This window comes from Pseudophryne corroboree, unplaced genomic scaffold, assembly GCF_028390025.1.
Source record: "Pseudophryne corroboree isolate aPseCor3 unplaced genomic scaffold, aPseCor3.hap2 scaffold_509, whole genome shotgun sequence".
In the NCBI taxonomy this organism is placed as follows: Eukaryota; Metazoa; Chordata; class Amphibia; order Anura; family Myobatrachidae; genus Pseudophryne; species Pseudophryne corroboree.
This window is the reverse complement of record NW_026970114.1, coordinates 143252-215340: the sequence shown is the minus strand read 5'-3', so window position 1 is coordinate 215340 and position 72089 is coordinate 143252. Positions and strand designations below refer to the sequence as shown.

The window sequence follows — 72089 nt, the reverse complement described above, 5'->3', positions numbered from 1 at the left end:
ATATGCTGGCAGAAAAATCCAATTGAGTGATTAAACAGCTCTTTATTTTCTGGCTTTTTTTTATGCTAACAAATTTGTTCTCTGAAAAGTGTCCACAAAGCCAAATCTCTGATTAACACCTTTGTAAGGATGGTTTTTCACCTATTACTAAATTAAACTTGCTTCATTGGAAAGGCAGCAAGATGCATCCTCATTTCAATGTCTACTGAAATAATACAGGTTGACACCAGGAAACATTAACGCCACTGCATCCTTGCTGCTTTCTCATGTGGAAGTCTGTTTAATGTGAAAACAAGGTGATATCTAATTAGCACACAGGTAAGGAATTAAGAAAATCTTTATTTAAGGGTGAAGATGTTTCTCACAAAATCGTTGCCCCAATGCATCATTGAAATTCAAGCTGGAAATATGATTTTAATATATCACTTGTACATTTTGTATTGCTCTTCTGGTGACAATGTAGTTTGTTTTTGTCAATTACCATTTTAATAATAGGGTAAAGAAAATGAAGTGGATTTTTGAAAGAAAACAATACTGTCAATATACTATTAAAACAAATTAAAATGGTAAAAGTTATTGTACTTTAAGTAAAAATAAAAGAGACAAAATATCAATCCCAGTTTTGGATTACTTTAATTAACAAAAAAAAAATGCATATAGCAGAGGATAGTTTCAATCTGCCTACCTCTGGGTTATGGGCCCAGCATGCTTCCATTGCAGTACTCTGCTGCACATGTAAGTGCAAGAGATCCTGAAGCACTCACTCATCATGGGAAAGTACCAATGTGTTTCTTCGTTGGTTGATGGAAGAAACATCTTACAAAAACTCTCCAGATTATTGACTTGTTAAAGTTTTTCTAGGAAACGTTTTAGATGAATGCTTATTAGCCTTTGTCAGTATGGACTTTTGCAAAGTGTCTCTGTGGCGCAATCGGTTAGTATGTACGGCTATTAACCATAAGGTTGGTGGTTCAATCCCACCCAGGGACCTAATTGACCTTGTTATCAGATTTTGGTGATCTTTAAGTAGACAAGTCAAAATTTCAAACCCCCTGTTATGGTGTAGGGTACCTGGCCTTCTCTGATGTAATCAGAGTTAGATTTGATTCAGTGATTTTATAAAAACAGCTAGGAAGCACAATTTAGCAGTGGGTTGCAGAAAAAAAAAATATGCTGGCAGAAAAATCCAATTGAGTGATTAAACAGCTCTTCATTTTCTGGCTTTATTTTTATGCTAACAAATTTGTTCTCTGAAAAGTGTCCACAAAGCCAAGTCTCTGATTAACACCTTTGTAAGGATGGTTTTTCACCTATTACTAAATTAAACTTGCTTCATTGGAAAGGCAGCAAGATGCATCCTCATTTCAATGTCTACTAAAATAATACAAGTTGACACCAGGAAACATTAACGCCACTGCATCCTTGCTGCTTTCTCATGTGGAAGTCTATTTAATATGAAAACAAGGTGATATCTAATTAGCACACAGGTAAGGAATTAAGAAAATCTTTATTTAAGGGTGAAGATGTTTCTCACAAAATCGTTGCCCCAATGCATCATTGAAATTCAAGCTGGAAATATGATTTTAATATATCACTTGTACATTTTGTATTGCTCTTCTGGTGACAATGTAGTTTGTTTTTGTCAATTACCATTTTAATAATAGGGTAAAGAAAATGAAGTGGATTTTTGAAAGAAAACAATACTGTCAATATACTATTAAAACAAATTAAAATGGTAAAAGTTATTGTACTTTAAGTAAAAATAAAAGAGACAAAATATCAATCCCAGTTTTGGATTACTTTAATTAACAAAAAAAAAATGCATATAGCAGAGGATAGTTTCAATCTGCCTACCTCTGGGTTATGGGCCCAGCATGCTTCCATTGCAGTACTCTGCTGCACATGTAAGTTCAAGAGATCCTGAAGCACTCACTCATCATGGGAAAGTACCAATGTGTTTCTTCGTTGGTTGATGGAAGAAACATCTTACAAAAACTCTCCAGATTATTGACTTTTTAAAGTTTTTCTAGGAAACGTTTTAGTTAAATGCTTATTAGCCTTTGTCAGTATGGACTTTTGTAAAGTGTCTCTGTGGCGCAATCAGTTAGTATGTACGGCTATTAACCAAAGGGTTGGTGGTTCAATCCCACCCAGGGACCTAATTGACCTTGTTATCAGATTTTGGTGATCTTTAAGTAGACAAGTCAAAATTTCAAACCCCCTGTTATGGTGTAGGGTACCTGGCCTTCTCTGATGTAATCAGAGTTAGATTTGATTCAGTGATTTTATAAAAACAGCTAGGAAGCACAATTTAGCAGTGGGTTGCAGAGAAAAAAAATATGCTGGCAGAAAAATCCAATTGAGTGATTAAACAGCTCTTTATTTTCTGGCTTTATTTTTATGCTAACAAATTTGTTCTCTGAAAAGTGTCCACAAAGCCAAGTCTCTGATTAACACCTTTGTAAGGATGGTTTTTCACCTATTACTAAATTAAACTTGCTTCATTGGAAAGGCAGCAAGATGCATCCTCATTTCAATGTCTACTGAAATAATACAAGTTGACACCAGGAAACATTAATGCCACTGCATCCTTGCTGCTTTCTCATGTGGAAGTCTGTTTAATGTGAAAACAAGGTGATATCTAATTAGCACACAGGTAAGGAATTAAGAAAATCTTTATTTAAGGGAGAAGATGTTTCTCACAAAATTGTTGACCCAATGCATCATTGAAATTCAAGCTGGAAAGATGATTTTAATATATCACTTGTACATTTTGTATTGCTCTTCTGGTGACAATGTAGTTTGTTTTTGTCAATTACCATTTTAATAATAGGGTAAAGAAAATGAAGTGGATTTTTGAAAGAAAACAATACTGTCAATATACTATTAAAACAAATTAAAATGGTAAAAGTTATTGTACTTTAAGTAAAAATAAAAGAGACAAAATATCAATCCCAGTTTTGGATTACTTTAATTAACAAAAAAAATGCATATAGCAGAGGATAGTTTCAATCTGCCTACCTCTGGGTTATGGGCCCAGCATGCTTCCATTGCAGTACTCTGCTGCACATGTAAGTTCAAGAGATCCTGAAGCACTCACTCATCATGGGAAAGTACCAATGTGTTTCTTCGTTGGTTAATGGAAGAAACATCTTACAAAAACTCTCCAGATTATTGACTTTTTAAAGTTTTTCTAGGAAACGTTTTAGATGAATGCTTATTAGCCTTTGTCAGTATGGACTTTTGCAAAGTGTCTCTGTGGCGCAATCAGTTAGTATGTACGGCTATTTACCAAAAGGTTGGTGGTTCAATCGCACCCAGGGACCTAATTGACCTTGTTATCAGATTTTGGTGATCTTTAAGTAGACAAGTCAAAATTTCAAACCCCCTGTTATGGTGTAGGGTACCTGGCCTTCTCTGATGTAATCAGAGTTAGATTTGATTCAGTGATTTTATAAAAACAGCTAGGAAGCACAATTTAGCAGTGGGTTGCAGAGAAAAAAAATATGCTGGCAGAAAAATCCAATTGAGTGATTAAACAGCTCTTTATTTTCTGGCTTTATTTTTATGCTAACAAATTTGTTCTCTGAAAAGTGTCCACAAAGCCAAGTCTCTGATTAACACCTTTGTAAGGATGGTTTTTCACCTATTACTAAATTAAACTTGCTTCATTGGAAAGGCAGCAAGATGCATCCTCATTTCAATGTCTACTGAAATAATACAGGTTGACACCAGGAAACATTAACGCCACTGCATCCTTGCTGCTTTCTCATGTGGAAGTCTGTTTAATGTGAAAACAAGGTGATATCTAATTAGCACACAGGTAAGGAATTAAGAAAATCTTTATTTAAGGGTGAAGATGTTTCTCACAAAATCGTTGCCCCAATGCATCATTGAAATTCAAGCTGGAAAGATGATTTTAATATATCACTTGTACATTTTGTATTGCTCTTCTGGTGACAATGTAGTTTGTTTTTGTCAATTACCATTTTAATAATAGGGTAAAGAAAATGAAGTGGATTTTTGAAAGAAAACAATACTGTCAATATACTATTAAAACAAATTAAAATGGTAAAAGTTATTGTACTTTAAGTAAAAATAAAAGAGACAAAATATCAATCCCAGTTTTGGATTACTTTAATTAACAAAAAAAAAATGCATATAGCAGAGGATAGTTTCAATCTGCCTACCTCTGGGTTATGGGCCCAGCATGCTTCCATTGCAGTACTCTGCTGCACATGTAAGTTCAAGAGATCCTGAAGCACTCACTCATCATGGGAAAGTACCAATGTGTTTCTTCGTTGGTTGATGGAAGAAACATCTTACAAAAACTCTCCAGATTATTGACTTTTTAAAGTTTTTCTAGGAAACGTTTTAGTTAAATGCTTATTAGCCTTTGTCAGTATGGACTTTTGTAAAGTGTCTCTGTGGCGCAATCAGTTAGTATGTACGGCTATTAACCAAAGGGTTGGTGGTTCAATCCCACCCAGGGACCTAATTGACCTTGTTATCAGATTTTGGTGATCTTTAAGTAGACAAGTCAAAATTTCAAACCCCCTTTTATGGTGTAGGGTACCTGGCCTTCTCTGATGTAATCAGAGTTAGATTTGATTCAGTGATTTTATAAAAACAGCTAGGAAGCACAATTTAGCAGTGGGTTGCAGAGAAAAAAAATATGCTGGCAGAAAAATCCAATTGAGTGATTAAACAGCTCTTTATTTTCTGGCTTTATTTTTATGCTAACAAATTTGTTCTCTGAAAAGTGTCCACAAAGCCAAGTCTCTGATTAACACCTTTGTAAGGATGGTTTTTCACCTATTACTAAATTAAACTTGCTTCATTGGAAAGGCAGCAAGATGCATCCTCATTTCAATGTCTACTGAAATAATACAGGTTGACACCAGGAAACATTAACGCCACTGCATCCTTGCTGCTTTCTCATGTGGAAGTCTGTTTAATGTGAAAACAAGGTGATATCTAATTAGCACACAGGTAAGGAATTAAGAAAATCTTTATTTAAGGGTGAAGATGTTTCTCACAAAATCGTTGCCCCAATGCATCATTGAAATTCAAGCTGGAAAGATGATTTTAATATATCACTTGTACATTTTGTATTGCTCTTCTGGTGACAATGTAGTTTGTTTTTGTCAATTACCATTTTAATAATAGGGTAAAGAAAATGAAGTGGATTTTTGAAAGAAAACAATACTGTCAATATACTATTAAAACAAATTAAAATGGTAAAAGTTATTGTACTTTAAGTAAAAATAAAAGAGACAAAATATCAATCCAAGTTTTGGATTACTTTAATTAACAAAAAAAAATGCATATAGCAGAGGATAGTTTCAATCTGCCTACCTCTGGGTTATGGGCCCAGCATGCTTCCATTTCAGTACTCTGCTGCACATGTAAGTTCAAGAGATCCTGAAGCACTCACTCATCATGGGAAAGTACCAATGTGTTTCTTCGTTGGTTGATGGAAGAAACATCTTACAAAAACTCTCCAGATTATTGACTTTTTAAAGTTTTTCTAGGAAACGTTTTAGATGAATGCTTATTAGCCTTTGTCAGTATGGACTTTTGCAAAGTGTCTCTGTGGCGCAATCAGTTAGTATGTACGGCTATTAACCAAAAGGTTGGTGGTTCAATCCCACCCAGGACCTAATTTACCTTGTTATCAGATTTTGGTGATCTTTAAGTAGACAAGTCAAAATTTCAAACCCCCTGTTATGGTGTAGGGTACCTGGCCTTCTCTGATGTAATCAGAGTTAGATTTGATTCAGTGATTTTATAAAAACAGCTAGGAAGCACAATTTAGCAGTGGGTTGCAGAGAAAAAAAATATGCTGGCAGAAAAATCCAATTGAGTGATTAAACAGCTCTTTATTTTCTGGCTTTTTTTTATGCTAACAAATTTGTTCTCTGAAAAGTGTCCACAAAGCCAAATCTCTGATTAACACCTTTGTAAGGATGGTTTTTCACCTATTACTAAATTAAACTTGCTTCATTGGAAAGGCAGCAAGATGCATCCTCATTTCAATGTCTACTGAAATAATACAGGTTGACACCAGGAAACATTAACGCCACTGCATCCTTGCTGCTTTCTCATGTGGAAGTCTGTTTAATGTGAAAACAAGGTGATATCTAATTAGCACACAGGTAAGGAATTAAGAAAATCTTTATTTAAGGGTGAAGATGTTTCTCACAAAATCGTTGCCCCAATGCATCATTGAAATTCAAGCTGGAAATATGATTTTAATATATCACTTGTACATTTTGTATTGCTCTTCTGGTGACAATGTAGTTTGTTTTTGTCAATTACCATTTTAATAATAGGGTAAAGAAAATGAAGTGGATTTTTGAAAGAAAACAATACTGTCAATATACTATTAAAACAAATTAAAATGGTAAAAGTTATTGTACTTTAAGTAAAAATAAAAGAGACAAAATATCAATCCCAGTTTTGGATTACTTTAATTAACAAAAAAAAAATGCATATAGCAGAGGATAGTTTCAATCTGCCTACCTCTGGGTTATGGGCCCAGCATGCTTCCATTGCAGTACTCTGCTGCACATGTAAGTGCAAGAGATCCTGAAGCACTCACTCATCATGGGAAAGTACCAATGTGTTTCTTCGTTGGTTGATGGAAGAAACATCTTACAAAAACTCTCCAGATTATTGACTTGTTAAAGTTTTTCTAGGAAACGTTTTAGATGAATGCTTATTAGCCTTTGTCAGTATGGACTTTTGCAAAGTGTCTCTGTGGCGCAATCGGTTAGTATGTACGGCTATTAACCATAAGGTTGGTGGTTCAATCCCACCCAGGGACCTAATTGACCTTGTTATCAGATTTTGGTGATCTTTAAGTAGACAAGTCAAAATTTCAAACCCCCTGTTATGGTGTAGGGTACCTGGCCTTCTCTGATGTAATCAGAGTTAGATTTGATTCAGTGATTTTATAAAAACAGCTAGGAAGCACAATTTAGCAGTGGGTTGCAGAAAAAAAAAATATGCTGGCAGAAAAATCCAATTGAGTGATTAAACAGCTCTTCATTTTCTGGCTTTATTTTTATGCTAACAAATTTGTTCTCTGAAAAGTGTCCACAAAGCCAAGTCTCTGATTAACACCTTTGTAAGGATGGTTTTTCACCTATTACTAAATTAAACTTGCTTCATTGGAAAGGCAGCAAGATGCATCCTCATTTCAATGTCTACTAAAATAATACAAGTTGACACCAGGAAACATTAACGCCACTGCATCCTTGCTGCTTTCTCATGTGGAAGTCTATTTAATATGAAAACAAGGTGATATCTAATTAGCACACAGGTAAGGAATTAAGAAAATCTTTATTTAAGGGTGAAGATGTTTCTCACAAAATCGTTGCCCCAATGCATCATTGAAATTCAAGCTGGAAATATGATTTTAATATATCACTTGTACATTTTGTATTGCTCTTCTGGTGACAATGTAGTTTGTTTTTGTCAATTACCATTTTAATAATAGGGTAAAGAAAATGAAGTGGATTTTTGAAAGAAAACAATACTGTCAATATACTATTAAAACAAATTAAAATGGTAAAAGTTATTGTACTTTAAGTAAAAATAAAAGAGACAAAATATCAATCCCAGTTTTGGATTACTTTAATTAACAAAAAAAAAATGCATATAGCAGAGGATAGTTTCAATCTGCCTACCTCTGGGTTATGGGCCCAGCATGCTTCCATTGCAGTACTCTGCTGCACATGTAAGTTCAAGAGATCCTGAAGCACTCACTCATCATGGGAAAGTACCAATGTGTTTCTTCGTTGGTTGATGGAAGAAACATCTTACAAAAACTCTCCAGATTATTGACTTTTTAAAGTTTTTCTAGGAAACGTTTTAGTTAAATGCTTATTAGCCTTTGTCAGTATGGACTTTTGTAAAGTGTCTCTGTGGCGCAATCAGTTAGTATGTACGGCTATTAACCAAAGGGTTGGTGGTTCAATCCCACCCAGGGACCTAATTGACCTTGTTATCAGATTTTGGTGATCTTTAAGTAGACAAGTCAAAATTTCAAACCCCCTGTTATGGTGTAGGGTACCTGGCCTTCTCTGATGTAATCAGAGTTAGATTTGATTCAGTGATTTTATAAAAACAGCTAGGAAGCACAATTTAGCAGTGGGTTGCAGAGAAAAAAAATATGCTGGCAGAAAAATCCAATTGAGTGATTAAACAGCTCTTTATTTTCTGGCTTTATTTTTATGCTAACAAATTTGTTCTCTGAAAAGTGTCCACAAAGCCAAGTCTCTGATTAACACCTTTGTAAGGATGGTTTTTCACCTATTACTAAATTAAACTTGCTTCATTGGAAAGGCAGCAAGATGCATCCTCATTTCAATGTCTACTGAAATAATACAAGTTGACACCAGGAAACATTAATGCCACTGCATCCTTGCTGCTTTCTCATGTGGAAGTCTGTTTAATGTGAAAACAAGGTGATATCTAATTAGCACACAGGTAAGGAATTAAGAAAATCTTTATTTAAGGGAGAAGATGTTTCTCACAAAATTGTTGACCCAATGCATCATTGAAATTCAAGCTGGAAAGATGATTTTAATATATCACTTGTACATTTTGTATTGCTCTTCTGGTGACAATGTAGTTTGTTTTTGTCAATTACCATTTTAATAATAGGGTAAAGAAAATGAAGTGGATTTTTGAAAGAAAACAATACTGTCAATATACTATTAAAACAAATTAAAATGGTAAAAGTTATTGTACTTTAAGTAAAAATAAAAGAGACAAAATATCAATCCCAGTTTTGGATTACTTTAATTAACAAAAAAAATGCATATAGCAGAGGATAGTTTCAATCTGCCTACCTCTGGGTTATGGGCCCAGCATGCTTCCATTGCAGTACTCTGCTGCACATGTAAGTTCAAGAGATCCTGAAGCACTCACTCATCATGGGAAAGTACCAATGTGTTTCTTCGTTGGTTAATGGAAGAAACATCTTACAAAAACTCTCCAGATTATTGACTTTTTAAAGTTTTTCTAGGAAACGTTTTAGATGAATGCTTATTAGCCTTTGTCAGTATGGACTTTTGCAAAGTGTCTCTGTGGCGCAATCAGTTAGTATGTACGGCTATTTACCAAAAGGTTGGTGGTTCAATCGCACCCAGGGACCTAATTGACCTTGTTATCAGATTTTGGTGATCTTTAAGTAGACAAGTCAAAATTTCAAACCCCCTGTTATGGTGTAGGGTACCTGGCCTTCTCTGATGTAATCAGAGTTAGATTTGATTCAGTGATTTTATAAAAACAGCTAGGAAGCACAATTTAGCAGTGGGTTGCAGAGAAAAAAAATATGCTGGCAGAAAAATCCAATTGAGTGATTAAACAGCTCTTTATTTTCTGGCTTTATTTTTATGCTAACAAATTTGTTCTCTGAAAAGTGTCCACAAAGCCAAGTCTCTGATTAACACCTTTGTAAGGATGGTTTTTCACCTATTACTAAATTAAACTTGCTTCATTGGAAAGGCAGCAAGATGCATCCTCATTTCAATGTCTACTGAAATAATACAGGTTGACACCAGGAAACATTAACGCCACTGCATCCTTGCTGCTTTCTCATGTGGAAGTCTGTTTAATGTGAAAACAAGGTGATATCTAATTAGCACACAGGTAAGGAATTAAGAAAATCTTTATTTAAGGGTGAAGATGTTTCTCACAAAATCGTTGCCCCAATGCATCATTGAAATTCAAGCTGGAAAGATGATTTTAATATATCACTTGTACATTTTGTATTGCTCTTCTGGTGACAATGTAGTTTGTTTTTGTCAATTACCATTTTAATAATAGGGTAAAGAAAATGAAGTGGATTTTTGAAAGAAAACAATACTGTCAATATACTATTAAAACAAATTAAAATGGTAAAAGTTATTGTACTTTAAGTAAAAATAAAAGAGACAAAATATCAATCCCAGTTTTGGATTACTTTAATTAACAAAAAAAAAATGCATATAGCAGAGGATAGTTTCAATCTGCCTACCTCTGGGTTATGGGCCCAGCATGCTTCCATTGCAGTACTCTGCTGCACATGTAAGTTCAAGAGATCCTGAAGCACTCACTCATCATGGGAAAGTACCAATGTGTTTCTTCGTTGGTTGATGGAAGAAACATCTTACAAAAACTCTCCAGATTATTGACTTTTTAAAGTTTTTCTAGGAAACGTTTTAGTTAAATGCTTATTAGCCTTTGTCAGTATGGACTTTTGTAAAGTGTCTCTGTGGCGCAATCAGTTAGTATGTACGGCTATTAACCAAAGGGTTGGTGGTTCAATCCCACCCAGGGACCTAATTGACCTTGTTATCAGATTTTGGTGATCTTTAAGTAGACAAGTCAAAATTTCAAACCCCCTGTTATGGTGTAGGGTACCTGGCCTTCTCTGATGTAATCAGAGTTAGATTTGATTCAGTGATTTTATAAAAACAGCTAGGAAGCACAATTTAGCAGTGGGTTGCAGAGAAAAAAAATATGCTGGCAGAAAAATCCAATTGAGTGATTAAACAGCTCTTTATTTTCTGGCTTTATTTTTATGCTAACAAATTTGTTCTCTGAAAAGTGTCCACAAAGCCAAGTCTCTGATTAACACCTTTGTAAGGATGGTTTTTCACCTATTACTAAATTAAACTTGCTTCATTGGAAAGGCAGCAAGATGCATCCTCATTTCAATGTCTACTGAAATAATACAGGTTGACACCAGGAAACATTAACGCCACTGCATCCTTGCTGCTTTCTCATGTGGAAGTCTGTTTAATGTGAAAACAAGGTGATATCTAATTAGCACACAGGTAAGGAATTAAGAAAATCTTTATTTAAGGGTGAAGATGTTTCTCACAAAATCGTTGCCCCAATGCATCATTGAAATTCAAGCTGGAAAGATGATTTTAATATATCACTTGTACATTTTGTATTGCTCTTCTGGTGACAATGTAGTTTGTTTTTGTCAATTACCATTTTAATAATAGGGTAAAGAAAATGAAGTGGATTTTTGAAAGAAAACAATACTGTCAATATACTATTAAAACAAATTAAAATGGTAAAAGTTATTGTACTTTAAGTAAAAATAAAAGAGCCAAAATATCAATCCCAGTTTTGGATTACTTTAATTAACAAACAAAAAAATGCATATAGCAGAGGATAGTTTCAATCTGCCTACCTCTGGGTTATGGGCCCAGCATGCTTCCATTGCTGTACTCTGCTGCACATGTAAGTGCAAGAGATCCTGAAGCACTCACTCATCATGGGAAAGTATAAATGTGTTTCTTCGTTGGTTGATAGAAGAAACATCTTACAAAAACTCTCCAGATTATTGACTTTTTTAAGTTTTTCTAGGAAACGTTTTAGATGAATGCTTATTAGCATTTGTCAGTATGTACTTTTGCAAAGTGTCTCTGTGGCGCAATCAGTTAGTGTGTACGGCTATTAACCAAAAGGTTGGTGGTTCAATCCCACTCAGGGACGTAATTGACCTTGTTATCAGATTTTGGTGATCTTTAAGTAGACAAGTCAAATTTCATACCCCCTGTTATGGTGTAGGGTACCTGGCCTTCTCTGATGTAATCAGAGTTAGATTTGATTATGTGATTTTATAAAAACATCTAGGAAGCACAATTTAGCATTGGGTTGCAGAGAAAAAGAAATATGCTGGCAAAAAAATCAAATTGCGTGATTAAACAGCTCTTCATTTTCTGGCTTTATTTTTATGCTAACAAATTTGTTCTCTGAAAAGTGTCCACAAAGCCAAGTCTCTGATTAACACCTTTGTAGGGATGGTTTTTCACCTATTACTAAATTAAACTTGCTTCATTGGAAAGGCAGCAAGATGTATCCTCATTTCAATGTCTACTGAAATAATACAGGTTGACACCAGGAAACATTAATGCCACTGCATCCTTGCTGCTTTCTCATGTGGAAGTCTGTTTAATGTGAAAACAAGGTGATATCTAATTAGCACACAGGTAAGGAATTAAGAAAATCTTTATTTAAGGGTGAAGATGTTTCTCACAAAATTGTTGACCCAATGCATCATTGAAATTCAAGCTGGAAAGATGATTTTAATATATCACTTGTACATTTTGTATTGCTCTTCTGGTGACAATGTAGTTTGTTTTTGTCAATTACCATTTTAATAATAGGGTAAAGAAAATGAAGTGGATTTTTGAAAGAAAACAATACTGTCAATATACTATTAAAACAAATTAAAATGGTAAAAGTTATTGTACTTTAAGTAAAAATAAAAGAGACAAAATATCAATCCCAGTTTTGGATTACTTTAATTAACAAAAAAAATGCATATAGCAGAGGATAGTTTCAATCTGCCTACCTCTGGGTTATGGGCCCAGCATGCTTCCATTGCAGTACTCTGCTGCACATGTAAGTGCAAGAGATCCTGAAGCACTCACTCATCATGGGAAAGTACCAATGTGTTTCTTCGTTGGTTGATGGAAGAAACATCTTACAAAAACTCTCCAGATTATTGACTTTTTAAAGTTTTTCTAGGAAACGTTTTAGATGAATGCTTATTAGCCTTTGTCAGTATGGACTTTTGCAAAGTGTCTCTGTGGCGCAATCGGTTAGTGTGTTTGGCTATTGACCAAAAGGTTGGTGGTTCAATCCCACCCAGGGACGTAATTAACCTTGTGATCAGATTTTGGTGATATTTAAGTAGACAAGTCAAAATTTCAAACCTCCTCTTATGGTGTAGGGTACATGGCCTTCTTTGATGTAATCAGAGTTAGATTTGATTCAGTGATTTTATAAAAAACAGCTAGGAAGCACAATTTAGCAGTGGGTTGCAGAGAAAAAGAAATATGCTGGCAAAAAAATCCAATTGAGTGATTAAACAGCTCTTCATTTTCTGGCTTTATTTTTATGCTAACAAATTTGTTCTCTGAAAAGTGTCCACAAAGCCAAGTCTCTGATTAACACCTTTGTAAGGATGGTTTTTCACCTATTACTAAATTAAACTTGCTTCATTGGAAAGGCAGCAAGATGCATCCTCATTTCAATGTGTACTGAAATAATACAAGTTGACACCAGGAAACATTAACGCCACTGCATCCTTGCTGCTTTCTCATGTGGAAGTCTGTTTAATGTGAAAACAAGGTGATATCTAATTAGCACACAGGTAAGGAATTAAGAAAATCTTTATTTAAGGGTGAAGATGTTTCTCACAAAATCGTTGCCCCAATGCATCATTGAAATTCAAGCTGGAAAGATGATTTTAATATATCACTTGTACATTTTGTATTGCTCTTCTGGTGACAATGTAGTTTGTTTTTGTCAATTACCATTTTAATAATAGGGTAAAGAAAATGAAGTGGATTTTTGAAAGAAAACAATACTGTCAATATACTATTAAAACAAATTAAAATGGTAAAAGTTATTGTACTTTAAGTAAAAATAAAAGAGCCAAAATATCAATCCCAGTTTTGGATTACTTTAATTAACAAACAAAAAAATGCATATAGCAGAGGATAGTTTCAATCTGCCTACCTCTGGGTTATGGGCCCAGCATGCTTCCATTGCTGTACTCTGCTGCACATGTAAGTGCAAGAGATCCTGAAGCACTCACTCATCATGGGAAAGTATAAATGTGTTTCTTCGTTGGTTGATAGAAGAAACATCTTACAAAAACTCTCCAGATTATTGACTTTTTTAAGTTTTTCTAGGAAACGTTTTAGATGAATGCTTATTAGCATTTGTCAGTATGTACTTTTGCAAAGTGTCTCTGTGGCGCAATCAGTTAGTGTGTACGGCTATTAACCAAAAGGTTGGTGGTTCAATCCCACTCAGGGACGTAATTGACCTTGTTATCAGATTTTGGTGATCTTTAAGTAGACAAGTCAAATTTCATACCCCCTGTTATGGTGTAGGGTACCTGGCCTTCTCTGATGTAATCAGAGTTAGATTTGATTATGTGATTTTATAAAAACATCTAGGAAGCACAATTTAGCATTGGGTTGCAGAGAAAAAGAAATATGCTGGCAAAAAAATCAAATTGCGTGATTAAACAGCTCTTCATTTTCTGGCTTTATTTTTATGCTAACAAATTTGTTCTCTGAAAAGTGTCCACAAAGCCAAGTCTCTGATTAACACCTTTGTAGGGATGGTTTTTCACCTATTACTAAATTAAACTTGCTTCATTGGAAAGGCAGCAAGATGTATCCTCATTTCAATGTCTACTGAAATAATACAGGTTGACACCAGGAAACATTAATGCCACTGCATCCTTGCTGCTTTCTCATGTGGAAGTCTGTTTAATGTGAAAACAAGGTGATATCTAATTAGCACACAGGTAAGGAATTAAGAAAATCTTTATTTAAGGGTGAAGATGTTTCTCACAAAATTGTTGACCCAATGCATCATTGAAATTCAAGCTGGAAAGATGATTTTAATATATCACTTGTACATTTTGTATTGCTCTTCTGGTGACAATGTAGTTTGTTTTTGTCAATTACCATTTTAATAATAGGGTAAAGAAAATGAAGTGGATTTTTGAAAGAAAACAATACTGTCAATATACTATTAAAACAAATTAAAATGGTAAAAGTTATTGTACTTTAAGTAAAAATAAAAGAGACAAAATATCAATCCCAGTTTTGGATTACTTTAATTAACAAAAAAAATGCATATAGCAGAGGATAGTTTCAATCTGCCTACCTCTGGGTTATGGGCCCAGCATGCTTCCATTGCAGTACTCTGCTGCACATGTAAGTGCAAGAGATCCTGAAGCACTCACTCATCATGGGAAAGTACCAATGTGTTTCTTCGTTGGTTGATGGAAGAAACATCTTACAAAAACTCTCCAGATTATTGACTTTTTAAAGTTTTTCTAGGAAACGTTTTAGATGAATGCTTATTAGCCTTTGTCAGTATGGACTTTTGCAAAGTGTCTCTGTGGCGCAATCGGTTAGTGTGTTTGGCTATTGACCAAAAGGTTGGTGGTTCAATCCCACCCAGGGACGTAATTAACCTTGTGATCAGATTTTGGTGATATTTAAGTAGACAAGTCAAAATTTCAAACCTCCTCTTATGGTGTAGGGTACATGGCCTTCTTTGATGTAATCAGAGTTAGATTTGATTCAGTGATTTTATAAAAAACAGCTAGGAAGCACAATTTAGCAGTGGGTTGCAGAGAAAAAGAAATATGCTGGCAAAAAAATCCAATTGAGTGATTAAACAGCTCTTCATTTTCTGGCTTTATTTTTATGCTAACAAATTTGTTCTCTGAAAAGTGTCCACAAAGCCAAGTCTCTGATTAACACCTTTGTAAGGATGGTTTTTCACCTATTACTAAATTAAACTTGCTTCATTGGAAAGGCAGCAAGATGCATCCTCATTTCAATGTGTACTGAAATAATACAAGTTGACACCAGGAAACATTAACGCCACTGCATCCTTGCTGCTTTCTCATGTGGAAGTCTGTTTAATGTGAAAACAAGGTGATATCTAATTAGCACACAGGTAAGGAATTAAGAAAATCTTTATTTAAGGGAGAAGATGTTTCTCACAAAATTGTTGACCCAATGCATCATTGAAATTCAAGCTGGAAAGATGATTTTAATATATCACTTGTACATTTTGTATTGCTCTTCTGGTGACAATGTAGTTTGTTTTTGTCAATTACCATTTTAATAATAGGGTAAAGAAAATGAAGTGGATTTTTGAAAGACAACAATACTGTCAATATACTATTAAAACAAATTAAAATGGTAAAAGTTATTGTACTTTAAGTAAAAATAAAAGAGACAAAATATCAATCCCAGTTTTGGATTACTTTAATTAACAAAAAAAATGCATATAGCAGAGGATAGTTTCAATCTGCCTACCTCTGGGTTATGGGCCCAGCATGCTTCCATTGCAGTACTCTGCTGCACATGTAAGTTCAAGAGATCCTGAAGCACTCACTCATCATGGGAAAGTACCAATGTGTTTCTTCGTTGGTTAATGGAAGAAACATCTTACAAAAACTCTCCAGATTATTGACTTTTTAAAGTTTTTCTAGGAAACGTTTTAGATGAATGCTTATTAGCCTTTGTCAGTATGGACTTTTGCAAAGTGTCTCTGTGGCGCAATCAGTTAGTATGTACGGCTATTAACCAAAAGGTTGGTGGTTCAATCGCACCCAGGGACCTAATTGACCTTGTTATCAGATTTTGGTGATCTTTAAGTAGACAAGTCAAAATTTCAAACCCCCTGTTATGGTGTAGGGTACCTGGCCTTCTCTGATGTAATCAGAGTTAGATTTGATTCAGTGATTTTATAAAAACAGCTAGGAAGCACAATTTAGCAGTGGGTTGCAGAGAAAAAAAATATGCTGGCAGAAAAATCCAATTGAGTGATTAAACAGCTCTTTATTTTCTGGCTTTATTTTTATGCTAACAAATTTGTTCTCTGAAAAGTGTCCACAAAGCCAAGTCTCTGATTAACACCTTTGTAAGGATGGTTTTTCACCTATTACTAAATTAAACTTGCTTCATTGGAAAGGCAGCAAGATGCATCCTCATTTCAATGTCTACTGAAATAATACAGGTTGACACCAGGAAACATTAACGCCACTGCATCCTTGCTGCTTTCTCATGTGGAAGTCTGTTTAATGTGAAAACAAGGTGATATCTAATTAGCACACAGGTAAGGAATTAAGAAAATCTTTATTTAAGGGTGAAGATGTTTCTCACAAAATCGTTGCCCCAATGCATCATTGAAATTCAAGCTGGAAAGATGATTTTAATATATCACTTGTACATTTTGTATTGCTCTTCTGGTGACAATGTAGTTTGTTTTTGTCAATTACCATTTTAATAATAGGGTAAAGAAAATGAAGTGGATTTTTGAAAGAAAACAATACTGTCAATATACTATTAAAACAAATTAAAATGGTAAAAGTTATTGTACTTTAAGTAAAAATAAAAGAGCCAAAATATCAATCCCAGTTTTGGATTACTTTAATTAACAAACAAAAAAATGCATATAGCAGAGGATAGTTTCAATCTGCCTACCTCTGGGTTATGGGCCCAGCATGCTTCCATTGCTGTACTCTGCTGCACATGTAAGTGCAAGAGATCCTGAAGCACTCACTCATCATGGGAAAGTACCAATGTGTTTCTTCGTTGGTTGATAGAAGAAACATCTTACAAAAACTCTCCAGATTATTGACTTTTTTAAGTTTTTCTAGGAAACGTTTTAGATGAATGCTTATTAGCATTTGTCAGTATGTACTTTTGCAAAGTGTCTCTGTGGCGCAATCAGTTAGTGTGTACGGCTATTAACCAAAAGGTTGGTGGTTCAATCCCACCCAGGGACGTAATTGACCTTGTTATCAGATTTTGGTGATCTTTAAGTAGACAAGTCAAATTTCATACCCCCTGTTATGGTGTAGGGTACCTGGCCTTCTCTGATGTAATCAGAGTTAGATTTGATTCAGGGATTTTATAAAAACATCTAGGAAGCACAATTTAGCATTGGGTTGCAGAGAAAAAGAAATATGCTGGCAAAAAAATCAAATTGCGTGATTAAACAGCTCTTCATTTTCTGGCTTTATTTTTATGCTAACAAATTTGTTCTCTGAAAAGTGTCCACAAAGCCAAGTCTCTTATTAACACCTTTGTAGGAATGGTTTTTCACCTATTACTAAATTAAACTTGCTTCATTGGAAAGGCAGCAAGATGTATCCTCATTTCAATGTCTACTGAAATAATACAGGTTGACACCAGGAAACATTAACGCCACTGCATCCTTGCTGCTTTCTCATGTGGAAGTCTGTTTAATGTGAAAACAAGGTGATATCTAATTAGCACACAGGTAAGGAATTAAGAAAATCTTTATTTAAGGGTGAAGATGTTTCTCACAAAATTGTTGACCCAATGCATCATTGAAATTCAAGCTGGAAAGATGATTTTAATATATCACTTGTACATTTTGTATTGCTCTTCTGGTGACAATGTAGTTTGTTTTTGTCAATTACCATTTTAATAATAGGGTAAAGAAAATGAAGTGGATTTTTGAAAGAAAACAATACTGTCAATATACTATTAAAACAAATTAAAATGGTAAAAGTTATTGTACTTTAAGTAAAAATAAAAGAGACAAAATATCAATCCCAGTTTTGGATTACTTTAATTAACAAAAAAAATGCATATAGCAGAGGATAGTTTCAATCTGCCTACCTCTGGGTTATGGGCCCAGCATGCTTCCATTGCAGTACTCTGCTGCACATGTAAGTGCAAGAGATCCTGAAGCACTCACTCATCATGGGAAAGTACCAATGTGTTTCTTCGTTGGTTGATGGAAGAAACATCTTACAAAAACTCTCCAGATTATTGACTTTTTAAAGTTTTTCTAGGAAACGTTTTAGATGAATGCTTATTAGCCTTTGTCAGTATGGACTTTTGCAAAGTGTCTCTGTGGCGCAATCGGTTAGTGTGTTTGGCTATTGACCAAAAGGTTGGTGGTTCAATCCCACCCAGGGACGTAATTAACCTTGTGATCAGATTTTGGTGATATTTAAGTAGACAAGTCAAAATTTCAAACCTCCTCTTATGGTGTAGGGTACATGGCCTTCTTTGATGTAATCAGAGTTAGATTTGATTCAGTGATTTTATAAAAAACAGCTAGGAAGCACAATTTAGCAGTGGGTTGCAGAGAAAAAGAAATATGCTGGCAAAAAAATCCAATTGAGTGATTAAACAGCTCTTCATTTTCTGGCTTTATTTTTATGCTAACAAATTTGTTCTCTGAAAAGTGTCCACAAAGCCAAGTCTCTGATTAACACCTTTGTAAGGATGGTTTTTCACCTATTACTAAATTAAACTTGCTTCATTGGAAAGGCAGCAAGATGCATCCTCATTTCAATGTGTACTGAAATAATACAAGTTGACACCAGGAAACATTAACGCCACTGCATCCTTGCTGCTTTCTCATGTGGAAGTCTGTTTAATGTGAAAACAAGGTGATATCTAATTAGCACACAGGTAAGGAATTAAGAAAATCTTTATTTAAGGGAGAAGATGTTTCTCACAAAATTGTTGACCCAATGCATCATTGAAATTCAAGCTGGAAAGATGATTTTAATATATCACTTGTACATTTTGTATTGCTCTTCTGGTGACAATGTAGTTTGTTTTTGTCAATTACCATTTTAATAATAGGGTAAAGAAAATGAAGTGGATTTTTGAAAGAAAACAATACTGTCAATATACTATTAAAACAAATTAAAATGGTAAAAGTTATTGTACTTTAAGTAAAAATAAAAGAGACAAAATATCAATCCCAGTTTTGGATTACTTTAATTAACAAAAAAAATGCATATAGCAGAGGATAGTTTCAATCTGCCTACCTCTGGGTTATGGGCCCAGCATGCTTCCATTGCAGTACTCTGCTGCACATGTAAGTTCAAGAGATCCTGAAGCACTCACTCATCATGGGAAAGTACCAATGTGTTTCTTCGTTGGTTAATGGAAGAAACATCTTACAAAAACTCTCCAGATTATTGACTTTTTAAAGTTTTTCTAGGAAACGTTTTAGATGAATGCTTATTAGCCTTTGTCAGTATGGACTTTTGCAAAGTGTCTCTGTGGCGCAATCAGTTAGTATGTACGGCTATTAACCAAAAGGTTGGTGGTTCAATCGCACCCAGGGACCTAATTGACCTTGTTATCAGATTTTGGTGATCTTTAAGTAGACAAGTCAAAATTTCAAACCCCCTGTTATGGTGTAGGGTACCTGGCCTTCTCTGATGTAATCAGAGTTAGATTTGATTCAGTGATTTTATAAAAACAGCTAGGAAGCACAATTTAGCAGTGGGTTGCAGAGAAAAAAAATATGCTGGCAGAAAAATCCAATTGAGTGATTAAACAGCTCTTTATTTTCTGGCTTTATTTTTATGCTAACAAATTTGTTCTCTGAAAAGTGTCCACAAAGCCAAGTCTCTGATTAACACCTTTGTAAGGATGGTTTTTCACCTATTACTAAATTAAACTTGCTTCATTGGAAAGGCAGCAAGATGCATCCTCATTTCAATGTCTACTGAAATAATACAGGTTGACACCAGGAAACATTAACGCCACTGCATCCTTGCTGCTTTCTCACGTGGAAGTCTGTTTAATGTGAAAACAAGGTGATATCTAATTAGCACACAGGTAAGGAATTAAGAAAATCTTTATTTAAGGGTGAAGATGTTTCTCACAAAATCGTTGCCCCAATGCATCATTGAAATTCAAGCTGGAAAGATGATTTTAATATATCACTTGTACATTTTGTATTGCTCTTCTGGTGACAATGTAGTTTGTTTTTGTCAATTACCATTTTAATAATAGGGTAAAGAAAATGAAGTGGATTTTTGAAAGAAAACAATACTGTCAATATACTATTAAAACAAATTAAAATGGTAAAAGTTATTGTACTTTAAGTAAAAATAAAAGAGCCAAAATATCAATCCCAGTTTTGGATTACTTTAATTAACAAACAAAAAAATGCATATAGCAGAGGATAGTTTCAATCTGCCTACCTCTGGGTTATGGGCCCAGCATGCTTCCATTGCTGTACTCTGCTGCACATGTAAGTGCAAGAGATCCTGAAGCACTCACTCATCATGGGAAAGTACCAATGTGTTTCTTCGTTGGTTGATAGAAGAAACATCTTACAAAAACTCTCCAGATTATTGACTTTTTTAAGTTTTTCTAGGAAACGTTTTAGATGAATGCTTATTAGCATTTGTCAGTATGTACTTTTGCAAAGTGTCTCTGTGGCGCAATCAGTTAGTGTGTACGGCTATTAACCAAAAGGTTGGTGGTTCAATCCCACCCAGGGACGTAATTGACCTTGTTATCAGATTTTGGTGATCTTTAAGTAGACAAGTCAAATTTCATACCCCCTGTTATGGTGTAGGGTACCTGGCCTTCTCTGATGTAATCAGAGTTAGATTTGATTCAGGGATTTTATAAAAACATCTAGGAAGCACAATTTAGCATTGGGTTGCAGATAAAAAGAAATATGCTGGCAAAAAAATCAAATTGCGTGATTAAACAGCTCTTCATTTTCTGGCTTTATTTTTATGCTAACAAATTTGTTCTCTGAAAAGTGTCCACAAAGCCAAGTCTCTTATTAACACCTTTGTAGGGATGGTTTTTCACCTATTACTAAATTAAACTTGCTTCATTGGAAAGGCAGCAAGATGTATCCTCATTTCAATGTCTACTGAAATAATACAGGTTGACACCAGGAAACATTAACGCCACTGCATCCTTGCTGCTTTCTCATGTGGAAGTCTGTTTAATGTGAAAACAAGGTGATATCTAATTAGCACACAGGTAAGGAATTAAGAAAATCTTTATTTAAGGGTGAAGATGTTTCTCACAAAATTGTTGACCCAATGCATCATTGAAATTCAAGCTGGAAAGATGATTTTAATATATCACTTGTACATTTTGTATTGCTCTTCTGGTGACAATGTAGTTTGTTTTTGTCAATTACCATTTTAATAATAGGGTAAAGAAAATGAAGTGGATTTTTGAAAGAAAACAATACTGTCAATATACTATTAAAACAAATTAAAATGGTAAAAGTTATTGTACTTTAAGTAAAAATAAAAGAGACAAAATATCAATCCCAGTTTTGGATTACTTTAATTAACAAAAAAAATGCATATAGCAGAGGATAGTTTCAATCTGCCTACCTCTGGGTTATGGGCCCAGCATGCTTCCATTGCAGTACTCTGCTGCACATGTAAGTGCAAGAGATCCTGAAGCACTCACTCATCATGGGAAAGTACCAATGTGTTTCTTCGTTGGTTGATGGAAGAAACATCTTACAAAAACTCTCCAGATTATTGACTTTTTAAAGTTTTTCTAGGAAACGTTTTAGATGAATGCTTATTAGCCTTTGTCAGTATGGACTTTTGCAAAGTGTCTCTGTGGCGCAATCGGTTAGTGTGTTTGGCTATTAACCAAAAGGTTGGTGGTTCAATCCCACCCAGGGACGTAATTAACCTTGTGATCAGATTTTGGTGATATTTAAGTAGACAAGTCAAAATTTCAAACCTCCTCTTATGGTGTAGGGTACATGGCCTTCTTTGATGTAATCAGAGTTAGATTTGATTCAGTGATTTTATAAAAAACAGCTAGGAAGCACAATTTAGCAGTGGGTTGCAGAGAAAAAGAAATATGCTGGCAAAAAAATCCAATTGAGTGATTAAACAGCTCTTCATTTTCTGGCTTTATTTTTATGCTAACAAATTTGTTCTCTGAAAAGTGTCCACAAAGCCAAGTCTCTGATTAACACCTTTGTAAGGATGGTTTTTCACCTATTACTAAATTAAACTTGCTTCATTGGAAAGGCAGCAAGATGCATCCTCATTTCAATGTGTACTGAAATAATACAAGTTGACACCAGGAAACATTAACGCCACTGCATCCTTGCTGCTTTCTCATGTGGTCATGTGGAAGTCTGTTTAATGTGAAAACAAGGTGATATCTAATTAGCACACAGGTAAGGAATTAAGAAAATCTTTATTTAAGGGTGAAGATGTTTCTCACAAAATTGTTGACCCAATGCAACATTGAAATTCAAGCTGGAAAGATGATTTTAATATATCACTTGTACATTTTGTATTGCTCTTCTGGTGACAATGTAGTTTGTTTTTGTCAATTACCATTTTAATAATAGGGTAAAGAAAATGAAGTGGATTTTTGAAAGAAAACAATACTGTCAATATACTATTAAAACAAATTAAAATGGTAAAAGTTATTGTACTTTAAGTAAAAATAAAAGAGACAAAATATCAATCCCAGTTTTGGATTACTTTAATTAACAAAAAAAAATGCATATAGCAGAGGATAGTTTCAATCTGCCTACCTCTCGGTTATGAGCCCAGCATGCTTCCATTGCAGTACTCTGCTGCACATGTAAGTTCAAGAGATCCTGAAGCACTCACTCATCATGGGAAAGTACCAATGTGTTTCTTCGTTGGTTGATGGAAGAAACATCTTACAAAAACTCTCCAGATTATTGACTTTTTAAAGTTTTTCTAGGAAACGTTTTAGATGAATGCTTATTAGCCTTTGTCAGTATGGACTTTTGCAAAGTGTCTCTGTGGTGCAATCAGTTAGTATGTACGGCTATTAACCAAAAGGTTGGTGGTTCAATCCCACCCAGGGACCTAATTGACCTTGTTATCAGATTTTGGTGATCTTTAAGTAGACAAGTCAAATTTCATACCCCCTGTTATGGTGTAGGGTACCTGGCCTTCTCTGATGTAATCAGAGTTAGATTTGATTCAGTGATTTTATAAAAACATCTAGGAAGCACAATTTAGCATTGGGTTGCAGAGAAAAAGAAATATGCTGGCAAAAAAATCAAATTGCGTGATTAAACAGCTCTTCATTTTCTGGCTTTATTTTTATGCTAACAAATTTGTTCTCTGAAAAGTGTCCACAAAGCCAAGTCTCTGATTAACACCTTTGTAGGGATGGTTTTTCACCTATTACTAAATTAAACTTGCTTCATTGGAAAGGCAGCAAGATGTATCCTCATTTCAATGTCTACTGAAATAATACAGGTTGACACCAGGAAACATTAACGCCACTGCATCCTAGCTGCTTTCTCATGTGGAAGTCTGTTTAATGTGAAAACAAGGTGATATCTAATTAGCACACAGGTAAGGAATTAAGAAAATCTTTATTTAAGGGTGAAGATGTTTCTCACAAAATTGTTGACCCAATGCATCATTGAAATTCAAGCTGGAAAGATGATTTTAATATATCACTTGTACATTTTGTATTGCTCTTCTGGTGACAATGTAGTTTGTTTTTGTCAATTACCATTTTAATAATAGGGTAAAGAAAATGAAGTGGATTTTTGAAAGAAAACAATACTGTCAATATACTATTAAAACAAATTAAAATGGTAAAAGTTATTGTACTTTAAGTAAAAATAAAAGAGACAAAATATCAATCCCAGTTTTGGATTACTTTAACAAAAAAAATGCATATAGCAGAGGATAGTTTCAATCTGCCTACCTCTGGGTTATGGGCCCAGCATGCTTCCATTGCAGTACTCTGCTGCACATGTAAGTGCAAGAGATCCTGAAGCACTCACTCATCATGGGAAAGTACCAATGTGTTTCTTCGTTGGTTGATGGAAGAAACATCTTACAAAAACTCTCCAGATTATTGACTTTTTAAAGTTTTTCTAGGAAACGTTTTAGATGAATGCTTATTAGCCTTTGTCAGTATGGACTTTTGCAAAGTGTCTCTGTGGCGCAATCGGTTAGTGTGTTTGGCTATTAACCAAAAGGTTGGTGGTTCAATCCCACCCAGGGACGTAATTAACCTTGTGATCAGATTTTGGTGATATTTAAGTAGACAAGTCAAAATTTCAAACCTCCTCTTATGGTGTAGGGTACATGGCCTTCTTTGATGTAATCAGAGTTAGATTTGATTCAGTGATTTTATAAAAAACAGCTAGGAAGCACAATTTAGCAGTGGGTTGCAGAGAAAAAGAAATATGCTGGCAAAAAAATCCAATTGAGTGATTAAACAGCTCTTCATTTTCTGGCTTTATTTTTATGCTAACAAATTTGTTCTCTGAAAAGTGTCCACAAAGCCAAGTCTCTGATTAACACCTTTGTAAGGATGGTTTTTCACCTATTACTAAATTAAACTTGCTTCATTGGAAAGGCAGCAAGATGCATCCTCATTTCAATGTGTACTGAAATAATACAAGTTGACACCAGGAAACATTAACGCCACTGCATCCTTGCTGCTTTCTCATGTGGAAGTCTGTTTAATGTGAAAACAAGGTGATATCTAATTAGCACACAGGTAAGGAATTAAGAAAATCTTTATTTAAGGGTGAAGATGTTTCTCACAAAATTGTTGACCCAATGCAACATTGAAATTCAAGCTGGAAAGATGATTTTAATATATCACTTGTACATTTTGTATTGCTCTTCTGGTGACAATGTAGTTTGTTTTTGTCAATTACCATTTTAATAATAGGGTAAAGAAAATGAAGTGGATTTTTGAAAGAAAACAATACTGTCAATATACTATTAAAACAAATTAAAATGGTAAAAGTTATTGTACTTTAAGTAAAAATAAAAGAGACAAAATATCAATCCCAGTTTTGGATTACTTTAATTAACAAAAAAAAAATGCATATAGCAGAGGATAGTTTCAATCTGCCTACCTCTCGGTTATGAGCCCAGCATGCTTCCATTGCAGTACTCTGCTGCACATGTAAGTTCAAGAGATCCTGAAGCACTCACTCATCATGGGAAAGTACCAATGTGTTTCTTCGTTGGTTGATGGAAGAAACATCTTACAAAAACTCTCCAGATTATTGACTTTTTAAAGTTTTTCTAGGAAACGTTTTAGATGAATGCTTATTAGCCTTTGTCAGTATGGACTTTTGCAAAGTGTCTCTGTGGTGCAATCAGTTAGTATGTACGGCTATTAACCAAAAGGTTGGTGGTTCAATCCCACCCAGGGACCTAATTGACCTTGTTATCAGATTTTGGTGATCTTTAAGTTGACAAGTCAAAATTTCAAACCCCCTGTTATGGTGTAGGGTACCTGGCCTTCTCTGATGTAATCAGAGTTAGATTTGATTCAGTGATTTTATAAAAACAGCTAGGAAGCACAATTTAGCAGTGGGTTGCAGAGAAAAAAAATATGCTGGCAGAAAAATCCAATTGAGTGATTAAACAGCTCTTTATTTTCTGGCTTTATTTTTATGCTAACAAATTTGTTCTCTGAAAAGTGTCCACAAAGCCAAGTCTCTGATTAACACCTTTGTAAGGATGGTTTTTCACCTATTACTAAATTAAACTTGCTTCATTGGAAAGGCAGCAAGATGCATCCTCATTTCAATGTCTACTGAAATAATACAGGTTGACACCTGGAAACATTAACGCCACTGCATCCTTGCTGCTTTCTCATGTGGAAGTCTGTTTAATGTGAAAACAAGGTGATATCTAATTAGCACACAGGTAAGAAATTAAGAAAATCTTTATTTAAGGGTGAAGATGTTTCTCACAAAATCGTTGCCCCAATGCATCATTGAAATTCAAGCTGGAAAGATGATTTTAATATATCACTTGTACATTTTGTATTGCTCTTCTGGTGACAATGTAGTTTGTTTTTGTCAATTACCATTTTAATAATAGGGAAAAGAAAATGAAGTGGATTTTTGAAAGAAAACAATACTGTCAATATACTATTAAAACAAATTAAAATGGTAAAAGTTATTGTACTTTAAGTAAAAATAAAAGAGACAAAATATCAATCCCAGTTTTGGATTACTTTAATTAACAAAAAAAAATGCATATAGCAGAGGATAGTTTAAATCTGCCTACCTCTGGGTTATGGGCCCAGCATGCTTCCATTGCAGTACTCTGCTGCACATGTAAGTGCAAGAGATCCTGAAGCACTCACTCATCATGGGAAAGTACCAATGTGTTTCTTCGTTGGTTGATGGAAGAAACATTTTACAAAAACTCTCCAGATTATTGACTTTTTAAAGTTTTTCTAGGAAACGTTTTAGATGAATGCTTATTAGCCTTTGTCAGTATGGACTTTTGCAAAGTGTCTCTGTGGTGCAATCAGTTAGCGTGTACGGCTATTAACCAAAAGGTTGGTGGTTCAATCCCACCCAGGGACCTAATTGACCTTGTTATCAGATTTTGGTGATCTTTAAGTAGACAAGTCAAATTTCATACCCCCTGTTATGGTGTAGGGTACCTGGCCTTCTCTGATGTAATCAGAGTTAGATTTGATTCAGTGATTTTATAAAAACATCTAGGAAGCACAATTTAGCAGTGGGTTGCAGAGAAAAAGAAATATGCTGGCAAAAAAATCAAATTGCGTGATTAAACAGCTCTTCATTTTCTGGCTTTATTTTTATGCTAACAAATTTGTTCTCTGAAAAGTGTCCACAAAGCCAAGTCTCTGATTAACACCTTTGTAGGGATGGTTTTTCACCTATTACTAAATTAAACTTGCTTCATTGGAAAGGCAGCAAGATGTATCCTCATTTCAATATCTACTGAAATAATACAGGTTGACACCAGGAAACATTAACGCCACTGCATCCTTGCTGCTTTCTCATGTGGAAGTCTGTTTAATGTGAAAACAAGGTGATATCTAATTAGCACACAGGTAAGGAATTAAGAAAATCTTTATTTAAGGGTGAAGATGTTTCTCACAAAATTGTTGACCCAATGCATCATTGAAATTCAAGCTGGAAAGATGATTTTAATATATCACTTGTACATTTTGTATTGCTCTTCTGGTGACAATGTAGTTTGTTTTTGTCAATTACCATTTTAATAATAGGGTAAAGAAAATGAAGTGGATTTTTGAAAGAAAACAATACTGTCAATATACTATTAAAACAAATTAAAATGGTAAAAGTTATTGTACTTTAAGTAAAAATAAAAGAGACACAATATCAATCCCAGTTTTGGATTACTTTAATTAACAAAAAAAATGCATATAGCAGAGGATAGTTTCAATCTGCCTACCTCTGGGTTATGGGCCCAGCATGCTTCCATTGCAGTACTCTGCTGCACATGTAAGTGCAAGAGATCCTGAAGCACTCACTCATCATGGGAAAGTACCAATGTGTTTCTTCGTTGGTTGATGGAAGAAACATCTTACAAAAACTCTCCAGATTATTGACTTTTTAAAGTTTTTCTAGGAAACGTTTTAGATGAATGCTTATTAGCCTTTGTCAGTATGGACTTTTGCAAAGTGTCTCTGTGGCGCAATCGGTTAGTGTGTTTGGCTATTAACCAAAAGGTTGGCGGTTCAATCCCACCCAGGGATGTAATTAACCTTGTGATCAGATTTTGGTGATATTTAAGGAGACAAGTCAAAATTTCAAACCTCCTCTTATGGTGTAGGGTACATGGCCTTCTCTGATGTAATCAGAGTTAGATTTGATTCAGTGATTTTATAAAAAACAGCTAGGAAGCACAATTTAGCAGTGGGTTGCAGAGAAAAAAAATATGCTGGCAGAAAAATCCAATCGAGTGATTAAACAGCTCTTCATTTTCTGGCTTTATTTTTATGCTAACAAATTTGTTCTCTGAAAAGTGTCCACAAAGCCAAGTCTCTGATTAACACCTTTGTAAGGATGGTTTTTCACCTATTACTAAATTAAACTTGCTTCATTGGAAAGGCAGCAAGATGCATCCTCATTTCAATGTCTACTGAAATAATACAAGTTGACACCAGGAAACATTAACGCCACTGCATCCTTGCTGCTTTCTCATGTGGAAGTCTGTTTAATGTGAAAACAAGGTGATATCTAATTAGCACACAGGTAAGGAATTAAGAAAATCTTTATTTAAGGGTGAAGATGTTTCTCACAAAATTGTTGACCCAATGCAACATTGAAATTCAAGCTGGAAAGATGATTTTAATATATCACTTGTACATTTTGTATTGCTCTTCTGGTGACAATGTAGTTTGTTTTTGTCAATTACCATTTTAATAATAGGGTAAAGAAAATGAAGTGGATTTTTGAAAGAAAACAATACTGTCAATATACTATTAAAACAAATTAAAATGGTAAACGTTATTGTACTTTAAGTAAAAATAAAAGAGACAAAATATCAATCCCAGTTTTGGATTACTTTAACAAAAAAAAAATGCATATAGCAGAGGATAGTTTCAATCTGCCTACCTCTCGGTTATGAGCCCAGCATGCTTCCATTGCAGTACTCTGCTGCACATGTAAGTTCAAGAGATCCTGAAGCACTCACTCATCATGGGAAAGTACCAATGTGTTTCTTCGTTGGTTGATGAAAGAAACATCTTACAAAAACTCTCCAGATTATTGACTTTTTAAAGTTTTTCTAGGAAACGTTTTAGATGAATGCTTATTAGCCTTTGTCAGTATGGACTTTTGCAAAGTGTCTCTGTGGCGCAATCAGTTAGTATGTACGGCTATTAACCAAAAGGTTGGTGGTTCAATCCCACCCAGGGACCTAATTGACCTTGTTATCAGATTTTGGTGATCTTTAAGTAGACAAGTCAAAATTTCAAACCCCCTGTTATGGTGTAGGGTACCTGGCCTTCTCTGATGTAATCAGAGTTAGATTTGATTCAGTGATTTTATAAAAACAGCTAGGAAGCACAATTTAGCAGTGGGTTGCAGAGAAAAAAAATATGCTGGCAGAAAAATCCAATTGCGTGATTAAACAGCTCTTTATTTTCTGGCTTTATTTTTATGCTAACAAATTTGTTCTCTGAAAAGTGTCCACAAAGCCAAGTCTCTGATTAACACCTTTGTAAGGATGGTTTTTCACCTATTACTAAATTAAACTTGCTTCATTGGAAAGGCAGCAAGATGCATCCTCATTTCAATGTCTACTGAAATAATACAGGTTGACACCAGGAAACATTAACGCCACTGCATCCTTGCTGCTTTCTCATGTGGAAGTCTGTTAAATGTGAAAACAAGGTGATATCTAATTAGCACACAGGTAAGGAATTAAGAAAATCTTTATTTAAGGGTGAAGATGTTTCTCACAAAATCGTTGCCCCAATGCATCATTGAAATTCAAGCTGGAAAGATGATTTTAATATATCACTTGTACATTTTGTTTTGCTCTTCTGGTGACAATGTAGTTTGTTTTTGTCAATTACCATTTTAATAATAGGGTAAAGAAAATGAAGTGGATTTTTGAAAGAAAACAATACTGTCAATATACTATTAAAACAAATTAAAATGGTAAAAGTTATTGTACTTTAAGTAAAAATAAAAGAGCCAAAATATCAATCCCAGTTTTGGATTACTTTAATTAACAAACAAAAAAATGCATATAGCAGAGGATAGTTTCAATCTGCCTACCTCTGGGTTATGGGCCCAGCATGCTTCCATTGCTGTACTCTGCTGCACATGTAAGTGCAAGAGATCCTGAAGCACTCACTCATCATGGGAAAGTACCAATGTGTTTCTTCGTTGGTTGATAGAAGAAACATCTTACAAAAACTCTCCAGATTATTGACTTTTTTAAGTTTTTCTAGGAAACGTTTTAGATGAATGCTTATTAGCATTTGTCAGTATGTACTTTTTGCAAAGTGTCTCTGTGGCGCAATCAGTTAGTGTGTACGGCTATTAACCAAAAGGTTGGTGGTTCAATCCCACCCAGGGACGTAATTGACCTTGTTATCAGATTTTGGTGATCTTTAAGTAGACAAGTCAAATTTCATACCCCCTGTTATGGTGTAGGGTACCTGGCCTTCTCTGATGTAATCAGAGTTAGATTTGATTCAGTGATTTTATAAAAACATCTAGGAAGCACAATTTAGCAGTGGGTTGCAGAGAAAAAGAAATATGCTGGCAAAAAAACCAAATTGCGTGATTAAACAGCTCTTCATTTTCTGGCTTTATTTTAATGCTAACAAATTTGTTCTCTGAAAAGTGTCCACAAAGCCAAGTCTCTGATTAACACCTTTGTAGGGATGGTTTTTCACCTATTACTAAATTAAACTTGCTTCATTGGAAAGGCAGCAAGATGTATCCTCATTTCAATGTCTACTGAAATAATACAGGTTGACACCAGGAAACATTAACGCCACTGCATCCTTGCTGCTTTCTCATGTGGAAGTCTGTTTAATGTGAAAACAAGGTGATATCTAATTAGCACACAGGTAAGGAATTAAGAAAATCTTTATTTAAGGGTGAAGATGTTTCTCACAAAATTGATGACCCAATGCAACATTGAAATTCAAGCTGGAAAGATGATTTTAATATATCACTTGTACATTTTGTTTTGCTCTTCTGGTGACAATGTAGTTTGTTTTTGTCAATTACCATTTTAATAATAGGGTAAAGAAAATGAAGTGGATTTTTGAAAGAAAACAATACTGTCAATATACTATTAAAACAAATTAAAATGGTAAAAGTTATTGTACTTTAAGTAAAAATAAAAGAGCCAAAATATCAATCCCAGTTTTGGATTACTTTAATTAACAAACAAAAAAATGCATATAGCAGAGGATAGTTTCAATCTGCCTACCTCTGGGTTATGGGCCCAGCATGCTTCCATTGCTGTACTCTGCTGCACATGTAAGTGCAAGAGATCCTGAAGCACTCACTCATCATGGGAAAGTACCAATGTGTTTCTTCGTTGGTTGATAGAAGAAACATCTTACAAAAACTCTCCAGATTATTGATTTTTTTAAGTTTTTCTAGGAAACGTTTTAGATGAATGCTTATTAGCATTTGTCAGTATGTACTTTTGCAAAGTGTCTCTGTGGCGCAATCAGTTAGTGTGTACGGCTATTAACCAAAAGGTTGGTGGTTCAATCCCACCCAGGGACGTAATTGACCTTGTTATCAGATTTTGGTGATCTTTAAGTAGACAAGTCAAATTTCATACCCCCTGTTATGGTGTAGGGTACCTGGCCTTCTCTGATGTAATCAGAGTTAGATTTGATTCAGTGATTTTATAAAAACATCTAGGAAGCACAATTTAGCAGTGGGTTGCAGAGAAAAAGAAATATGCTGGCAAAAAAATCAAATTGCGTGATTAAACAGCTCTTCATTTTCTGGCTTTATTTTTATGCTAACAAATTTGTTCTCTGAAAAGTGTCCACAAAGCCAAGTCTCTGATTAACACCTTTGTAGGGATGGTTTTTCACCTATTACTAAATTAAACTTGCTTCATTGGAAAGGCAGCAAGATGTATCCTCATTTCAATGTCTACTGAAATAATACAGGTTGACACCAGGAAACATTAACGCCACTGCATCCTTGCTGCTTTCTCATGTGGAAGTCTGTTTAATGTGAAAACAAGGTGATATCTAATTAGCACACAGGTAAGGAATTAAGAAAATCTTTATTTAAGGGTGAAGATGTTTCTCACAAAATTGTTGACCCAATGCATCATTGAAATTCAAGCTGGAAAGATGATTTTAATATATCACTTGTACATTTTGTATTGCTCTTCTGGTGACAATGTAGTTTGTTTTTGTCAATTACCATTTTAATAATAGGGTAAAGAAAATGAAGTGGATTTTTGAAAGAAAACAATACTGTCAATATACTATTAAAACAAATTAAAATGGTAAAAGTTATTGTACTTTAAGTAAAAATAAAAGAGACAAAATATCAATCCCAGTTTTGGATTACTTTAATTAACAAAAAAAATGCATATAGCAGAGGATAGTTTCAATCTGCCTACCTCTGGGTTATGGGCCCAGCATGCTTCCATTGCAGTACTCTGCTGCACATGTAAGTGCAAGAGATCCTGAAGCACTCACTCATCATGGGAAAGTACCAATGTGTTTCTTCGTTGGTTGATGGAAGAAACATCTTACAAAAACTCTCCAGATTATTGACTTTTTAAAGTTTTTCTAGGAAACGTTTTAGATGAATGCTTATTAGCCTTTGTCAGTATGGACTTTTGCAAAGTGTCTCTGTGGCGCAATCGGTTAGTGTGTTTGGCTATTAACCAAAAGGTTGGTGGTTCAATCCCACCCAGGGACGTAATTAACCTTGTGATCAGATTTTGGTGATATTTAAGTAGACAAGTCAAAATTTCAAACCTCCTCTTATGGTGTAGGGTACATGGCCTTCTCTGATGTAATCAGAGTTAGATTTGATTCAGTGATTTTATAAAAAACAGCTAGGAAGCACAATTTAGCAGTGGGTTGCAGAGAAAAAAAATATGCTGGCAGAAAAATCCAATCGAGTGATTAAACAGCTCTTCATTTTCTGGCTTTATTTTTATGCTAACAAATTTGTTCTCTGAAAAGTGTCCACAAAGCCAAGTCTCTGATTAACACCTTTGTAAGGATGGTTTTTCACCTATTACTAAATTAAACTTGCTTCATTGGAAAGGCAGCAAGATGCATCCTCATTTCAATGTCTACTGAAATAATACAGGTTGACACCAGGAAACATTAACGCCACTGCATCCTTGCTGCTTTCTCATGTGGAAGTCTGTTTAATGTGAAAACAAGGTGATATCTAATTAGCACACAGGTAAGGAATTAAGAAAATCTTTATTTAAGGGTGAAGATGTTTCTCACAAAATCGTTGCCCCAATGCATCATTGAAATTCAAGCTGGAAAGATGATTTTAATATATCACTTGTACATTTTGTATTGCTCTTCTGGTGACAATGTAGTTTGTTTTTGTCAATTACCATTTTAATAATAGGGTAAAGAAAATTAAGTGGATTTTTGAAAGAAAACAATACTGTCAATATACTATTAAAACAAATTAAAATGGTAAAAGTTATTGTACTTTAAGTAAAAATAAAAGAGCCAAAATATCAATCCCAGTTTTGGATTACTTTAATTAACAAACAAAAAAATGCATATAGCAGAGGATAGTTTTAATCTGCCTACCTCTGGGTTATGGGCCCAGCATGCTTCCATTGCTGTACTCTGCTGCACATGTAAGTGCAAGAGATCCTGAAGCACTCACTCATCATGGGAAAGTACCAATGTGTTCCTTCGTTGGTTGATAGAAGAAACATCTTACAAAAACTCTCCAGATTATTGACTTTTTTAAGTTTTTCTAGGAAACGTTTTAGATGAATGCTTATTAGCATTTGTCAGTATGTACTTTTTGCAAAGTGTCTCTGTGGCGCAATCAGTTAGTATGTACGGCTATTAACCAAAAGGTTGGTGGTTCAATCCCACCCAGGGACCTAATTGACCTTGTTATCAGATTTTGGTGATCTTTAAGTAGACAAGTCAAAATTTCAAACCCCCTGTTATGGTGTAGGGTACCTGGCCTTCTCTGATGTAATCAGAGTTAGATTTGATTCAGTGATTTTATAAAAACAGCTAGGAAGCACAATTTAGCAGTGGGTTGTAGAGAAAAAATATATGCTGGCAGAAAAATCCAATTGAGTGATTAAACAGCTCTTTATTTTCTGGCTTTATTTTTATGCTAACAAATTTGTTCTCTGAAAAGTGTCCACAAAGCCAAGTCTCTGATTAACACCTTTGTAAGGATGGTTTTTCACCTATTACTAAATTAAACTTGCTTCATTGGAAAGGCAGCAAGATGCATCCTCATTTCAATGTCTACTGAAAAAATACAAGTTGACACCAGGAAACATTAACGCCACTGCATCCTTGCTGCTTTCTCATGTGGAAGTCTGTTTAATGTGAAAACAAGGTGATATATAATTAGCACACAGGTAAGGAATTAAGAAAATCTTTATTTAAGGGTGAAGATGTTTCTCACAAAATTGTTGACCCAATGCATCATTGAAATTCAAGCTGGAAAGATGATTTTAATATATCACTTGTACATTTTGTATTGCTCTTCTGGTGACAATGTAGTTTGTTTTTGTCAATTACCATTTTAATAATAGGGTAAAGAAAATGAAGTGGATTTTTGAAAGAAAACAATACTGTCAATATACTATTAAAACAAATTAAAATGGTAAAAGTTATTGTACTTTAAGTAAAAATAAAAGAGACAAAATATCAATCCCAGTTTTGGATTACTTTAATTAACAAAAAAAAAATGCATATAGCAGAGGATAGTTTCAATCTGCCTACCTCTGGGTTATGGGCCCAGCATGCTTCCATTGCAGTACTCTGCTGCACATGTAAGTTCAAGAGATCCTGAAGCACTCACTCATCATGGGAAAGTACCAATGTGTTTCTTCGTTGGTTGATGGAAGAAACATCTTACAAAAACTCTCCAGATTATTGACTTTTTAAAGTTTTTCTAGGAAACGTTTTAGATGAATGCTTATTAGCCTTTGTCAGTATGGACTTTTGCAAAGTGTCTCTGTGGCGCAATCAGTTAGTATGTACGGCTATTAACCAAAAGGTCGGTGGTTCAATCCCACCGAGGGACCTAATTGACCTTGTTATCAGATTTTGGTGATCTTTAAGTAGACAAGTCAAAATTTCAAACCCCCTGTTATGGTGTAGGGTACCTGGCCTTCTCTGATGTAATCAGAGTTAGATTTGATTCAGTGATTTTATAAAAACAGCTAGGAAGCACAATTTAGCAGTGGGTAGCAGAAAAAAAAAATATGCTGCCAGAAAAATCCAATAGAGTGATTAAACAGCTCTTTATTTTCTGGCTTTATTTTTATGCTAACAAATTTGTTCTCTGAAAAGTGTCCACAAAGCCAAGTCTCTGATTAACACCTTTGTAAGGATGGTTTTTCACCTATTACTAAATTAAACTTGCTTCATTGGAAAGGCAGCAAGATGCATCCTCATTTCAATGTCTACTGAAATAATACAGGTTGACACCAGGAAACATTAACGCCACTGCATCCTTGCTGCTTTCTCATGTGGAAGTCTGTTTAATGTGAAAACAAGGTGATATCTAATTAGCACACAGGTAAGGAATTAAGAAAATCTTTATTTAAGGGTGAAGATGTTTCTCACAAAATCGTTGCCCCAATGCATCATTGAAATTCAAGCTGGAAAGATGATTTTAATATATCACTTGTACATTTTGTATTGCTCTTCTGGTGACAATGTAGTTTGTTTTTGTCAATTACCATTTTAATAATAGGGTAAAGAAAATGAAGTGGATTTTTGAAAGAAAACAATACTGTCAATATACTATTAAAACAAATTAAAATGGTAAAAGTTATTGTACTTTAAGTAAAAATAAAAGAGCCAAAATATCAATCCCAGTTTTGGATTACTTTAATTAACAAACAAAAAAATGCATATAGCAGAGGATAGTTTCAATCTGCCTACCTCTGGGTTATGGGCCCAGCATGCTTCCATTGCTGTACTCTGCTGCACATGTAAGTGCAAGAGATCCTGAAGCACTCACTCATCATGGGAAAGTACCAATGTGTTTCTTCGTTGGTTGATAGAAGAAACATCTTACAAAAACTCTCCAGATTATTGACTTTTTTAAGTTTTTCTAGGAAACGTTTTAGATGAATGCTTATTAGCATTTGTCAGTATGTACTTTTTGCAAAGTGTCTCTGTGGCGCAATCAGTTAGTGTGTACGGCTATTAACCAAAAGGTTGGTGGTTCAATCCCACCCAGGGACGTAATTGACCTTGTTATCAGATTTTGGTGATCTTTAAGTAGACAAGTCAAATTTCATACCCCCTGTTATGGTGTAGGGTACCTGGCCTTCTCTGATGTAATCAGAGTTAGATTTGATTCAGTGATTTTATAAAAACATCTAGGAAGCACAATTTAGCAGTGGGTTGCAGAGAAAAAGAAATATGCTGGCAAAAAAACCAAATTGCGTGATTAAACAGCTCTTCATTTTCTGGCTTTATTTTAATGCTAACAAATTTGTTCTCTGAAAAGTGTCCACAAAGCCAAGTCTCTGATTAACACCTTTGTAGGGATGGTTTTTCACCTATTACTAAATTAAACTTGCTTCATTGGAAAGGCAGCAAGATGTATCCTCATTTCAATGTCTACTGAAATAATACAGGTTGACACCAGGAAACATTAACGCCACTGCATCCTTGCTGCTTTCTCATGTGGAAGTCTGTTTAATGTGAAAACAAGGTGATATCTAATTAGCACACAGGTAAGGAATTAAGAAAATCTTTATTTAAGGGTGAAGATGTTTCTCACAAAATTGATGACCCAATGCAACATTGAAATTCAAGCTGGAAAGATGATTTTAATATATCACTTGTACATTTTGTTTTGCTCTTCTGGTGACAATGTAGTTTGTTTTTGTCAATTACCATTTTAATAATAGGGTAAAGAAAATGAAGTGGATTTTTGAAAGAAAACAATACTGTCAATATACTATTAAAACAAATTAAAATGGTAAAAGTTATTGTACTTTAAGTAAAAATAAAAGAGCCAAAATATCAATCCCAGTTTTGGATTACTTTAATTAACAAACAAAAAAATGCATATAGCAGAGGATAGTTTCAATCTGCCTACCTCTGGGTTATGGGCCCAGCATGCTTCCATTGCTGTACTCTGCTGCACATGTAAGTGCAAGAGATCCTGAAGCACTCACTCATCATGGGAAAGTACCAATGTGTTTCTTCGTTGGTTGATAGAAGAAACATCTTACAAAAACTCTCCAGATTATTGATTTTTTTAAGTTTTTCTAGGAAACGTTTTAGATGAATGCTTATTAGCATTTGTCAGTATGTACTTTTGCAAAGTGTCTCTGTGGCGCAATCAGTTAGTGTGTACGGCTATTAACCAAAAGGTTGGTGGTTCAATCCCACCCAGGGACGTAATTGACCTTGTTATCAGATTTTGGTGATCTTTAAGTAGACAAGTCAAATTTCATACCCCCTGTTATGGTGTAGGGTACCTGGCCTTCTCTGATGTAATCAGAGTTAGATTTGATTCAGTGATTTTATAAAAACATCTAGGAAGCACAATTTAGCAGTGGGTTGCAGAGAAAAAGAAATATGCTGGCAAAAAAATCAAATTGCGTGATTAAACAGCTCTTCATTTTCTGGCTTTATTTTTATGCTAACAAATTTGTTCTCTGAAAAGTGTCCACAAAGCCAAGTCTCTGATTAACACCTTTGTAGGGATGGTTTTTCACCTATTACTAAATTAAACTTGCTTCATTGGAAAGGCAGCAAGATGTATCCTCATTTCAATGTCTACTGAAATAATACAGGTTGACACCAGGAAACATTAACGCCACTGCATCCTTGCTGCTTTCTCATGTGGAAGTCTGTTTAATGTGAAAACAAGGTGATATCTAATTAGCACACAGGTAAGGAATTAAGAAAATCTTTATTTAAGGGTGAAGATGTTTCTCACAAAATTGTTGACCCAATGCATCATTGAAATTCAAGCTGGAAAGATGATTTTAATATATCACTTGTACATTTTGTATTGCTCTTCTGGTGACAATGTAGTTTGTTTTTGTCAATTACCATTTTAATAATAGGGTAAAGAAAATGAAGTGGATTTTTGAAAGAAAACAATACTGTCAATATACTATTAAAACAAATTAAAATGGTAAAAGTTATTGTACTTTAAGTAAAAATAAAAGAGACAAAATATCAATCCCAGTTTTGGATTACTTTAATTAACAAAAAAAATGCATATAGCAGAGGATAGTTTCAATCTGCCTACCTCTGGGTTATGGGCCCAGCATGCTTCCATTGCAGTACTCTGCTGCACATGTAAGTGCAAGAGATCCTGAAGCACTCACTCATCATTGGAAAGTACCAATGTGTTTCTTCGTTGGTTGATGGAAGAAACATCTTACAAAAACTCTCCAGATTATTGACTTTTTAAAGTTTTTCTAGGAAACGTTTTAGATGAATGCTTATTAGCCTTTGTCAGTATGGACTTTTGCAAAGTGTCTCTGTGGCGCAATCGGTTAGTGTGTTTGGCTATTAACCAAAAGGTTGGTGGTTCAATCCCACCCAGGGACGTAATTAACCTTGTGATCAGATTTTGGTGATATTTAAGTAGACAAGTCAAAATTTCAAACCTCCTCTTATGGTGTAGGGTACATGGCCTTCTCTGATGTAATCAGAGTTAGATTTGATTCAGTGATTTTATAAAAAACAGCTAGGAAGCACAATTTAGCAGTGGGTTGCAGAGAAAAAAAATATGCTGGCAGAAAAATCCAATCGAGTGATTAAACAGCTCTTCATTTTCTGGCTTTATTTTTATGCTAACAAATTTGTTCTCTGAAAAGTGTCCACAAAGCCAAGTCTCTGATTAACACCTTTGTAAGGATGGTTTTTCACCTATTACTAAATTAAACTTGCTTCATTGGAAAGGCAGCAAGATGCATCCTCATTTCAATGTCTACTGAAATAATACAGGTTGACACCAGGAAACATTAACGCCACTGCATCCTTGCTGCTTTCTCATGTGGAAGTCTGTTTAATGTGAAAACAAGGTGATATCTAATTAGCACACAGGTAAGGAATTAAGAAAATCTTTATTTAAGGGTGAAGATGTTTCTCACAAAATCGTTGCCCCAATGCATCATTGAAATTCAAGCTGGAAAGATGATTTTAATATATCACTTGTACATTTTGTATTGCTCTTCTGGTGACAATGTAGTTTGTTTTTGTCAATTACCATTTTAATAATAGGGTAAAGAAAATTAAGTGGATTTTTGAAAGAAAACAATACTGTCAATATACTATTAAAACAAATTAAAATGGTAAAAGTTATTGTACTTTAAGTAAAAATAAAAGAGCCAAAATATCAATCCCAGTTTTGGATTACTTTAATTAACAAACAAAAAAATGCATATAGCAGAGGATAGTTTTAATCTGCCTACCTCTGGGTTATGGGCCCAGCATGCTTCCATTGCTGTACTCTGCTGCACATGTAAGTGCAAGAGATCCTGAAGCACTCACTCATCATGGGAAAGTACCAATGTGTTCCTTCGTTGGTTGATAGAAGAAACATCTTACAAAAACTCTCCAGATTATTGACTTTTTTAAGTTTTTCTAGGAAACGTTTTAGATGAATGCTTATTAGCATTTGTCAGTATGTACTTTGTGCAAAGTGTCTCTGTGGCGCAATCAGTTAGTATGTACGGCTATTAACCAAAAGGTTGGTGGTTCAATCCCACCCAGGGACCTAATTGACCTTGTTATCAGATTTTGGTGATCTTTAAGTAGACAAGTCAAAATTTCAAACCCCCTGTTATGGTGTAGGGTACCTGGCCTTCTCTGATGTAATCAGAGTTAGATTTGATTCAGTGATTTTATAAAAACAGCTAGGAAGCACAATTTAGCAGTGGGTTGCAGAGAAAAAATATATGCTGGCAGAAAAATCCAATTGAGTGATTAAACAGCTCTTTATTTTCTGGCTTTATTTTTATGCTAACAAATTTGTTCTCTGAAAAGTGTCCACAAAGCCAAGTCTCTGATTAACACCTTTGTAAGGATGGTTTTTCACCTATTACTAAATTAAACTTGCTTCATTGGAAAGGCAGCAAGATGCATCCTCATTTCAATGTCTACTGAAAAAATACAAGTTGACACCAGGAAACATTAACGCCACTGCATCCTTGCTGCTTTCTCATGTGGAAGTCTGTTTAATGTGAAAACAAGGTGATATATAATTAGCACACAGGTAAGGAATTAAGAAAATCTTTATTTAAGGGTGAAGATGTTTCTCACAAAATTGTTGACCCAATGCATCATTGAAATTCAAGCTGGAAAGATGATTTTAATATATCACTTGTACATTTTGTATTGCTCTTCTGGTGACAATGTAGTTTGTTTTTGTCAATTACCATTTTAATAATAGGGTAAAGAAAATGAAGTGGATTTTTGAAAGAAAACAATACTGTCAATATACTATTAAAACAAATTAAAATGGTAAAAGTTATTGTACTTTAAGTAAAAATAAAAGAGACAAAATATCAATCCCAGTTTTGGATTACTTTAATTAACAAAAAAAAAAATGCATATAGCAGAGGATAGTTTCAATCTGCCTACCTCTGGGTTATGGGCCCAGCATGCTTCCATTGCAGTACTCTGCTGCACATGTAAGTTCAAGAGATCCTGAAGCACTCACTCATCATGGGAAAGTACCAATGTGTTTCTTCGTTGGTTGATGGAAGAAACATCTTACAAAAACTCTCCAGATTATTGACTTTTTAAAGTTTTTCTAGGAAATGTTTTAGATGAATGCTTATTAGCCTTTGTCAGTATGGACTTTCGCAAAGTGTCTCTGTGGCGCAATCAGTTAGTATGTACGGCTATTAACCAAAAGGTTGGTGGTTCAATCCCACCGAGGGACCTAATTGACCTTGTTATCAGATTTTGGTGATCTTTAAGTAGACAAGTCAAAATTTCAAACCCCCTGTTATGGTGTAGGGTACCTGGCCTTCTCTGATGTAATCAGAGTTAGATTTGATTCAGTGATTTTATAAAAACAGCTAGGAAGCACAATTTAGCAGTGGGTAGCAGAAAAAAAAAATATGCTGCCAGAAAAATCCAATAGAGTGATTAAACAGCTCTTTATTTTCTGGCTTTATTTTTATGCTAACAAATTTGTTCTCTGAAAAGTGTCCACAAAGCCAAGTCTCTGATTAACACCTTTGTAAGGATGGTTTTTCACCTATTACTAAATTAAACTTGCTTCATTGGAAAGGCAGCAAGATGCATCCTCATTTCAATGTCTACTGAAATAATACAGGTTGACACCAGGAAACATTAACGCCACTGCATCCTTGCTGCTTTCTCATGTGGAAGTCTGTTTAATGTGAAAACAAGGTGATATCTAATTAGCACACAGGTAAGGAATTAAGAAAATCTTTATTTAAGGGTGAAGATGTTTCTCACAAAATCGTTGCCCCAATGCATCATTGAAATTCAAGCTGGAAAGATGATTTTAATATATCACTTGTACATTTTGTATTGCTCTTCTGGTGACAATGTAGTTTGTTTTTGTCAATTACCATTTTAATAATAGGGTAAAGAAAATTAAGTGGATTTTTGAAAGAAAACAATACTGTCAATATACTATTAAAACAAATTAAAATGGTAAAAGTTATTGTACTTTAAGTAAAAATAAAAGAGCCAAAATATCAATCCCAGTTTTGGATTACTTTAATTAACAAACAAAAAAATGCATATAGCAGAGGATAGTTTCAATCTGCCTACCTCTGGGTTATGGGCCCAGCATGCTTCCATTGCTGTACTCTGCTGCACATGTAAGTGCAAGAGATCCTGAAGCACTCACTCATCATGGGAAAGTACCAATGTGTTTCTTCGTTGGTTGATAGAAGAAACATCTTACAAAAACTCTCCAGATTATTGATTTTTTTAAGTTTTTCTAGGAAACGTTTTAGATGAATGCTTATTAGCATTTGTCAGTATGTACTTTTGCAAAGTGTCTCTGTGGCGCAATCAGTTAGTGTGTACGGCTATTAACCAAAAGGTTGGTGGTTCAATCCCACCCAGGGACGTAATTGACCTTGTTATCAGATTTTGGTGATCTTTAAGTAGACAAGTCAAATTTCATACCCCCTGTTATGGTGTAGGGTACATGGCCTTCTTTGATGTAATCAGAGTTAGATTTGATTCAGTGATTTTATAAAAAACAGCTAGGAAGCACAATTTAGCAGTGGGTTGCAGAGAAAAAGAAATATGCTGGCAAAAAAATCCAATTGAGTGATTAAACAGCTCTTCATTTTCTGGCTTTATTTTTATGCTAACAAATTTGTTCTCTGAAAAGTGTCCACAAAGCCAAGTCTCTGATTAACACCTTTGTAAGGATGGTTTTTCACCTATTACTAAATTAAACTTGCTTCATTGGAAAGGCAGCAAGATGCATCCTCATTTCAATGTGTACTGAAATAATACAAGTTGACACCAGGAAACATTAACGCCACTGCATCCTTGCTGCTTTCTCATGTGGTCATGTGGAAGTCTGTTTAATGTGAAAACAAGGTGATATCTAATTAGCACACAGGTAAGGAATTAAGAAAATCTTTATTTAAGGGTGAAGATGTTTCTCACAAAATTGTTGACCCAATGCAACATTGAAATTCAAGCTGGAAAGATGATTTTAATATATCACTTGTACATTTTGTATTGCTCTTCTGGTGACAATGTAGTTTGTTTTTGTCAATTACCATTTTAATAATAGGGTAAAGAAAATGAAGTGGATTTTTGAAAGAAAACAATACTGTCAATATACTATTAAAACAAATTAAAATGGTAAAAGTTATTGTACTTTAAGTAAAAATAAAAGAGACAAAATATCAATCCCAGTTTTGGATTACTTTAATTAACAAAAAAAAAATGCATATAGCAGAGGATAGTTTCAATCTGCCTACCTCTCGGTTATGAGCCCAGCATGCTTCCATTGCAGTACTCTGCTGCACATGTAAGTTCAAGAGATCCTGAAGCACTCACTCATCATGGGAAAGTACCAATGTGTTTCTTCGTTGGTTGATGGAAGAAACATCTTACAAAAACTCTCCAGATTATTGACTTTTTAAAGTTTTTCTAGGAAACGTTTTAGATGAATGCTTATTAGCCTTTGTCAGTATGGACTTTTGCAAAGTGTCTCTGTGGTGCAATCAGTTAGTATGTACGGCTATTAACCAAAAGGTTGGTGGTTCAATCCCACCCAGGGACCTAACTGACCTTGTTATCAGATTTTGGTGATCTTTAAGTAGACAAGTCAAATTTCATACCCCCTGTTATGGTGTAGGGTACCTGGCCTTCTCTGATGTAATCAGAGTTAGATTTGATTCAGTGATTTTATAAAAACATCTAGGAAGCACAATTTAGCATTGGGTTGCAGAGAAAAAGAAATATGCTGGCAAAAAAATCAAATTGCGTGATTAAACAGCTCTTCATTTTCTGGCTTTATTTTTATGCTAACAAATTTGTTCTCTGAAAAGTGTCCACAAAGCCAAGTCTCTGATTAACACCTTTGTAGGGATGGTTTTTCACCTATTACTAAATTAAACTTGCTTCATTGGAAAGGCAGCAAGATGTATCCTCATTTCAATGTCTACTGAAATAATACAGGTTGACACCAGGAAACATTAACGCCACTGCATCCTTGCTGCTTTCTCATGTGGAAGTCTGTTTAATGTGAAAACAAGGTGATATCTAATTAGCACACAGGTAAGGAATTAAGAAAATCTTTATTTAAGGGTGAAGATGTTTCTCACAAAATTGTTGACCCAATGCATCATTGAAATTCAAGCTGGAAAGATGATTTTAATATATCACTTGTACATTTTGTATTGCTCTTCTGGTGACAATGTAGTTTGTTTTTGTCAATTACCATTTTAATAATAGGGTAAAGAAAATGAAGTGGATTTTTGAAAGAAAACAATACTGTCAATATACTATTAAAACAAATTAAAATGGTAAAAGTTATTGTACTTTAAGTAAAAATAAAAGAGACAAAATATCAATCCCAGTTTTGGATTACTTTAATTAACAAAAAAAATGCATATAGCAGAGGATAGTTTCAATCTGCCTACCTCTGGGTTATGGGCCCAGCATGCTTCCATTGCAGTACTCTGCTGCACATGTAAGTGCAAGAGATCCTGAAGCACTCACTCATCATGGGAAAGTACCAATGTGTTTCTTCGTTGGTTGATGGAAGAAACATCTTACAAAAACTCTCCAGATTATTGACTTTTTAAAGTTTTTCTAGGAAACGTTTTAGATGAATGCTTATTAGCCTTTGTCAGTATGGACTTTTGCAAAGTGTCTCTGTGGCGCAATCGGTTAGTGTGTTTGGCTATTAACCAAAAGGTTGGTGGTTCAATCCCACCCAGGGACGTAATTAACCTTGTGATCAGATTTTGGTGATATTTAAGTAGACAAGTCAAAATTTCAAACCTCCTCTTATGGTGTAGGGTACATGGCCTTCTCTGATGTAATCAGAGTTAGATTTGATTCAGTGATTTTATAAAAAACAGCTAGGAAGCACAATTTAGCAGTGGGTTGCAGAGAAAAAAAATATGCTGGCAGAAAAATCCAATCGAGTGATTAAACAGCTCTTCATTTTCTGGCTTTATTTTTATGCTAACAAATTTGTTCTCTGAAAAGTGTCCACAAAGCCAAGTCTCTGATTAACACCTTTGTAAGGATGGTTTTTCACCTATTACTAAATTAAACTTGCTTCATTGGAAAGGCAGCAAGATGCATCCTCATTTCAATGTCTACTGAAATAATACAGGTTGACACCAGGAAACATTAACGCCACTGCATCCTTGCTGCTTTCTCATGTGGAAGTCTGTTTAATGTGAAAACAAGGTGATATCTAATTAGCACACAGGTAAGGAATTAAGAAAATCTTTATTTAAGGGTGAAGATGTTTCTCACAAAATCGTTGCCCCAATGCATCATTGAAATTCAAGCTGGAAAGATGATTTTAATATATCACTTGTACATTTTGTATTGCTCTTCTGGTGACAATGTAGTTTGTTTTTGTCAATTACCATTTTAATAATAGGGTAAAGAAAATTAAGTGGATTTTTGAAAGAAAACAATACTGTCAATATACTATTAAAACAAATTAAAATGGTAAAAGTTATTGTACTTTAAGTAAAAATAAAAGAGACAAAATATCAATCCCAGTTTTGGATTACTTTAATTAACAAAAAAAAAAATGCATATAGCAGAGGATAGTTTCAATCTGCCTACCTCTGGGTTATGGGCCCAGCATGCTTCCATTGCAGTACTCTGCTGCACATGTAAGTTCAAGAGATCCTGAAGCACTCACTCATCATGGGAAAGTACCAATGTGTTTCTTCGTTGGTTGATGGAAGAAACATCTTACAAAAACTCTCCAGATTATTGACTTTTTAAAGTTTTTCTAGGAAACGTTTTAGATGAATGCTTATTAGCCTTTGTCAGTATGGACTTTCGCAAAGTGTCTCTGTGGCGCAATCAGTTAGTATGTACGGCTATTAACCAAAAGGTTGGTGGTTCAATCCCACCGAGGGACCTAATTGACCTTGTTATCAGATTTTGGTGATCTTTAAGTAGACAAGTCAAAATTTCAAACCCCCTGTTATGGTGTAGGGTACCTGGCCTTCTCTGATGTAATCAGAGTTAGATTTGATTCAGTGATTTTATAAAAACAGCTAGGAAGCACAATTTAGCAGTGGGTAGCAGAAAAAAAAATATGCTGCCAGAAAAATCCAATAGAGTGATTAAACAGCTCTTTATTTTCTGGCTTTATTTTTATGCTAACAAATTTGTTCTCTGAAAAGTGTCCACAAAGCCAAGTCTCTGATTAACACCTTTGTAAGGATGGTTTTTCACCTATTACTAAATTAAACTTGCTTCATTGGAAAGGCAGCAAGATGCATCCTCATTTCAATGTCTACTGAAATAATACAGGTTGACACCAGGAAACATTAACGCCACTGCATCCTTGCTGCTTTCTCATGTGGAAGTCTGTTTAATGTGAAAACAAGGTGATATCTAATTAGCACACAGGTAAGGAATTAAGAAAATCTTTATTTAAGGGTGAAGATGTTTCTCACAAAATCGTTGCCCCAATGCATCATTGAAATTCAAGCTGGAAAGATGATTTTAATATATCACTTGTACATTTTGTATTGCTCTTCTGGTGACAATGTAGTTTGTTTTTGTCAATTACCATTTTAATAATAGGGTAAAGAAAATTAAGTGGATTTTTGAAAGAAAACAATACTGTCAATATACTATTAAAACAAATTAAAATGGTAAAAGTTATTGTACTTTAAGTAAAAATAAAAGAGCCAAAATATCAATCCCAGTTTTGGATTACTTTAATTAACAAACAAAAAAATGCATATAGCAGAGGATAGTTTCAATCTGCCTACCTCTGGGTTATGGGCCCAGCATGCTTCCATTGCTGTACTCTGCTGCACATGTAAGTGCAAGAGATCCTGAAGCACTCACTCATCATGGGAAAGTACCAATGTGTTTCTTCGTTGGTTGATAGAAGAAACATCTTACAAAAACTCTCCAGATTATTGATTTTTTTAAGTTTTTCTAGGAAACGTTTTAGATGAATGCTTATTAGCATTTGTCAGTATGTACTTTTGCAAAGTGTCTCTGTGGCGCAATCAGTTAGTGTGTACGGCTATTAACCAAAAGGTTGGTGGTTCAATCCCACCCAGGGACGTAATTGACCTTGTTATCAGATTTTGGTGATCTTTAAGTAGACAAGTCAAATTTCATACCCCCTTTTATGGTGTAGGGTACATGGCCTTCTTTGATGTAATCAGAGTTAGATTTGATTCAGTGATTTTATAAAAAACAGCTAGGAAGCACAATTTAGCAGTGGGTTGCAGAGAAAAAGAAATATGCTGGCAAAAAAATCCAATTGAGTGATTAAACAGCTCTTCATTTTCTGGCTTTATTTTTATGCTAACAAATTTGTTCTCTGAAAAGTGTCCACAAAGCCAAGTCTCTGATTAACACCTTTGTAAGGATGGTTTTTCACCTATTACTAAATTAAACTTGCTTCATTGGAAAGGCAGCAAGATGCATCCTCATTTCAATGTGTACTGAAATAATACAAGTTGACACCAGGAAACATTAACGCCACTGCATCCTTGCTGCTTTCTCATGTGGTCATGTGGAAGTCTGTTTAATGTGAAAACAAGGTGATATCTAATTAGCACACAGGTAAGGAATTAAGAAAATCTTTATTTAAGGGTGAAGATGTTTCTCACAAAATTGTTGACCCAATGCAACATTGAAATTCAAGCTGGAAAGATGATTTTAATATATCACTTGTACATTTTGTATTGCTCTTCTGGTGACAATGTAGTTTGTTTTTGTCAATTACCATTTTAATAATAGGGTAAAGAAAATGAAGTGGATTTTTGAAAGAAAACAATACTGTCAATATACTATTAAAACAAATTAAAATGGTAAAAGTTATTGTACTTTAAGTAAAAATAAAAGAGACAAAATATCAATCCCAGTTTTGGATTACTTTAATTAACAAAAAACAAATGCATATAGCAGAGGATAGTTTCAATCTGCCTACCTCTCGGTTATGAGCCCAGCATGCTTCCATTGCAGTACTCTGCTGCACATGTAAGTTCAAGAGATCCTGAAGCACTCACTCATCATGGGAAAGTACCAATGTGTTTCTTCGTTGGTTGATGGAAGAAACATCTTACAAAAACTCTCCAGATTATTGACTTTTTAAAGTTTTTCTAGGAAACGTTTTAGATGAATGCTTATTAGCCTTTGTCAGTATGGACTTTTGCAAAGTGTCTCTGTGGTGCAATCAGTTAGTATGTACGGCTATTAACCAAAAGGTTGGTGGTTCAATCCCACCCAGGGACCTAACTGACCTTGTTATCAGATTTTGGTGATCTTTAAGTAGACAAGTCAAATTTCATACCCCCTGTTATGGTGTAGGGTACCTGGCCTTCTCTGATGTAATCAGAGTTAGATTTGATTCAGTGATTTTATAAAAACATCTAGGAAGCACAATTTAGCATTGGGTTGCAGAGAAAAAGAAATATGCTGGCAAAAAAATCAAATTGCGTGATTAAACAGCTCTTCATTTTCTGGCTTTATTTTTATGCTAACAAATTTGTTCTCTGAAAAGTGTCCACAAAGCCAAGTCTCTGATTAACACCTTTGTAGGGATGGTTTTTCACCTATTACTAAATTAAACTTGCTTCATTGGAAAGGCAGCAAGATGTATCCTCATTTCAATGTCTACTGAAATAATACAGGTTGACACCAGGAAACATTAACGCCACTGCATCCTTGCTGCTTTCTCATGTGGAAGTCTGTTTAATGTGAAAACAAGGTGATATCTAATTAGCACACAGGTAAGGAATTAAGAAAATCTTTATTTAAGGGTGAAGATGTTTCTCACAAAATTGTTGACCCAATGCATCATTGAAATTCAAGCTGGAAAGATGATTTTAATATATCACTTGTACATTTTGTATTGCTCTTCTGGTGACAATGTAGTTTGTTTTTGTCAATTACCATTTTAATAATAGGGTAAAGAAAATGAAGTGGATTTTTGAAAGAAAACAATACTGTCAATATACTATTAAAACAAATTAAAATGGTAAAAGTTATTGTACTTTAAGTAAAAATAAAAGAGACAAAATATCAATCCCAGTTTTGGATTACTTTAATTAACAAAAAAAATGCATATAGCAGAGGATAGTTTCAATCTGCCTACCTCTGGGTTATGGGCCCAGCATGCTTCCATTGCAGTACTCTGCTGCACATGTAAGTGCAAGAGATCCTGAAGCACTCACTCATCATGGGAAAGTACCAATGTGTTTCTTCGTTGGTTGATGGAAGAAACATTTTACAAAAACTCTCCAGATTATTGACTTTTTAAAGTTTTTCTAGGAAACGTTTTAGATGAATGCTTATTAGCCTTTGTCAGTATGGACTTTTGCAAAGTGTCTCTGTGGCGCAATCGGTTAGTGTGTTTGGCTATTAACCAAAAGGTTGGTGGTTCAATCCCACCCAGGGACGTAATTAACCTTGTGATCAGATTTTGGTGATATTTAAGTAGACAAGTCAAAATTTCAAACCTCCTCTTATGGTGTAGGGTACATGGCCTTCTTTGATGTAATCAGAGTTAGATTTGATTCAGTGATTTTATAAAAAACAGCTAGGAAGCACAATTTAGCAGTGGGTTGCAGAGAAAAAGAAATATGCTGGCAAAAAAATCCAATTGAGTGATTAAACAGCTCTTCATTTTCTGGCTTTATTTTTATGCTAACAAATTTGTTCTCTGAAAAGTGTCCACAAAGCCAAGTCTCTGATTAACACCTTTGTAAGGATGGTTTTTCACCTATTACTAAATTAAACTTGCTTCATTGGAAAGGCAGCAAGATGCATCCTCATTTCAATGTGTACTGAAATAATACAAGTTGACACCAGGAAACATTAACGCCACTGCATCCTTGCTGCTTTCTCATGTGGAAGTCTGTTTAATGTGAAAACAAGGTGATATCTAATTAGCACACAGGTAAGGAATTAAGAAAATCTTTATTTAAGGGTGAAGATGTTTCTCACAAAATTGTTGACCCAATGCAACATTGAAATTCAAGCTGGAAAGATGATTTTAATATATCACTTGTACATTTTGTATTGCTCTTCTGGTGACAATGTAGTTTGTTTTTGTCAATTACCATTTTAATAATAGGGTAAAGAAAATGAAGTGGATTTTTGAAAGAAAACAATACTGTCAATATACTATTAAAACAAATTAAAATGGTAAAAGTTATTGTACTTTAAGTAAAAATAAAAGAGACAAAATATCAATCCCAGTTTTGGATTACTTTAATTAACAAAAAAAATGCATATAGCAGAGGATAGTTTCAATCTGCCTACCTCTGGGTTATGGGCCCAGCATGCTTCCATTGCAGTATTCTGCTGCACATGTAAGTGCAAGAGATCCTGAAGCACTCACTCATCATGGGAAAGTACCAATGTGTTTCTTCGTTGGTTGATGGAAGAAACATCTTACAAAAACTCTCCAGATTATTGACTTTTTAAAGTTTTTCTAGGAAACGTTTTAGATGAATGCTTATTAGCCTTTGTCAGTATGGACTTTTGCAAAGTGTCTCTGTGGCGCAATCGGTTAGTGTGTTTGGCTATTAACCAAAAGGTTGGTGGTTCAATCCCACCAAGGGACGTAATTAACCTTGTGATCAGATTTTGGTGATATTTAAGTAGACAAGTCAAAATTTCAAACCTCCTCTTATGGTGTAGGGTACCTGGCCTTCTCTGATGTAATCAGAGTTAGATTTGATTCAGTGATTTTATAAAAAACAGCTAGGAAGCACAATTTAGCAGTGGGTTGCAGAGAAAAAAAATATGCTGGCAGAAAAATCCAATCGAGTGATTAAACAGCTCTTCATTTTCTGGCTTTATTTTTATGCTAACAAATTTGTTCTCTGAAAAGTGTCCACAAAGCCAAGTCTCTGATTAACACCTTTGTAAGGATGGTTTTTCACCTATTACTAAATTAAACTTGCTTCATTGGAAAGGCAGCAAGATGCATCCTCATTTCAATGTCTACTGAAATAATACAAGTTGACACCAGGAAACATTAACGCCACTGCATCCTTGCTGCTTTCTCATGTGGAAGTCTGTTTAATGTGAAAACAAGGTGATATCTAATTAGCACACAGGTAAGGAATTAAGAAAATCTTTATTTAAGGGTGAAGATGTTTCTCACAAAATTGTTGACCCAATGCAACATTGAAATTCAAGCTGGAAAGATGATTTTAATATATCACTTGTACATTTTGTATTGCTCTTCTGGTGACAATGTAGTTTGTTTTTGTCAATTACCATTTTAATAATAGGGTAAAGAAAATGAAGTGGATTTTTGAAAGAAAACAATACTGTCAATATACTATTAAAACAAATTAAAATGGTAAAAGTTATTGTACTTTAAGTAAAAATAAAAGAGACAAAATATCAATCCCAGTTTTGGATTACTTTAATTAACAAAAAAAAAAAAATGCATATAGCAGAGGATAGTTTCAATCTGCCTACCTCTCGGTTATGAGCCCAGCATGCTTCCATTGCAGTACTCTGCTGCACATGTAAGTTCAAGAGATCCTGAAGCACTCACTCATCATGGGAAAGTACCAATGTGTTTCTTCGTTGGTTGATGGAAGAAACATCTTACAAAAACTCTCCAGATTATTGACTTTTTAAAGTTTTTCTAGGAAACGTTTTAGATGAATGCTTATTAGCCTTTGTCAGTATGGACTTTTGCAAAGTGTCTCTGTGGCGCAATCAGTTAGTATGTACGGCTATTAACCAAAAGGTTGGTGGTTCAATCCCACCCAGGGACGTAATTGACCTTGTGATCAGATTTTGGTGATCTTTAAGTAGACAAGTCAAATTTCATACCCCCTGTTATGGTGCAGGGTACCTGGCCTTCTCTGATGTAATCAGAGTTAGATTTGATTCAGTGATTTTATAAAAACATCTAGGAAGCACAATTTAGCAGTGGGTTGCAGAGAAAAAGAAATATGCTGGCAAAAAAATCAAATTGCGTGATTAAACAGCTCTTCATTTTCTGGCTTTATTTTTATGCTAACAAATTTGTTCTCTGAAAAGTGTCCACAAAGCCAAGTCTCTGATTAACACATTTGTAGGGATGGTTTTTCACCTATTACTAAATTAAACTTGCTTCATTGGAAAGGCAGCAAGATGTATCCTCATTTCAATGTCTACTGAAATAATACAGGTTGACACCAGGAAACATTAACGCCACTGCATCCTTGCTGCTTTCTCATGTGGAAGTCTGTTTAATGTGAAAACAAGGTGATATCTAATTAGCACACAGGTAAGATATTAAGAAAATCTTTATTTAAGGGTGAAGATGTTTCTCACAAAATTGTTGACCCAATGCATCATTGAAATTCAAGCTGGAAAGATGATTTTAATATATCACTTGTACATTTTGTATTGCTCTTCTGGTGACAATGTAGTTTGTTTTTGTCAATTACCATTTTAATAATAGGGTAAAGAAAATGAAGTGGATTTTTGAAAGAAAACAATACTGTCAATATACTATTAACACAAATTAAAATGGTAAAAGTTATTGTACTTTAAGTAAAAATAAAAGAGACAAAATATCAATCCCAGTTTTGGATTACTTTAATTAACAAAAAAAATGCATATAGCAGAGGATAGTTTCAATCTGCCTACCTCTGGGTTATGAGCCCAGCATGCTTCCATTGCAGTACTCTCCTGCACATGTAAGTGCAAGAGATCATGAAGCACTCACTCATCATGGGAAAGTACCAATGTGTTTCTTCGTTGGTTGATGGAAGAAACATCTTACAAAAACTCTCCAGATTATTGACTTTTTAAAGTTTTTCTAGGAAACGTTTTAGATGAATGCTTATTAGCCTTTGTCAGTATGGACTTTTGCAAAGTGTCTCTGTGGCGCAATCGGTTAGTGTGTTTGGCTATTAACCAAAAGGTTGGTGGTTCAATCCCACCCAGGGACGTAATTAACCTTGTGATCAGATTTTGGTGATATTTAAGTAGACAAGTCAAAATTTCAAACCTCCTCTTATGGTGTAGGGTACATGGCCTTCTCTGATGTAATCAGAGTTAGATTTGATTCAGTGATTTTATAAAAAACAGCTAGGAAGCACAATTTAGCAGTGGGTTGCAGAGAAAAAAAATATGCTGGCAGAAAAATCCAATCGAGTGATTAAACAGCTCTTCATTTTCTGGCTTTATTTTTATGCTAACAAATTTGTTCTCTGAAAAGTGTCCACAAAGCCAAGTCTCTGATTAACACCTTTGTAAGGATGGTTTATCACCTATTACTAAATTAAACTTGCTTCATTGGAAAGGCAGCAAGATGCATCCTCATTTCAATGTCTACTGAAATAATACAAGTTGACACCAGGAAACATTAACGCCACTGCATCCTTGCTGCTTTCTCATGTGGAAGTCTGTTTAATGTGAAAACAAGGTGATATCTAATTAGCACACAGGTAAGGAATTAAGAAAATCTTTATTTAAGGGTGAAGATGTTTCTCACAAAATTGTTGACCCAATGCAACATTGAAATTCAAGCTGGAAAGATGATTTTAATATATCACTTGTACATTTTGTATTGCTCTTCTGGTGACAATGTAGTTTGTTTTTGTCAATTACCATTTTAATAATAGGGTAAAGAAAATTAAGTGGATTTTTGAAAGAAAACAATACTGTCAATATACTATTAAAACAAATTAAAATGGTAAAAGTTATTGTACTTTAAGTAAAAATAAAAGAGACAAAATATCAATCCCAGTTTTGGATTACTTTAATTAACAAAAAAAAAAATGCATATAGCAGAGGATAGTTTCAATCTGCCTACCTCTCGGTTATGGGCCCAGCATGCTTCCATTGCAGTACTCTGCTGCACATGTAAGTTCAAGAGATCCTGAAGCACTCACTCATCATGGGAAAGTACCAATGTGTTTCTTCGTTGGTTGATGGAAGAAACATCTTACAAAAACTCTCCAGATTATTGACTTTTTAAAGTTTTTCTAGGAAACGTTTTAGATGAATGCTTATTAGCCTTTGTCAGTATGGACTTTTTGCAAAGTGTCTCTGTGGCGCAATCAGTTAGTGTGTACAGTTATTAACCAAAAGGTTGGTGGTTCAATCCCACCCAGGGACCTAATTGACCTTGTTATCAGATTTTGGTGATCTTTAAGTAGACAAGTCAAAATTTCAAACCCCCTGTTATGGTGTAGGGTACCTGGCCTTCTCTGATGTAATCAGAGTTAGATTTGATTCAGTGATTTTATAAAAACAGCTAGGAAGCACAATTTAGCAGTGGGTTGCAGAGAAAAAAAATATGCTGGCAGAAAAATCCAATTGAGTGATTAAACAGCTCTTTATTTTCTGGCTTTATTTTTATGCTAACAAATTTGTTCTCTGAAAAGTGTCCACAAAGCCAAGTCTCTGATTAACACCTTTGTAAGGATGGTTTTTCACCTATTACTAAATTAAACTTGCTTCATTGGAAAGGCAGCAAGATGCATCCTCATTTCAATGTCTACTGAAATAATACAGGTTGACACCAGGAAACATTAACGCCACTGCATCCTTGCTGCTTTCTCATGTGGAAGTCTGTTTAATGTGAAAACAAGGTGATATCTAATTAGCACACAGGTAAGGAATTAAGAAAATCTTTATTTAAGGGTGAAGATGTTTCTCACAAAATCGTTGCCCCAATGCATCATTGAAATTCAAGCTGGAAAGATGATTTTAATATATCACTTGTACATTTTGTATTGCTCTTCTGGTGACAATGTAGTTTGTTTTTGTCAATTACCATTTTAATAATAGGGTAAAGAAAATGAAGTGGATTTTTGAAAGAAAACAATACTGTCAATATACTATTAAAACAAATTAAAATGGTAAAAGTTATTGTACTTTAAGTAAAAATAAAAGAGACAAAATATCAATCCCAGTTTTGGATTACTTTAATTAACAAAAAAAATGCATATAGCAGAGGATAGTTTCAATCTGCCTACCTCTGGGTTATGGGCCCAGCATGCTTCCATTGCAGTACTCTGCTGCACATGTAAGTGCAAGAGATCCTGAAGCACTCACTCATCATGGGAAAGTACCAATGTGTTTCTTCGTTGGTTGATGGAAGAAACATCTTACAAAAACTCTCCAGATTATTGACTTTTTAAAGTTTTTCTAGGAAACGTTTTAGATGAATGCTTATTAGCCTTTGTCAGTATGGACTTTTGCAAAGTGTCTCTGTGGCGCAATCGGTTAGTGTGTTTGGCTATTAACCAAAAGGTTGGTGGTTCAATCCCACCCAGGGACGTAATTAACCTTGTGATCAGATTTTGGTGATATTTAAGTAGACAAGTCAAAATTTCAAACCTCCTCTTATGGTGTAGGGTACATGGCCTTCTTTGATGTAATCAGAGTTAGATTTGATTCAGTGATTTTATAAAAAACAGCTAGGAAGCACAATTTAGCAGTGGGTTGCAGAGAAAAAGAAATATGCTGGCAAAAAAATCCAATTGAGTGATTAAACAGCTCTTCATTTTCTGGCTTTATTTTTATGCTAACAAATTTGTTCTCTGAAAAGTGTCCACAAAGCCAAGTCTCTGATTAACACCTTTGTAAGGATGGTTTTTCACCTATTACTAAATTAAACTTGCTTCATTGGAAAGGCAGCAAGATGCATCCTCATTTCAATGTGTACTGAAATAATACAAGTTGACACCAGGAAACATTAACGCCACTGCATCCTTGCTGCTTTCTCATGTGGAAGTCTGTTTAATGTGAAAACAAGGTGATATCTAATTAGCACACAGGTAAGGAATTAAGAAAATCTTTATTTAAGGGTGAAGATGTTTCTCACAAAATTGTTGACCCAATGCAACATTGAAATTCAAGCTGGAAAGATGATTTTAATATATCACTTGTACATTTTGTATTGCTCTTCTGGTGACAATGTAGTTTGTTTTTGTCAATTACCATTTTAATAATAGGGTAAAGAAAATGAAGTGGATTTTTGAAAGAAAACAATACTGTCAATATACTATTAAAACAAATTAAAATGGTAAAAGTTATTGTACTTTAAGTAAAAATAAAAGAGACAAAATATCAATCCCAGTTTTGGATTACTTTAATTAACAAAAAAAATGCATATAGCAGAGGATAGTTTCAATCTGCCTACCTCTGGGTTATGGGCCCAGCATGCTTCCATTGCAGTATTCTGCTGCACATGTAAGTGCAAGAGATCCTGAAGCACTCACTCATCATGGGAAAGTACCAATGTGTTTCTTCGTTGGTTGATGGAAGAAACATCTTACAAAAACTCTCCAGATTATTGACTTTTTAAAGTTTTTCTAGGAAACGTTTTAGATGAATGCTTATTAGCCTTTGTCAGTATGGACTTTTGCAAAGTGTCTCTGTGGCGCAATCGGTTAGTGTGTTTGGCTATTAACCAAAAGGTTGGTGGTTCAAATCCCACCAAGGGACGTAATTAACCTTGTGATCAGATTTTGGTGATATTTAAGTAGACAAGTCAAAATTTCAAACCTTCTCTTATGGTGTAGGGTACCTGGCCTTCTCTGATGTAATCAGAGTTAGATTTGATTCAGTGATTTTATAAAAAACAGCTAGGAAGCACAATTTAGCAGTGGGTTGCAGAGAAAAAAAATATGCTGGCAGAAAAATCCAATCGAGTGATTAAACAGCTCTTCATTTTCTGGCTTTATTTTTATGCTAACAAATTTGTTCTCTGAAAAGTGTCCACAAAGCCAAGTCTCTGATTAACACCTTTGTAAGGATGGTTTTTCACCTATTACTAAATTAAACTTGCTTCATTGGAAAGGCAGCAAGATGCATCCTCATTTCAATGTCTACTGAAATAATACAAGTTGACACCAGGAAACATTAACGCCACTGCATCCTTGCTGCTTTCTCATGTGGAAGTCTGTTTAATGTGAAAACAAGGTGATATCTAATTAGCACACAGGTAAGGAATTAAGAAAATCTTTATTTAAGGGTGAAGATGTTTCTCACAAAATTGTTGACCCAATGCAACATTGAAATTCAAGCTGGAAAGATGATTTTAATATATCACTTGTACATTTTGTATTGCTCTTCTGGTGACAATGTAGTTTGTTTTGGTCAATTACCATTTTAATAATAGGGTAAAGAAAATGAAGTGGATTTTTGAAAGAAAACAATACTGTCAATATACTATTAAAACAAATTAAAATGGTAAAAGTTATTGTACTTTAAGTAAAAATAAAAGAGACAAAATATCAATCCCAGTTTTGGATTACTTTAATTAACAAAAAAAAAAATGCATATAGCAGAGGATAGTTTCAATCTGCCTACCTCTCGGTTATGAGCCCAGCATGCTTCCATTGCAGTACTCTGCTGCACATGTAAGTTCAAGAGATCCTGAAGCACTCACTCATCATGGGAAAGTACCAATGTGTTTCTTCGTTGGTTGATGGAAGAAACATCTTACAAAAACTCTCCAGATTATTGACTTTTTAAAGTTTTTCTAGGAAACGTTTTAGATGAATGCTTATTAGCCTTTGTCAGTATGGACTTTTGCAAAGTGTCTCTGTGGCGCAATCGGTTAGTGTGTTTGGCTATTAACCAAAAGGTTGGTGGTTCAATCCCACCCAGGGACGTAATTAACCTTGTGATCAGATTTTGGTGATATTTAAGTAGACAAGTCAAAATTTCAAACCTCCTCTTATGGTGTAGGGTACCTGGCCTTCTCTGATGTAATCAGAGTTAGATTTGATTCAGTGATTTTATAAAAACAGCTAGGAAGCACAATTTAGCAGTGGGTTGCAGAGAAAAAAAATATGCTGGCAGAAAAATCCAATTGAGTGATTAAACAGCTCTTTATTTTCTGGCTTTATTTTTATGCTAACAAATTTGTTCTCTGAAAAGTGTCCACAAAGCCAAGTCTCTGATTAACACCTTTGTAAGGATGGTTTTTCACCTATTACTAAATTAAACTTGCTTCATTGGAAAGGCAGCAAGATGCATCCTCATTTCAATGTCTACTGAAATAATACAGGTTGACACCAGGAAACATTAACGCCACTGCATCCTTGCTGCTTTCTCATGTGGAAGTCTGTTAAATGTGAAAACAAGGTGATATCTAATTAGCACACAGGTAAGGAATTAAGAAAATCTTTATTTAAGGGTGAAGATGTTTCTCACAAAATCGTTGCCCCAATGCATCATTGAAATTCAAGCTGGAAAGATGATTTTAATATATCACTTGTACATTTTGTATTGCTCTTCTGGTGACAATGTAGTTTGTTTTTGTCAATTACCATTTTAATAATAGGGTAAAGAAAATTAAGTGGATTTTTGAAAGAAAACAATACTGTCAATATACTATTAAAACAAATTAAAATGGTAAAAGTTATTGTACTTTAAGTAAAAATAAAAGAGCCAAAATATCAATCCCAGTTTTGGATTACTTTAATTAACAAACAAAAAAATGCATATAGCAGAGGATAGTTTCAATCTGCCTACCTCTGGGTTATGGGCCCAGCATGCTTCCATTGCTGTACTCTGCTGCACATGTAAGTGCAAGAGATCCTGAAGCACTCACTCATCATGGGAAAGTACCAATGTGTTTCTTCGTTGGTTGATAGAAGAAACATCTTACAAAAACTCTCCAGATTATTGATTTTTTTAAGTTTTTCTAGGAAACGTTTTAGATGAATGCTTATTAGCATTTGTCAGTATGTGCTTTTGCAAAGTGTCTCTGTGGCGCAATCAGTTAGTGTGTACGGCTATTAACCAAAAGGTTGGTGGTTCAATCCCACCCAGGGACGTAATTGACCTTGTTATCAGATTTTGGTGATCTTTAAGTAGACAAGTTAAATTTCATACCCCCTGTTATGGTGCAGGGTACCTGGCCTTCTCTGATGTAATCAGAGTTAGATTTGATTCAGTGATTTTATAAAAACATCTAGGAAGCACAATTTAGCAGTGGGTTGCAGAGAAAAAGAAATATGCTGGCAAAAAAATCAAATTGCGTGATTAAACAGCTCTTCATTTTCTGGCTTTATTTTTATGCTAACAAATTTGTTCTCTGAAAAGTGTCCACAAAGCCAAGTCTCTGATTAACACCTTTGTAGGGATGGTTTTTCACCTATTACTAAATTAAACTTGCTTCATTGGAAAGGCAGCAAGATGTATCCTCATTTCAATGTCTACTGAAATAATACAGGTTGACACCAGGAAACATTAACGCCACTGCATCCTTGCTGCTTTCTCATGTGGAAGTCTGTTTAATGTGAAAACAAGGTGATATCTAATTAGCACACAGGTAAGATATTAAGAAAATCTTTATTTAAGGGTGAAGATGTTTCTCACAAAATTGTTGACCCAATGCATCATTGAAATTCAAGCTGGAAAGATGATTTTAATATATCACTTGTACATTTTGTATTGCTCTTCTGGTGACAATGTAGTTTGTTTTTGTCAATTACCATTTTAATAATAGGGTAAAGAAAATGAAGTGGATTTTTGAAAGAAAACAATACTGTCAATATACTATTAACACAAATTAAAATGGTAAAAGTTATTGTACTTTAAGTAAAAATAAAAGAGACAAAATATCAATCCCAGTTTTGGATTACTTTAATTAACAAAAAAAAATGCATATAGCAGAGGATAGTTTCAATCTGCCTACCTCTGGGTTATGAGCCCAGCATGCTTCCATTGCAGTACTCTCCTGCACATGTAAGTGCAAGAGATCATGAAGCACTCACTCATCATGGGAAAGTACCAAAGTGTTTCTTCGTTGGTTGATGGAAGAAACATCTTACAAAAACTCTCCAGATTATTGACTTTTTAAAGTTTTTCTAGGAAACGTTTTAGATGAATGCTTATTAGCCTTTGTCAGTATGGACTTTTGCAAAGTGTCTCTGTGGCGCGATCGGTTAGTGTGTTTGGCTATTAACCAAAAGGTTGGTGGTTCAATCCCACCCAGGGACGTAATTAACCTTGTGATCAGATTTTGGTGATCTTTAAGTAGACAAGTCAAAATTTCAAACCTCCTCTTATGGTGTAGGGTACATGGCCTTCTCTGATGTAATCAGAGTTAGATTTGATTCAGTGATTTTATAAAAAACAGCTAGGAAGCACAATTTAGCAGTGGGTTGCAGAGAAAAAAAATATGCTGGCAGAAAAATCCAATTGAGTGATTAAACAGCTCTTTATTTTCTGGCTTTATTTTTATGCTAACAAATTTGTTCTCTGAAAAGTGTCCACAAAGCCAAGTCTCTGATTAACACCTTTGTAAGGATGGTTTTTCACCTATTACTAAATTAAACTTGCTTCATTGGAAAGGCAGCAAGATGCATCCTCATTTCAATGTCTACTGAAATAATACAGGTTGACACCAGGAAACATTAACGCCACTGCATCCTTGCTGCTTTCTCATGTGGAAGTCTGTTTAATGTGAAAACAAGGTGATATCTAATTAGCACACAGGTAAGGAATTAAGAAAATCTTTATTTAAGGGTGAAGATGTTTCTCACAAAATCGTTGCCCCAATGCATCATTGAAATTCAAGCTGGAAAGATGATTTTAATATATCACTTGTACATTTTGTATTGCTCTTCTGGTGACAATGTAGTTTGTTATTGTCAATTACCATTTTAATAATAGGGTAAAGAAAATTAAGTGGATTTTTGAAAGAAAACAATACTGTCAATATACTATTAAAACAAATTAAAATGGTAAAAGTTATTGTACTTTAAGTAAAAATAAAAGAGCCAAAATATCAATCCCAGTTTTGGATTACTTTAATTAACAAACAAAAAAATGCATATAGCAGAGGATAGTTTCAATCTGCCTACCTCTGGGTTATGGGCCCAGCATGCTTCCATTACAGTACTCTGCTGCACATGTAAGTGCAAGAGATCCTGAAGCACTCACTCATCATGGGAAAGTACCAATGTGTTTCTTCGTTGGTTGATGGAAGAAACATCTTACAAAAACTCTCCAGATTATTGACTTTTTAAAGTTTTTCTAGGAAACGTTTTAGATGAATGCTTATTAGCCTTTGTCAGTATGGACTTTTGCAAAGTGTTTCTGTGGCGCAATCAGTTAGTATGTACGGCTATTAACCATAAGGTTGGTGGTTCAATCCCACCCAGGGACCTAATTGACCTTGTTATCAGATTTTGGTGATCTTTAAGTAGACAAGTCAAAATTTCAAACCCCCTGTTATGGTGTAGGGTACCTGGCCTTCTCTGATGTAATCAGAGTTAGATTTGATTCAGTGATTTTATAAAAACAGCTAGGAAGCACAATTTAGCAGTGGGTTGCAGAGAAAAAAAATATGCTGGCAGAAAAATCCAATTGAGTGATTAAACAGCTCTTCATTTTCTGGCTTTATTTTTATGCTAACAAATTTGTTCTCTGAAAAGTGTCCACAAAGCCAAGTCTCTGATTAACACCTTTGTAAGGATGGTTTTTCACCTATTACTAAATTAAACTTGCTTCATTGGAAAGGCAGCAAGATGCATCCTCATTTCAATGTCTACTGAAATAATACAAGTTGACACCAGGAAACATTAACGCCACTGCATCCTTGCTGCTTTCTCATGTGGAAGTCTGTTTAATATGAAAACAAGGTGATATCTAATTAGCACACAGGTAAGGAATTAAGAAAATCTTTATTTAAGGGTGAAGATGTTTCTCACAAAATCGTTGCCCCAATGCATCATTGAAATTCAAGCTGGAAATATGATTTTAATATATCACTTGTACATTTTGTATTGCTCTTCTGGTGACAATGTAGTTTGTTTTTGTCAATTACCATTTTAATAATAGGGTAAAGAAAATGAATTGGATTTTTGAAAGAAAACAATACTGTCAATATACTATTAAAACAAATTAAAATGGTAAAAGTTATTGTACTTTAAGTAAAAATAAAAGAGACAAAATATCAATCCCAGTTTTGGATTACTTTAATTAACAAAAAAAATGCATATAGCAGAGGATAGTTTCAATCTGCCTACCTCTGGGTTATGGGCCCAGCATGCTTCCATTGCAGTACTCTGCTGCACATGTAAGTGCAAGAGATCCTGAAGCACTCACTCATCATGGGAAAGTACCAATGTGTTTCTTCGTTGGTTGATGGAAGAAACATCTTACAAAAACTCTCCAGATTATTGACTTTTTAAAGTTTTTCTAGGAAACGTTTTAGATGAATGCTTATTAGCCTTTGTCAGTATGGACTTTTGCAAAGTGTCTCTGTGGCGCAATCAGTTAGTATGTACGGCTATTAACCATAAGGCTGGTGGTTCAATCCCATCCAGGGACCTAATTGACCTTGTTATCAGATTTTGGTGATCTTTAAGTAGACAAGTCAAAATTTCAAACACCCTGTTATGGTGTAGGGTACCTGGCCTTCTCTGATGTAATCAGAGTTAGATTTGATTCAGTGATTTTATAAAAACAGCTAGGAAGCACAATTTAGCAGTGGGTTGCAGAGAAAAAAAATATGCTGGCAGAAAAATCCAATTGAGTGATTAAACAGCTCTTCATTTTCTGGCTTTATTTTTATGCTAACAAATTTGTTCTCTGAAAAGTGTCCACAAAGCCAAGTCTCTGATTAACACCTTTGTAAGGATGGTTTTTCACCTATTACTAAATTAAACTTGCTTCATTGGAAAGGCAGCAAGATGCATCCTCATTTCAATGTCTACTAAAATAATACAAGTTGACACCAGGAAACATTAACGCCACTGCATCCTTGCTGCTTTCTCATGTGGAAGTCTGTTTTATATGAAAACAAGGTGATATCTAATTAGCACACAGGTAAGGAATTAAGAAAATCTTTATTTAAGGGTGAAGATGTTTCTCACAAAATCGTTGCCCCAATGCATCATTGAAATTCAAGCTGGAAATATGATTTTAATATATCACTTGTACATTTTGTATTGCTCTTCTGGTGACAATGTAGTTTGTTTTTGTCAATTACCATTTTAATAATAGGGTAAAGAAAATGAAGTGGATTTTTGAAAGAAAACAATACTGTCAATATACTATTAAAACAAATTAAAATGGTAAAAGTTATTGTACTTTAAGTAAAAATAAAAGAGCCAAAATATCAATCCCAGTTTTGGATTACTTTAATTAACAAACAAAAAAATGCATATAGCAGAGGATAGTTTCAACCTGCCTACCTCTGGGTTATGGGCCCAGCATGCTTCCATTGCTGTACTCTGCTGCACATGTAAGTGCAAGAGATCCTGAAGCACTCACTCATCATGGGAAAGTACCAATGTGCTTCTTCGTTGGTTGATAGAAGAAACATCTTACAAGAACTCTCCAGATTATTGACTTTTTTAAGTTTTTCTAGGAAACGTTTTAGATGAATGCTTATTAGCATTTGTCAGTATGTACTTTTGCAAAGTGTCTCTGTGGCGCAATCAGTTAGTGTGTACGGCTATTAACCAAAAGGTTGGTGGTTCAATCCCACCCAGGGACGTAATTGACCTTGTTATCAGATTTTGGTGATCTTTAAGTAGACAAGTCAAATTTCATACCCCCTGTTATGGTGTAGGGTACCTGGCCTTCTCTGATGTAATCAGAGTTAGATTTGATTCAGTGATTTTATAAAAACATCTAGGAAGCACAATTTAGCAGTGGGTTGCAGAGAAAAAGAAATATGCTGGCAAAAAAATCAAATTGCGTGATTAAACAGCTCTTCATTTTCTGGCTTTATTTTTATGCTAACAAATTTGTTCTCTGAAAAGTGTCCACAAAGCCAAGTCTCTGATTAACACCTTTGTAGGGATGGTTTTTCACCTATTACTAAATTAAACTTGCTTCATTGGAAAGGCAGCAAGATGTATCCTCATTTCAATGTCTACTGAAATAATACAGGTTGACACCAGGAAACATTAACGCCACTGCATCCTTGCTGCTTTCTCATGTGGAAGTCTGTTTAATGTGAAAACAAGGTGATATCTAATTAGCACACAGGTAAGGAATTAAGAAAATCTTTATTTAAGGGTGAAGATGTTTCTCACAAAATTGTTGACCCAATGCATCATTGAAATTCAAGCTGGAAAGATGATTTTAATATATCACTTGTACATTTTGTATTGCTCTTCTGGTGACAATGTAGTTTGTTTTTGTCAATTACCATTTTAATAATAGGGTAAAGAAAATGAAGTGGATTTTTGAAAGAAAACAATACTGTCAATATACTATTAAAACAAATTAAAATGGTAAAAGTTATTGTACTTTAAGTAAAAATAAAAGAGCCAAAATATCAATCCCAGTTTTGGATTACTTTAATTAACAAAAAAAATGCATATAGCAGAGGATAGTTTCAATCTGCCTACCTCTGGGTTATGGGCCCAGCATGCTTCCATTGCAGTATTCTGCTGCACATGTAAGTGCAAGAGATCCTGAAGCACTCACTCATCATGGGAAAGTACCAATGTGTTTCTTCGTTGGTTGATGGAAGAAACATCTTACAAAAACTCTCCAGATTATTGACTTTTTAAAGTTTTTCTAGGAAACGTTTTAGATGAATGCTTATTAGCCTTTGTCAGTATGGACTTTTGCAAAGTGTCTCTGTGGCGCAATCGGTTAGTGTGTTTGGCTATTAACCAAAAGGTTGGTGGTTCAATCTCACCCAGGGATGTAATTAACCTTGTGATCAAATTTTGGTGATATTTAAGTAGACAAGTCAAAATTTCAAACCTCCTCTTATGGTGTAGGGTACCTGGCCTTCTCTGATGTAATCAGAGTTAGATTTGATTCAGTGATTTTATAAAAAACAGCTAGGAAGCACAATTTAGCAGTGGGTTGCAGAGAAAAAAAATATGCTGGCAGAAAAATCCAATCGAGTGATTAAACAGCTCTTCATTTTCTGGCTTTATTTTTATGCTAACAAATTTGTTCTCTGAAAAGTGTCCACAAAGCCAAGTCTCTGATTAACACCTTTGTAAGGATGGTTTTTCACCTATTACTAAATTAAACTTGCTTCATTGGAAAGGCAGCAAGATGCATCCTCATTTCAATGTCTACTGAAATAATACAAGTTGACACCAGGAAACATTAACGCCACTGCATCCTTGCTGCTTTCTCATGTGGAAGTCTGTTTAATGTGAAAACAAGGTGATATCTAATTAGCACACAGGTAAGGAATTAAGAAAATCTTTATTTAAGGGTGAAGATGTTTCTCACAAAATTGTTGACCCAATGCAACATTGAAATTCAAGCTGGAAAGATGATTTTAATATATCACTTGTACATTTTGTATTGCTCTTCTGGTGACAATGTAGTTTGTTTTTGTCAATTACCATTTTAATAATAGGGTAAAGAAAATGAAGTGGATTTTTGAAAGAAAACAATACTGTCAATATACTATTAAAACAAATTAAAATGGTAAAAGTTATTGTACTTTAAGTAAAAATAAAAGAGACAAAATATCAATCCCAGTTTTGGATTACTTTAATTAACAAAAAAAAAATGCATATAGCAGAGGATAGTTTCAATCTGCCTACCTCTCGGTTATGAGCCCAGCATGCTTCCATTGCAGTACTCTGCTGCACATGTAAGTTCAAGAGATCCTGAAGCACTCACTCATCATGGGAAAGTACCAATGTGTTTCTTCGTTGGTTGATGGAAGAAACATCTTACAAAAACTCTCCAGATTATTGACTTTTTTAAGTTTTTCTAGGAAACGTTTTAGATGAATGCTTATTAGCCTTTGTCAGTATGGACTTTTGCAAAGTGTCTCTGTGGCGCAATCAGTTAGTATGTACGGCTATTAACCAAAAGGTTGGTGGTTCAATCCCACCCAGGGACCTAATTGACCTTGTTATCAGATTTTGGTGATCTTTAAGTAGACAAGTCAAAATTTCAAACCCCCTGTTATGGTGTAGGGTACCTGGCCTTCTCTGATGTAATCAGAGTTAGATTTGATTCAGTGATTTTATAAAAACAGCTAGGAAGCACAATTTAGCAGTGGGTTGCAGAGAAAAAAAATATGCTGGCAGAAAAATCCAATTGAGTGATTAAACAGCTCTTTATTTTCTGGCTTTATTTTTATGCTAACAAATTTGTTCTCTGAAAAGTGTCCACAAAGCCAAGTCTCTGATTAACACCTTTGTAAGGATGGTTTTTCACCTATTACTAAATTAAACTTGCTTCATTGGAAAGGCAGCAAGATGCATCCTCATTTCAATGTCTACTGAAATAATACAGGTTGACACCAGGAAACATTAACGCCACTGCATCCTTGCTGCTTTCTCATGTGGAAGTCTGTTAAATGTGAAAACAAGGTGATATCTAATTAGCACACAGGTAAGGAATTAAGAAAATCTTTATTTAAGGGTGAAGATGTTTCTCACAAAATCGTTGCCCCAATGCATCATTGAAATTCAAGCTGGAAAGATGATTTTAATATATCACTTGTACATTTTGTATTGCTCTTCTGGTGACAATGTAGTTTGTTTTTGTCAATTACCATTTTAATAATAGGGTAAAGAAAATTAAGTGGATTTTTGAAAGAAAACAATACTGTCAATATACTATTAAAACAAATTAAAATGGTAAAAGTTATTGTACTTTAAGTAAAAATAAAAGAGCCAAAATATCAATCCCAGTTTTGGATTACTTTAATTAACAAACAAAAAAATGCATATAGCAGAGGATAGTTTCAATCTGCCTACCTCTGGGTTATGGGCCCAGCATGCTTCCATTGCTGTACTCTGCTGCACATGTAAGTGCAAGAGATCCTGAAGCACTCACTCATCATGGGAAAGTACCAATGTGTTTCTTCGTTGGTTGATAGAAGAAACATCTTACAAAAACTCTCCAGATTATTGATTTTTTTAAGTTTTTCTAGGAAACGTTTTAGATGAATGCTTATTAGCATTTGTCAGTATGTGCTTTTGCAAAGTGTCTCTGTGGCGCAATCAGTTAGTGTGTACGGCTATTAACCAAAAGGTTGGTGGTTCAATCCCACCCAGGGACGTAATTGACCTTGTTATCAGATTTTGGTGATCTTTAAGTAGACAAGTTAAATTTCATACCCCCTGTTATGGTGCAGGGTACCTGGCCTTCTCTGATGTAATCAGAGTTAGATTTGATTCAGTGATTTTATAAAAACATCTAGGAAGCACAATTTAGCAGTGGGTTGCAGAGAAAAAGAAATATGCTGGCAAAAAAATCAAATTGCGTGATTAAACAGCTCTTCATTTTCTGGCTTTATTTTTATGCTAACAAATTTGTTCTCTGAAAAGTGTCCACAAAGCCAAGTCTCTGATTAACACCTTTGTAGGGATGGTTTTTCACCTATTACTAAATTAAACTTGCTTCATTGGAAAGGCAGCAAGATGTATCCTCATTTCAATGTCTACTGAAATAATACAGGTTGACACCAGGAAACATTAACGCCACTGCATCCTTGCTGCTTTCTCATGTGGAAGTCTGTTTAATGTGAAAACAAGGTGATATCTAATTAGCACACAGGTAAGATATTAAGAAAATCTTTATTTAAGGGTGAAGATGTTTCTCACAAAATTGTTGACCCAATGCATCATTGAAATTCAAGCTGGAAAGATGATTTTAATATATCACTTGTACATTTTGTATTGCTCTTCTGGTGACAATGTAGTTTGTTTTTGTCAATTACCATTTTAATAATAGGGTAAAGAAAATGAAGTGGATTTTTGAAAGAAAACAATACTGTCAATATACTATTAACACAAATTAAAATGGTAAAAGTTATTGTACTTTAAGTAAAAATAAAAGAGACAAAATATCAATCCCAGTTTTGGATTACTTTAATTAACAAAAAAAAATGCATATAGCAGAGGATAGTTTCAATCTGCCTACCTCTGGGTTATGAGCCCAGCATGCTTCCATTGCAGTACTCTCCTGCACATGTAAGTGCAAGAGATCATGAAGCACTCACTCATCATGGGAAAGTACCAATGTGTTTCTTCGTTGGTTGATGGAAGAAACATCTTACAAAAACTCTCCAGATTATTGACTTTTTAAAGTTTTTCTAGGAAACGTTTTAGATGAATGCTTATTAGCCTTTGTCAGTATGGACTTTTGCAAAGTGTCTCTGTGGCGCAATCGGTTAGTGTGTTTGGCTATTAACCAAAAGGTTGGTGGTTCAATCCCACCCAGGGACGTAATTAACCTTGTGATCAGATTTTGGTGATATTTAAGTAGACAAGTCAAAATTTCAAACCTCCTCTTATGGTGTAGGGTACATGGCCTTCTCTGATGTAATCAGAGTTAGATTTGATTCAGTGATTTTATAAAAAACAGCTAGGAAGCACAATTTAGCAGTGGGTTGCAGAGAAAAAAAATATGCTGGCAGAAAAATCCAATCGAGTGATTAAACAGCTCTTCATTTTCTGGCTTTATTTTTATGCTAACAAATTTGTTCTCTGAAAAGTGTCCACAAAGCCAAGTCTCTGATTAACACCTTTGTAAGGATGGTTTATCACCTATTACTAAATTAAACTTGCTTCATTGGAAAGGCAGCAAGATGCATCCTCATTTCAATGTCTACTGAAATAATACAAGATGACACCAGGAAACATTAACGCCACTGCATCCTTGCTGCTTTCTCATGTGGAAGTCTGTTTAATGTGAAAACAAGGTGATATCTAATTAGCACACAGGTAAGGAATTAAGAAAATCTTTATTTAAGGGTGAAGATGTTTCTCACAAAATTGTTGACCCAATGCAACATTGAAATTCAAGCTGGAAAGATGATTTTAATATATCACTTGTACATTTTGTATTGCTCTTCTGGTGACAATGTAGTTTGTTTTTGTCAATTACCATTTTAATAATAGGGTAAAGAAAATGAAGTGGATTTTTGAAAGAAAACAATACTGTCAATATACTATTAAAACAAATTAAAATGGTAAAAGTTATTGTACTTTAAGTAAAAATAAAAGAGACAAAATATCAATCCCAGTTTTGGATTACTTTAATTAACAAAAAAAAAATGCATATAGCAGAGGATAGTTTCAATCTGCCTACCTCTCGGTTATGGGCCCAGCATGCTTCCATTGCAGTACTCTGCTGCACATGTTAGTTCAAGAGATCCTGAAGCACTCACTCATCATGGGAAAGTACCAATGTGTTTCTTCGTTGGTTGATGGAAGAAACATCTTACAAAAACTCTCCAGATTATTGACTTTTTAAAGTTTTTCTAGGAAACGTTTTAGATGAATGCTTATTAGCCTTTGTCAGTATGGACTTTTTGCAAAGTGTCTCTGTGGCGCAATCAGTTAGTGTGTACGGCTATTAACCAAAAGGTTGGTGGTTCAATCCCACCCAGGGACCTAATTGACCTTGTTATCAGATTTTGGTGATCTTTAAGTAGACAAGTCAAAATTTCAAACCCCCTGTTATGGTGTAGGGTACCTGGCCTTCTCTGATGTAATCAGAGTTAGATTTGATTCAGTGATTTTATAAAAACAGCTAGGAAGCACAATTTAGCAGTGGGTTGCAGAGAAAAAAAATATGCTGGCAGAAAAATCCAATTGAGTGATTAAACAGCTCTTTATTTTCTGGCTTTATTTTTATGCTAACAAATTTGTTCTCTGAAAAGTGTCCACAAAGCCAAGTCTCTGATTAACACCTTTGTAAGGATGGTTTTTCACCTATTACTAAATTAAACTTGCTTCATTGGAAAGGCAGCAAGATGCATCCTCATTTCAATGTCTACTGAAATAATACAGGTTGACACCAGGAAACATTAACGCCACTGCATCCTTGCTGCTTTCTCATGTGGAAGTCTGTTTAATGTGAAAACAAGGTGATATCTAATTAGCACACAGGTAAGGAATTAAGAAAATCTTTATTTAAGGGTGAAGATGTTTCTCACAAAATCGTTGCCCCAATGCATCATTGAAATTCAAGCTGGAAAGATGATTTTAATATATCACTTGTACATTTTGTATTGCTCTTCTGGTGACAATGTAGTTTGTTTTTGTCAATTACCATTTTAATAATAGGGTAAAGAAAATTAAGTGGATTTTTGAAAGAAAACAATACTGTCAATATACTATTAAAACAAATTAAAATGGTAAAAGTTATTGTACTTTAAGTAAAAATAAAAGAGCCAAAATATCAATCCCAGTTTTGGATTACTTTAATTAACAAACAAAAAAATGCATATAGCAGAGGATAGTTTCAATCTGCCTACCTCTGGGTTATGGGCCCAGCATGCTTCCATTACAGTACTCTGCTGCACATGTAAGTGCAAGAGATCCTGAAGCACTCACTCATCATGGGAAAGTACCAATGTGTTTCTTCATTGGTTGATGGAAGAAACATCTTACAAAAACTCTCCAGATTATTGACTTTTTAAAGTTTTTCTAGGAAACGTTTTAGATGAATGCTTATTAGCCTTTGTCAGTATGGACTTTTGCAAAGTGTTTCTGTGGCGCAATCAGTTAGTATGTACGGCTATTAACCATAAGGTTGGTGGTTCAATCCCACCCAGGGACCTAATTGACCTTGTTATCAGATTTTGGTGATCTTTAAGTAGACAAGTCAAAATTTCAAACCCCCTGTTATGGTGTAGGGTACCTGGCCTTCTCTGATGTAATCAGAGTTAGATTTGATTCAGTGATTTTATAAAAACAGCTAGGAAGCACAATTTAGCAGTGGGTTGCAGAGAAAAAAAATATGCTGGCAGAAAAATCCAATTGAGTGATTAAACAGCTCTTCATTTTCTGGCTTTATTTTTATGCTAACAAATTTGTTCTCTGAAAAGTGTCCACAAAGCCAAGTCTCTGATTAACACCTTTGTAAGGATGGTTTTTCACCTATTACTAAATTAAACTTGCTTCATTGGAAAGGCAGCAAGATGCATCCTCATTTCAATGTCTACTGAAATAATACAAGTTGACACCAGGAAACATTAACGCCACTGCATCCTTGCTGCTTTCTCATGTGGAAGTCTGTTTAATATGAAAACAAGGTGATATCTAATTAGCACACAGGTAAGGAATTAAGAAAATCTTTATTTAAGGGTGAAGATGTTTCTCACAAAATCGTTGCCCCAATGCATCATTGAAATTCAAGCTGGAAATATGATTTTAATATATCACTTGTACATTTTGTATTGCTCTTCTGGTGACAATGTAGTTTGTTTTTGTCAATTACCATTTTAATAATAGGGTAAAGAAAATGAATTGGATTTTTGAAAGAAAACAATACTGTCAATATACTATTAAAACAAATTAAAATGGTAAAAGTTATTGTACTTTAAGTAAAAATAAAAGAGACAAAATATCAATCCCAGTTTTGGATTACTTTAATTAACAAAAAAAATGCATATAGCAGAGGATAGTTTCAATCTGCCTACCTCTGGGTTATGGGCCCAGCATGCTTCCATTGCAGTACTCTGCTGCACATGTAAGTGCAAGAGATCCTGAAGCACTCACTCATCATGGGAAAGTACCAATGTGTTTCTTCGTTGGTTGATGGAAGAAACATCTTACAAAAACTCTCCAGATTATTGACTTTTTAAAGTTTTTCTAGGAAACGTTTTAGATGAATGCTTATTAGCCTTTGTCAGTATGGACTTTCGCAAAGTGTCTCTGTGGCGCAATCAGTTAGTATGTACGGCTATTAACCATAAGGCTGGTGGTTCAATCCCATCCAGGGACCTAATTGACCTTGTTATCAGATTTTGGTGATCTTTAAGTAGACAAGTCAAAATTTCAAACACCCTGTTATGGTGTAGGGTACCTGGCCTTCTCTGATGTAATCAGAGTTAGATTTGATTCAGTGATTTTATAAAAACAGCTAGGAAGCACAATTTAGCAGTGGGTTGCAGAGAAAAAAAATATGCTGGCAGAAAAATCCAATTGAGTGATTAAACAGCTCTTCATTTTCTGGCTTTATTTTTATGCTAACAAATTTGTTCTCTGAAAAGTGTCCACAAAGCCAAGTCTCTGATTAACACCTTTGTAAGGATGGTTTTTCACCTATTACTAAATTAAACTTGCTTCATTGGAAAGGCAGCAAGATGCATCCTCATTTCAATGTCTACTAAAATAATACAAGTTGACACCAGGAAACATTAACGCCACTGCATCCTTGCTGCTTTCTCATGTGGAAGTCTGTTTTATATGAAAACAAGGTGATATCTAATTAGCACACAGGTAAGGAATTAAGAAAATCTTTATTTAAGGGTGAAGATGTTTCTCACAAAATCGTTGCCCCAATGCATCATTGAAATTCAAGCTGGAAATATGATTTTAATATATCACTTGTACATTTTGTATTGCTCTTCTGGTGACAATGTAGTTTGTTTTTGTCAATTACCATTTTAATAATAGGGTAAAGAAAATGAAGTGGATTTTTGAAAGAAAACAATACTGTCAATATACTATTAAAACAAATTAAAATGGTAAAAGTTATTGTACTTTAAGTAAAAATAAAAGAGCCAAAATATCAATCCCAGTTTTGGATTACTTTAATTAACAAACAAAAAAATGCATATAGCAGAGGATAGTTTCAACCTGCCTACCTCTGGGTTATGGGCCCAGCATGCTTCCATTGCTGTACTCTGCTGCACATGTAAGTGCAAGAGATCCTGAA

The 72089-nt window shown here is 34.6% G+C and overlaps 13 non-coding genes across 13 annotated transcripts; all 13 read left to right on the top strand.

The window, feature by feature from the left end:
- The first annotated feature begins 12598 nt into the window (after positions 1–12598).
- Positions 12599–12672, top strand: TRNAN-AUU (transfer RNA asparagine (anticodon AUU)). The gene has a single exon. It is a non-coding gene; the product is annotated as a tRNA-Asn (tRNA).
- A 2265-nt stretch (positions 12673–14937) lies between these two features.
- TRNAN-AUU (transfer RNA asparagine (anticodon AUU)) lies at positions 14938–15011 on the top strand. The gene has a single exon. It is a non-coding gene; the product is annotated as a tRNA-Asn (tRNA).
- Positions 15012–18443: 3432 nt separating this feature from the next.
- TRNAN-AUU (transfer RNA asparagine (anticodon AUU)) lies at positions 18444–18517 on the top strand. Its single transcript has one exon. It is a non-coding gene; the product is annotated as a tRNA-Asn (tRNA).
- A 3432-nt stretch (positions 18518–21949) lies between these two features.
- TRNAN-AUU (transfer RNA asparagine (anticodon AUU)) lies at positions 21950–22023 on the top strand. Its single transcript has one exon. It is a non-coding gene; the product is annotated as a tRNA-Asn (tRNA).
- Positions 22024–24290: 2267 nt separating this feature from the next.
- On the top strand, positions 24291–24364 carry TRNAN-AUU (transfer RNA asparagine (anticodon AUU)). The gene has a single exon. It is a non-coding gene; the product is annotated as a tRNA-Asn (tRNA).
- An 8106-nt stretch (positions 24365–32470) lies between these two features.
- On the top strand, positions 32471–32544 carry TRNAN-AUU (transfer RNA asparagine (anticodon AUU)). Its single transcript has one exon. It is a non-coding gene; the product is annotated as a tRNA-Asn (tRNA).
- Positions 32545–38319: 5775 nt separating this feature from the next.
- On the top strand, positions 38320–38393 carry TRNAN-AUU (transfer RNA asparagine (anticodon AUU)). Its single transcript has one exon. It is a non-coding gene; the product is annotated as a tRNA-Asn (tRNA).
- A 5783-nt stretch (positions 38394–44176) lies between these two features.
- Positions 44177–44250, top strand: TRNAN-AUU (transfer RNA asparagine (anticodon AUU)). The gene has a single exon. It is a non-coding gene; the product is annotated as a tRNA-Asn (tRNA).
- A 4611-nt stretch (positions 44251–48861) lies between these two features.
- TRNAN-AUU (transfer RNA asparagine (anticodon AUU)) lies at positions 48862–48935 on the top strand. Its single transcript has one exon. It is a non-coding gene; the product is annotated as a tRNA-Asn (tRNA).
- Positions 48936–52370: 3435 nt separating this feature from the next.
- Positions 52371–52444, top strand: TRNAN-AUU (transfer RNA asparagine (anticodon AUU)). Its single transcript has one exon. It is a non-coding gene; the product is annotated as a tRNA-Asn (tRNA).
- Positions 52445–54709: 2265 nt separating this feature from the next.
- TRNAN-AUU (transfer RNA asparagine (anticodon AUU)) lies at positions 54710–54783 on the top strand. Its single transcript has one exon. It is a non-coding gene; the product is annotated as a tRNA-Asn (tRNA).
- A 2267-nt stretch (positions 54784–57050) lies between these two features.
- On the top strand, positions 57051–57124 carry TRNAN-AUU (transfer RNA asparagine (anticodon AUU)). Its single transcript has one exon. It is a non-coding gene; the product is annotated as a tRNA-Asn (tRNA).
- Positions 57125–67571: 10447 nt separating this feature from the next.
- Positions 67572–67645, top strand: TRNAN-AUU (transfer RNA asparagine (anticodon AUU)). Its single transcript has one exon. It is a non-coding gene; the product is annotated as a tRNA-Asn (tRNA).
- The last annotated feature ends 4444 nt before the right edge of the window (positions 67646–72089 follow it).